At 47.1% G+C, this 71,082-nt stretch overlaps 5 protein-coding genes across 8 annotated transcripts; 4 read left to right on the top strand and 1 right to left on the bottom strand.

Annotated features, from left to right (window-relative positions):
• The first annotated feature begins 11,353 nt into the window (after nt 1–11,353).
• Nucleotides 11,354–16,886, top strand: LOC133902422 (heat stress transcription factor B-1-like). Its single transcript, XM_062344004.1, has 2 exons — nt 11,354–12,169; nt 15,908–16,886. The coding sequence occupies exons 1-2, from the start codon at nt 11,915–11,917 to the stop codon at nt 16,541–16,543; spliced, it is 891 nt and encodes a 296-aa protein (XP_062199988.1). The 5' UTR covers nt 11,354–11,914; the 3' UTR covers nt 16,544–16,886.
• A 4,761-nt stretch (nt 16,887–21,647) lies between these two features.
• On the bottom strand, nt 21,648–25,063 carry LOC133902421 (abscisic acid 8'-hydroxylase 3-like). The gene is made up of 8 exons (XM_062344003.1): nt 24,640–25,063; nt 24,132–24,450; nt 23,869–24,021; nt 23,429–23,770; nt 23,187–23,265; nt 22,923–23,029; nt 22,361–22,479; nt 21,648–22,003 (listed from the first exon to the last, which is right to left on the bottom strand). The coding sequence occupies exons 1-8, from the start codon at nt 24,864–24,866 to the stop codon at nt 21,856–21,858; spliced, it is 1,494 nt and encodes a 497-aa protein (XP_062199987.1). The 5' UTR covers nt 24,867–25,063; the 3' UTR covers nt 21,648–21,855.
• A 32,666-nt stretch (nt 25,064–57,729) lies between these two features.
• LOC133902179 (alpha-amylase isozyme 3A) lies at nt 57,730–61,406 on the top strand. Of its 3 annotated transcripts, XM_062343774.1 has the most exons (5): nt 57,904–57,934; nt 59,792–59,850; nt 59,976–60,108; nt 60,251–61,056; nt 61,143–61,406. In XM_062343774.1, exons 1-5 carry the CDS (start codon nt 57,904–57,906, stop codon nt 61,401–61,403), a joined length of 1,290 nt encoding a protein of 429 aa, XP_062199758.1. In that variant the 3' UTR covers nt 61,404–61,406. The 3 variants fall into 3 exon arrangements, with proteins under 3 accessions (XP_062199760.1, XP_062199758.1, XP_062199757.1); XM_062343776.1 differs by lacking the exons at nt 57,904–57,934; nt 59,792–59,850 and adding an exon at nt 57,730–57,753; XM_062343773.1 differs by lacking the exon at nt 57,904–57,934 and having other exon boundaries at nt 59,636–59,850.
• A 3,226-nt stretch (nt 61,407–64,632) lies between these two features.
• LOC133901811 (alpha-amylase isozyme 3B) lies at nt 64,633–66,631 on the top strand. 2 transcript variants are annotated; one of them, XM_062343318.1, is made up of 3 exons: nt 64,633–65,011; nt 65,115–66,053; nt 66,144–66,631. In XM_062343318.1, the coding sequence occupies exons 1-3, from the start codon at nt 64,838–64,840 to the stop codon at nt 66,423–66,425; spliced, it is 1,395 nt and encodes a 464-aa protein (XP_062199302.1). In that variant the 5' UTR covers nt 64,633–64,837; the 3' UTR covers nt 66,426–66,631. The 2 variants fall into 2 exon arrangements, with proteins under 2 accessions (XP_062199302.1, XP_062199303.1); XM_062343319.1 differs by lacking the exon at nt 64,633–65,011 and having other exon boundaries at nt 65,103–66,053.
• Nucleotides 66,632–67,982: 1,351 nt separating this feature from the next.
• On the top strand, nt 67,983–68,589 carry LOC133902257 (uncharacterized). The gene has a single exon (XM_062343873.1). It carries the CDS (start codon nt 68,035–68,037, stop codon nt 68,410–68,412), a length of 378 nt encoding a protein of 125 aa, XP_062199857.1. The 5' UTR covers nt 67,983–68,034; the 3' UTR covers nt 68,413–68,589.
• The last annotated feature ends 2,493 nt before the right edge of the window (nt 68,590–71,082 follow it).

Here is a 71,082-nt window from a genome sequence, read left to right as displayed (position 1 = left end):
GCACTGTAGAGAACACTGAGCTTGAAGCTTCATTCGAAAATTTGTATCTAGATGTTGATGAGAACGTGTAATTTCTAATATTCTGAGCTAGATTGCACTTTTCTTTCTTTGCTAGAAAGGTTATTAATGAGGCAACTATCAATAAAGCTCATTTTTAGAATTAATTATGGGTCCCTATTATTTCTGATTTTTTTAATTTTTCATGATTTTTATTTATTTATTTCAAAAACGACCAGGACTCGTCACCCACCTCTCAATATCTCATCTTGACCTATAAATAGCCACGAGCCAAGCACTTAGCCACCATACCAAACTCCCTCCCAGTGAACAACAAAGCTACTTGCTAGCCAAAACCACTTGCCTACTTTAACAAAATAATTCCATACTTTCATTCATGGACCTAGACGCTGAGAACTCGTGTGCATGGTCATGGGTGTGGCAACATTTTGCAAAGGTATTTAGAAAAATTAATGGGGAACACGTAAGATTTGCTAAATGTAATATATGCATCAATGAATTAGGTGTCAGGTCTACAAATGAAACGAGACACTTGAAGAAGCATATTAAATATTGCGAACAAAATTCTAGGGTTTCTAAATAAACCATGTATTTTTCAGAGCAAAGGCTGTACTCTTTTTTTCTTATAGTAGAAAGGTTTTTAACGAGACAATCAATTAATAAAGCTCATTTTTATCTATTTCCTATATATTTTTTGAGTTTTTTAATTTTTACATATTATTTTAGATTTGTTTTCTATTTTTGAAGTGTTATCGGGCCTACCGTGCCTCCACCATGCCCCATGCCTCAATTGTGCCTGTCGGGCCGGTCATGCATCATGCTTCCACTGTGCCCACTAGGCCCATCATGCCTTCACATGCCTAGGCCGGCGCGACATGACACGGTGGCTGACGGGCCATGTCGTGGGTTGAGGGCGATGCACGTGGGTCGGCCGAGCATGACCTATTTAACTAAGCGGGCCTATCGGGATGTACCATAACCAGGTTGTGCCTAGCTAGGCCCATGCTGGGCCGACCGATAGGCCCATTTGGACATTCTAGAGTCAGGTGTCCACACGGACGTGACATGCGTACTAGTGTAGCACCCTAGTTAGCATGATGTTTTGCCGGTATGGTGCGTACGCAGGTCGAGGGAAAGCAAGTTAAGCAGAGTATTATTTGTTAAAAAAAAGTGTTTGGTTAATTGTAGCTGTCTGGACAGGTTGAGCAGAGTTTCTGTTTGGTGGCCGAATTTAAGGCAGTATGAGGGGGTTAGATGTACTAAGATTATGATTGGTTGCTTGTTTGAGGTTGTATGATTGGTGGTTGAGTATGTTTGACTTGTGGACTCGTCTGCACACACAGATGCGATGCAATTGCATCCGCTAGGCCTGGCTTGGGAGTGATGCTCAATCTCTCCATCACTACAGAGCCTGGATGGCACTGTATATTTGCACCTGCCGAGCCAAGATAGAACAATGCAAGTAAGCAATCAAATGAGCTTCTCAACATGAATATATGCTTGCATCTGCCCAGGATGGGTCTCATCCATGCGACCAATCACTCCTAAAGCAACTCTAGCAATACATGATGTGGATAGAGATAGTTGCGATGGTGGTATCAACTAGCGATCCTCCATCTTCAGCTAGATTACACATGTTTGAGCAAGTTATGTCCATTCATGTTGTTGACCATTGATGGTAGGGGGTAGAACAATAAGGCACAATGCCGCAATCTCCGAGTTGGTACCTTGCATCAGTGGTCGATGTCTTTAATGGGGACCAACGGTAGAGGTAGCATGTATTTGTAAGGCTCTAAGCCTACTATGATGTTGACATCTTAGGGCCTCAATTCGAAGGACATGACGGTGAATTTATAAAGCTCGTAACGGGTAGAGAAAGATGTCTTTAGAATATTCTCCGATCGGACCTTGATTTGGTGATAGACCAATCTCAAATCAATTTTAGAGAAAACCCAAACACCGGTCAATTGATCAAACACAAAATCAATCCGAGGAATTGGATACTTGTTCTTGATGGTGACCTCATTCAACGGACGGTAATCAACACATATCTGAAGAGTTTGGTCATTTTTCTTCACAAAGAGCGTCGAGCAGCCCTAGGGTGAGGAGCTCGGAAAGATAAAACTCTTTGAGAGCAACTCCTGAAGTTGCTTCTTCATTTCTGCCAATTCATTTGATGGCATCTTATAAGACCTCTTCGAAATTGAGGCCGTACTGGACATAAGCTCAATAGAGAATTTCACTGCTCGGTCGGGTGGCATTCCTAGTAGTCCTTCTGGAAAGATGTCAGGAAACTTACAAACCACAGGAATATTCAGAAGATTCGTAATTGTGACAACCTTCAGGGCATACAAGTGGAGACCACCCTCTCCAAGGTGAAGAGAAATCTGCACACCACTTGGATTCTTGAGAGAAACCAACCTCTTGGTGCAATCAATACGAGCACCATATTGAGTTAACCAATTTATTCCTCAAATGACATCTACTCCTCTAGTATCTAGGAATATCAAATTTGTTGAGAATAGAACTCCCTCAATGAGTATCTCTGCCTTAGGAACAACCCGGTTATTTTGCGCTTCAATACGAAAAGTAGTAGGTAGGGTCTCGTTGAATATACCGTTACTCAAAACATAACCCTCCTTGATGAATGAATGAGATGCATCCAAATTAAAAAGAACAACTGCTTGGTGAGAATTCATAAGTAGCATACCAACTACCATGTTGTCATTTTCCCAAGCTTCATTGGCGGTGACGTAGTTCACTCGGCCATGCTTAGGAACGTGCGCCATCTTGGAAGCTTGGGGAAGGGGTTGAGATGACAATGATGAGCCTTGGAGCAGTCGCCATGGCTCCTGGCTTCAGGAAAGGGCAATCTCGCACATAGTAATCGACATGGCCACAATTGTAACATGGGCTGTCGGAGCCACCTATCACACTCCCCTAAGAACCAGTGGGTCTTAGAGGTTATCCTTGTGGAGCGAAAAAGATGGTGTCGCACTATCCACATTGGTCATAGAGCAGTCGAAGCCGACTTGTGAGATGGAGGAGGTTGACTCTCCATCCGTGTATGTTGAGAGCTCCTACCTATGGAAGGCGACAGAACCCTCTTACGCTTCTTCTCCTCCTGATGGTTCTTTAGCTTGAACTCAACCGTGAGGGAGGTTCTCACCAGCTTATTGAAGTCGGCGAACTCATGAGCCGACAAGCGGTCTTGCATCTTGAAAGAGAGACCGCTCATAAAGCGGTTGCTTTCACTCATCAGTGTTGACCTCTTCTGGCGCATATTGTGTAAGGTGGTTGATCCCATGCACATACTCCATCACTGACTTGCCTCCTTGCTTAAGGTCCAGAAACTCTCACCTCTTGATCTCCATAACCCCCTTGGGAATATCATAGTCATGAAAGAGCGAGTAATTAAGTTATATTACAAGTTCTTAAGCATTCAACTATTTGCAACAATTTACAACAAAAGATTAAAAAAACTACGCAGTGGAAAAATAACATCTATCAACACCAAAAGCTAGGTGAAGCCATATGCCCTTAGGCTCCACCCAAAAGCACGCCACGCAAAGTAGTTTGCACTACTCATTCCCGCCACTTATATCGGTGGGTATGAAGTAGCCAAACACAAGCTCCTCCTTACTGCTAGAACCCGAAAGAGCAACGTGAGAAAGAGTGTGTGAGCGAGAGTTGGTCGACTTTCTTAAGTGGAGCCTCTGCGTTGTGGCGGTTAGATCGTGGGAAGTGTCGGTCAGACTGTGGAAAGCCTACATGGCAAGTCTACATGGCTGCCCTATGGCAGTCAGACCACGGGGAATCCCGGTCAAACCGTGAGGGCGGTCTTGTGCTGAAGACTTGATTATATTCTCCTTTTCTATTCTTATTCATCTCCAAAGCATTTAGGGTTTTCCTAAAGGGCTTTAAACTATATCCAAGTACTTTTGAAACATGTTTAAACTCAAGTTATCAAATGAATACGCATAAACATAATGTTATGATGATTATGAATGCTTAATCACGATTAGCATTTTGGGACGTGATAAACCTCCCCCTCTTAAAAAGAATCAACCCGAGATTTGGCAAACTCAGGGAAAAGATGATGGTGTTAAAGTGGAAGGGAATCTCCCACAAATGGAAAATAATTTTGTCAAAATTCCTTGACAGAGCGAAATGATAGTCATGGGATTTTCACATGAGCTGGCAGTCAGACCGCAGCTAGGCTCAGTCAGACCGTGACTCAATTAGACTGCGGGGATGGTGGTTTGACCGAAATCCATACAGAGAGCTTTGGGCTCTGCCGGTCGGATTGACGTCATGTTGGTGGTCAAACCACCGACCAACTGTCAGACCACAAGCCTGGGATGGTCAGACTGCCCGTGAATAGAGAGTTTTGGGTTCTAAACGCCTTTGGCACTCATACCGGTAGACCAACAGTGTTCAGACCGCTATGAGTATGCTTCTCCCCGCAGGATAGTTTCTAAGTGTAATCCTTTGGGAACAAACTCTCCATTCAATATGATGTTGATCATAGACATGTGAGACGCTCTAATTATGCAAAATTACAACAACATTTACAAGTTCTAAAAAAGTTCAGGATATTCGGAGCGAATTTTATTCTCACGCTCCTAAGTTGCTTCATCCTCGGTGTGGTTGCTCCATTGGACTTTGATGAACTTAATAGAGTGTCGTCGAGTCTTGCATTCTGATTCATCCAAGATTTAAATCAGTCGCTCGCAATATGAGAGATCCGGTTGCAATTCTTGATTTGCAACCTTAATGACCTCGGTTGGAACTCAAAATCATTTCTTCGGGTGGATGCTCCACCAAGGACTAAGGGGAGTGCCAACTCCTCGATATCTCAGGAAAAAAACCGGTGTCTTCTTGCCCATCTTTTTACTTTCTCACATTTAAATTTGAGCATTTACTTTTTGTAAGCTTTCAATTCTGCATTTACTTTGTGTTTTAGCTTACTTATTTTCTTACCGTCATCTAGTTTGATCGTGTAGTTGCATTACCTTTCTTCTAGGTTAAAGTTGTTACTTGTTTAGAATTCAGTAGAAGTTATTTTTAATTAGTGCCCAATTCACCCCCACCCTCTTGGGACATTCGACCCTTTCACTGCAGACACCAGCGAGGGAGGCGTGACCACGGGTACTGGCGAGGGGAGCGCGGCCGCAGAGTTCCAAAGTGTTGTCGGTCCATGGATCGGGAAGAACGGCCTCGTAGAAGCATCGACACCGAAGGTGAAGGCCAACGGATGTTCATTTGGGTCGGTGGCATTGAAAGGGGAAATCGTCGTGGAAGCCCGAGGTCCTCCAATTGCAGCGCCAGTGGGGGCAACTGAGGATGGCGAGATCTCAAGCATCGACAAAGGGAGTGTGGCCACAAGCAGCGGCGAGGGGGGCGCATTCACACGTATTGGTAGTGTAGCTGTCCCATGAATGGGGCAGCATGCTGCCGAAGTCGAGTTTATCGGAGCCCGTGGAGGTGCGCAACAGTGGGCCGCTCGTAGGGTAGCATGAAGGAGGCAAGTCATGTCGTGCCATACACATTGGGGTGGCCATTGCGCCCGAGAAGACGTGTATGACTTGCACGATTGTGGCGATGGCGTTGAAGGTTTTGGCAATGACGAGTGTGACAAACCGGCGATGGTGGTCGGCGACGCAGGGGAAGGACAAAGAGAAGCACAATTTCCAACCGCATCGGGTAAGTGCAAGGCGAATCCATCAAACTTACCGTGAATCTTCCGCTTGTTGTTCGTCTTCGTCGATCATTTATGTGCTTGTGCCTGGCGTGGCCGATTAGACTCAGTAAAATGAGAGTACGTGATAACGTGTTGGAACTCAATCAAAACAGCAGACAGCATAGAGTTTGAATATATTTTCATTGATGTACACATGAATATATACATGATATAGAGGTGACAGTTAAGGAGACAACCCCGGGCTGGACTATAAACGCCACGGGCGGGTTAGACGTCGAAGAGATTAACTGCAACAATACACACGATAGCGCAAACCTTAGGATTAAGCCATAACTGGACTATAAAGAAATAGTTGGACCTGTCCTTTTACAAGCGTAGCTACTGGAACTGACCTAGTTTAGAATGGGCTGCCAAATAAAACACTGCTTCCTTCAAGCCTGGCTAGTGAAATTTTTTGGGCGACAGGTCTCGGCCTGTGAAGATAGATTTTGGGCTTTGAACTGGGGCATAGTTTTGGGCTGTTAGGCTGTTACACAAGCACTCTGCGGGCTGCGGACACATTTTTAAGAAGGTATATTTTTTGCAAGGTAGAATTTTTTTTGTCTCTTTTTTTGTCTGATACTGTGTACACTGTACTGAACCCTGGAAATTTTTGTCGTGAAGTTTATGGCTGTATCTATCTTGCAAATTCTAATAAGGATTCAAGAGAGGAAAACCAAAACAAAGAAAGTTACAGCACTGTCAGCATAAACATAGCCAAGCATGCTGAATGGCTAGCACAACGAGTCAATTATTCTCGTACGAAGAAAAAGAGAACCAGACAGCAGAAAAGTGATATAGACTGATGAGTACTAGGAAGAAGAACAAGGCAATGACATGTTTTGGAATGACTGAAATTCCACATTCCTGTTCTGAATCTCCAGAAAGTCATTAATTTCAGCCATTCAACCGAAACTACCAGGATAAACACATCATTCCGGCTTAGCAGTCAAAATAAGCACCAAGCAGAACCTTCTTCAGTACCATTCGCGTCCTCGAGTGAGATCAGCAAGAGAGGAGGCTCTGGCTTAGCTATCTTGGCGGCTTGCTCTGCCAGGAGCCGGCCCGTCCGCCAGCTGTCAGGCAGCCCCCTCTCATGCCCGCGCAACACGCACATCACAAACGTGAACCGGCGTCCCGTGATGCAACCGAGCGGAGAAGCGAAGTGGATGCGTGGCGCCAAAAAAGTCAGCAGTCTGTCGCGTGTCATCAGTCAGCGACCACCTTCCCCACGGCGGCCCGGCCCTCGTTTTCCTCCACCCCGCTAGCTTTTGCTTCAGTTGGTGAGGCGTTTACTTGCGATCACCGAGTTGGACAAGCAACCAACCAACCCCCCGAAAGAAAAGCGCGGCCACTGCACGCAAGCTGGGTCCAAGTTGCCTCGCTATCTGCTTTTGCCTTTGCAGTTTCCGGTACGTGGGACTCGCTGCAGCCGCTCGAGCGGATTCAGTACATATCCACAGGAGATGGGAGTACGGGACTTTGCAAGTTGCAATAGAGAAATATAGTGTACCTAATAGAATCTTGAATCTTTTCTAGTCGCCTAAAGATAGATATCGATTGTGTGTGGGGTTGGTGCAATAGTACTTGTTGTACTGAAGACATGCTCTGGAATGACGTCTGGGAATCACTATCTTATTTTATTAGGTTCCGAACTTCTGATGGAGCGCTGTGTTCTCCGGATCAAGATACTATATGACGAAGAGAACAGACGATCCAAGATTTCTGCGGATTAGAGCTCTAATTTTCAGCTTTTGTGACTTGTGAGATTGTTTTCTGACTCCATTTATTTGGTATGAGGGCTAATGGGGGAAAGGTAAGCCGCTCCACCCCCTCCCCTCTGCCGCTAGCCGCTGAGGCCAAGGCCGACCTCCACCCCCCTCCCTCGCCACCTCTTCTGCCTCCCCCGCCTGCCCTCCCCCCTCCACCTCTGCCTCCCTTTTTGCGTTTCGACTACTAGAGTGTGTCCCTAGCGTTGACCACTTCACACGGTTGTCCTAGCTTGCCTGGTCGGTCATCTGATCTCTGCTTTGCTCGTAGATATGGCATGTATTCCACTTGATCCTACCCTCCCGCACCAAGATCCGGCATTCATTGGCCATCTGCTCGTAGATTTGGTCACTCCTTTGGTGATGTCGCCAAGGCAAGGCCTCTTCCTTCGCATTCATTCTATCTCACCTGCCCACGGATTGATGACTTTTTATTCCCTATGCCTTCACAAGGGACCCCAAGCAGCGCTATTTATCTCTTACGGCATAGCCGAGCGAGGCCTCGACCTGTGCACATATTGCATCGGCTCTACATTCATCCTCACCGTTCACGGCGCTGCTCCTAACCAAGGCTTCATCATGGTGCCCCTACACTCCACCACTTACAGCTTTGCATCTAGCTACAACACCCTCGCCTCCGCCAACATGTGGGCATCATGAGCTGGAGCCCGAATGGACACCGGTCCAGTGTAGGCGATGGTGGCGCCGCATTGGGCATTCACTACCGGCTGCAGCTCTCATGCACTCCCCTCCTCGGTTGCAAGCCCCTGCCTTCAAAAGGGTCTCGAAAAGTTTCTTTCTATCATTACCTGGATTCAAACCATCGGGTGATCGAGTGCAAAGACCCAGTGCGTTGCCTTCGCTATCGGCGGTCTGGTCACCAGGCAGCCTCGTGATGTGCTATACTCATCGGCCATGGAGAGCGCATCCAGCCTACTTCGCTAGTCCTTGGCCATCCTACTGCTCGCATGGACGCTGCACTTCAAGCCTAATGCAGTAGCGACACAATGGTGCTTCACGGTGACGCAAACCTCCGACCGGACGAGGACAGCTTCATGATCCCTCTATCCTTCGCTTGCACCTGGGAGCTTATGGAACGGGAAGGCTCGGCGCTCGTCTCCTGGGCACCTATTAGAGTTACCACCTGCTGCACCTGAATCCATAACCTGGAAGTACTTGAGTCAAGGCACCTACACTGCTCGATCTGCTTACTCCTTGATGTTCAAAGGGTCCATGAGCACGATCTTTATGAAGCTTATATGGAAGGTGTGGGCGCCGTCAAAGTGTAAATTCTTCTCCTGGCTTGCAGTCTAAGGCTGAATCCGGATTGCAGATCGCCTTGCTCGCAGGGACTAGCCTTGCAACTCCACGTGCATCTTATGCAAGCATTCACAAGAGTCTTGCCTTCACCTGTTTGCAGAAATGCTCTTTTGCTAGAAGGGTCTAGTGTAAGCTGGCAAGGAAGTTGAATGAACCAACCATCCTCCTCGAGACGTCGACACAAAGTACATCAATTATCGAGCGGTGGTCTTCAATTGCTAACTACGTATGTGTCAGTGTATTAAGTAAAGGGGTACCCTGACTAAACGGGCTCCACATGGGACCTAACATCTAGAGCCGTGTACTCCCCAAAGTTTGGTCGATCGTGCGACCACAGCGACCAGTCTAAATGCCCGCCCGACTAGTCTTCCTATACCATCGCTTACACCCGCGACTAGCCTCACTGGTCACAGGGCCAGATTTGACGCAACCTGTCCAGAGCGCAGTCGCTAATATCCACTCAAGCGTTTTCTTGCCCCAGGCACTAACACCAGAGGACGAAATCATGGACGGCGCAGTTGGGCATTGTCCCATCCCGTAGCATTAAATGCGGTGGCACACGGCGCATGGGACATTGTCAGCAGCCCAACCAGGCAAATGGACGAGGTTGGCGCCGAAGGGCCCTGTCCCGTCCCGTAGCATTAAATGTTGTGGGATATAACTTTGCAGGCTGGCACGACGGCGCACGATGGATTGGACGTTGTCAGCAACCCGGCCAGGAAAGTGAATGGGGTCGGAGTCAAAGAGCACTATCCCATCCCATAGCATTAAATATTACGGGATAGAACTTTACAGGACCGGCACGGTGGCGCACGACGGATGGGACGTCATTAGCAGCCCGACCAGGCAAGTGGATGGAGTCGGCACAAAATGACCTTATCCCATCCCATAGCATTAGACGCATAGCAACTAGACGCATGGTGCCCTCAGAGCAAGTGGGCACGCCTGATTCTCTGAAATGATGATATGAATTAGATATTAGGATGAGTAGAGACCTTTCTGTTTGAACCCACATGTAAATGCTCCTCCTCCCTACTATATAAAGGGACGAGGGTCTCGTTCCAAAAGAGGGGTAGGAAACTAGAAAAAAATATCATCTGTAATCCATTGAGATCCTTCATAACACACAGAACGTAGAGCTGTTATTCTCCGAGAGACCCGAACCTGTATAACTCCGTGTGTCTCTTAGTCCACCGAACACACGCACGCACACCCATTTTCTGAAACACTTTTCACACGTCTACTGTCCAGCATACACCGAAATCACTATCAGAGATTTACTATTGACAATCCGCTCTTCCAGGAAGGCCTTGAGGACACTCACAACGCTTGTCATGTGGGAGATTTGGAAAGTGAGAAACATGCACACCTTTGAAAACAAAGAAAAATCAACTATCGGGGCCTTAAACATCATACTTGAAGAGACACATCTCTAGATTATTTTTTAGGGCGTACCACTTAACGTGCTTCAGATCATGAGAATAGACTTCTAGTTCTGTCTCTTGTGTAGTTGCTCTTGCTTTTTCGGATTTCAGGCCTCTCGTTCATAGAAGCCCCCTTCAGATTAACTTGTATTCTTTTAGCCCATCAGTCTTCTCTTTTTAATATATCATTGGTAGCTATACTGCCGGTTACATTTAAACAAAATATTTGTTCTCTCAAATGCACGACGAAATTTAAGTTGGTGTATTTTAGCACGTAGCACCGGAAAGAAATATCGGTGCACGTACCTATAATTCGCGTCAGTCTGACGGCACGACACCGGCTGCATGTCCATGTCAAGGGTTGACGGTTTGCGCCCCTAACGACTGTTGATCAGTCGTTGATTCCGACCTTCCGTTTCTGGCGCCGTTTCATGACATAATGGAAGTAGCATCGTCCAATGACCGAGCCAACATCTCGTTCGTACCTACTCTCAAATTTCACGTTAGAACAGAGATCAACGTACCGAAGGAACTGGAATTTCGCATCGGTGCTACATCCTCCGCGGCGGAGCACGCACGCACGGCTGATGGTCGTGTTGGATCGCCTGTTCGGATCACGGTTCACGCCGCCGGCGAGCCCCCCCGGCCCACTACCCAAGTTGGGGAGGTGACATCGGTGGATGGGTGCGTGGGGTGGACTGCAAGATGTGGACGCATCGGCGGTGGAGCGAGCAGGCAAGCAAGCCATCTGAGGTACACAGGTCCGCCTCCGCGCGCTGCTTTTCCACACGCCTTTGGGTTTACTTCCCGGTGCCGCCTGACAACTGACAAAGAATTCCGGTCCTGAAATTTCTGGAAGAAGCGAAGCGGCCCTGGTACGGTGACGCGGACCAAAAGGACGTACCACTCCACCAAATCGTCGGGCTCGAGCCCGTCCCCCTACACCCGCCCCCACGCGACTCGTCTGCGTTTCGAGCCGGTTCACGGTGGGAGGGGTGCACGGGGATTGGGGTACAAAGCGCGGCGCCCACGACTCTAGACAGAGGAAGCTTCTTATTTGGACCGATTGGGCCGCAGCTGCTCGGCTAGCAAGCAAGCACACACACTGACCCGAACAAACGCATCGCGAGCGCAAGAGAGGAGAGGAAACCAAAGCCGAAAGCAACTGCCGCGCTCGCGTCGCACTCGACGGCGTGACAACCCAAGGATCTCTCTGCCCGATGCTTTAAATCGTCGTGGGCGGCTCCCCAAGCAAGCGACGCAAAGGCAGCAGAGAGCCGGGCCGGCAGCGACCAGGACGCTGCTGGTACACCCCCACCGTACCGTACGTGCCGGTGGAGCACGCGGCGGCGGCGGCAGCGCAGGCGCTTACATGGGAGTAGAGGCGGGCGGGTGCGGGCGGAGGGCGGTCGTCACCGGATTCTACGTCTGGGGCTGGGAGTTCCTCACCGCCCTCCTGCTCTTCTCGGCCGCCGCCGCCTCCTACTAGCCAGCTCCATCCGCAACCTTAGCTTCTTTTCTTAGATAGCTGAGCCGTACACACAAGACAGTACAAGTGATCGGTTATTTAGTAGGGAGGGAGAACAGAAGTAGACAGGTGAGAGTTGTGTGAATAGCCGGCCGGTGGAGCTAGTGGCCAGATGGCTGGAGCGGCCTTGGCAGCTCAGCCGAAGAGTGGTGGTGGCGGTGGCGGGAGGGGAGGCGGCGGGCCGGCGCCGTTCCTGACGAAGACGCACCAGATGGTAGAGGAGCGGGCGACGGACGAGGTGGTCTCGTGGGCGGAGCAGGGCCGGTCCTTCGTGGTGTGGAAGCCCGTGGAGCTGGCGCGCGACCTCCTCCCGCTCCACTTCAAGCACTGCAACTTCTCCTCCTTCGTCCGCCAGCTCAACACCTACGTACGTACACACCACTTGCTCCCTCTCCATGCCTGCTCTGCTACTCATCATATCATCGTATGTTCATTATTTTTTCTGTTTGTCTCATCGATAGATCCCTTAAGGACTTACGAGCAACGTACGCCTTGTTTTCGGTTGCCGTTTTAGAGTAGATGTATTGCTGGCACACTTGATTCGGTGTTTATTTTGCCTAACTAGCTGTGGGCGAGCTTTCGTTGTCACGGCTAGGCTGCTTCTGTTCTGATTTATTTGGTTTTCTTCTCTGTTCGATGACGAGCTGATCACCAGACCGGTTACTATGACTCTGAGGTGTTGATGGACTCGAGCGTGTAAACACCGCAGAAAATTAGCAGTCCAGCTCTAGCTGAGACAAAACTAGTGATCACCAACTAATTGAGGTACTCAGACCTGAGGTATTGCTTGCAAAAAGTCCTTCGGTTTGTTGATTCAGCAACTCCTCCTTTCTAGAAACTAGTAGGTGAGCTAGCTAGCTCAGCTCTTTCACCACCTGCGGCTGCACATGTTTCACTGTTCAGGACAGTTCAGGGTGGGGGTCTTTGTTTACACACAATTTCTACATTTCAAGCGCCCGAAATCTCAAATGATATTTTAGGCGCTCGTGAATAGGCGCTGGCGAGGTTCTTGACAGAGGATTGATTCGTGGAGGAAGGGTTCTTTCGTCGCTGATTTTAGAGGAAACTTGGGAGACCGGCCCAATGGAGGAGGTGGGCGTACGAGCGGCGGAGGACGACTAGTGGGTCAGGGTGGGGTAGGGGAGTGCAAATCAGCTAAGTTAGTGTGGCGGGGTGATGGCGGGAACGGCGGTGGTGAGTGGGGCGAGGCATAGACAGGAGGTAGAAGACGCATGTGCCATCCAACGGCTGATTTTTTTGCAAAAACAAACGTCTGAAATTTAGTATTTACCTTGTTGAAAGCCATGATGCACATGCCGAGTATTGAACGAGAAGTCTGGAGGTTGTTAAGAAATCTGTAAGACGAGTCTAGATCATTTGCGACAGAACAGGGCAAATGAAGAAGATCAATCGCAGCAGAGGATGGAGATAACCTTCCGAGCACCAGTGCCTTTTGGGCCTGAACTGAAACGTTGAAACTGAGCAGGCGTTTTTTTGTGTGGCGTTGCGCAACTGAGTAGGAGTATCATCCGTGTGTAGTGACCTTCTCGATCGAGACACGGTAGACCATAATCAATCGAATTAGGTTTGTGCCATCGTTGATAATATACGTACATGGAGAACTGCGTGGTTGAGCTCTGAATAGAGTTAAGGGCTGACCAGCCGGTTGGGATTCAAGCCGTGGTCCTCACTCCTCATAAACATGGGGTGTATTCTATTCCCTACGCTCTATAATATATATAAGTCAATCTCTACCCCTTCAATTCCTTTCCCACGCAAAGGGTGCTTATCGGTTCCAAATGACGGATCGTGATTCGTGATTGCTTTAAGAAAGAGTGGCTGAGATTCCTGCTGATGCTCACCTTTTGTCTCACCTTTTTTCACTTCTTTTTTCTAGAACACGGTAGTTCTTTTTTGGAGCCTAGAACATGGTAGTTGTCGATGTCGTGATTAGTTACTCAAAAGTCCTCTTTGCAAACCGAAAGCACAACTCTTAGAATTCTTATGCTGCAACCTGCCTAATCGGGTTAATCATAGGCTCGTCATGGGTGCATATTTATAAAATAGCTATATGTACACTTAATGGGGTGGATGTTATACTTCATTCATCTTTAAAATATAATTATTTTTTGGGAAAAGCACAATCTATTATCTTAGTAAAGCAAAATTAAAAGTAGCTGTCTCCTTCGTTCTCAAGACCTAAAAATTACCACACTAATCAGTGAAAAAAATATATGCCGTCGGTTGAGATTCATCTTAATCCAAAATAGATTTTAGAAGGCAATAAAACATAAGAGTCCATACCTAACACAGAGTTCATATGTAACGTAGATAGAAAGAGTCCATGTATAACATCGATAAAAGACTTAAAAGAACCGAAAAGTCCATATGTAACGCAGATGGAATCCTACAGTCCATATGTGAAGAAGAGTTCATGTATAACGTAGAAGACGAAGGCGTGCGCACGAGATCCATAACCCTCGCGCAGACGAACGGAGGGACAGAGGGACGCGACTGTCACTGATCTAGACTGTGGCGGGCGCGCGCACGGGACACGGATTCCAGCGAGTGCGAGCGGGGATGAGGACTTCATAGAGCTCCAGCGGGTGTGCGGACAGGGCGCGGATTCCGACGAGCGTGAGCTGGGATGAGGTCTTCGGGGGATGCAGAAGAGATCTCCGATGACCACGGATGACGACGGAAAAGCGGCAGCCCTCTGGACTGGATGAGGTTATGGGCGAGCGTGCACAGCGATGCGGCCGTCTTGGACGTGGACGGGCTCTGCGGCGAGCTTGGACGGCGGTGCTGCCATCATGGATGAGGACGAACTCTCCGACGAGCACGGATGGGACATAATTGTGGTTTAATTCGCAAGATTTGGGCATAGAAATTTCGTCGCAAGTAGCTCTTTTACTGCTGGCACGCATTGGATCGAGGTAAATCTCATCGTCATTAGTCACCTGACTTAGAAGACGAGAAAACGAAAGAGCATCAATAGCAAGAAGAACACGACGGACGTGCTGCCGCGATGTCGCGTCGCCGCTCTCCGTGCAGCTGTCCCAGCATATTCGGCCTCTCACCGTGCAGATCCACTGCTCTCTATGTATCGCCATTGCTGCAGCTCGCCGGATGGACGCTGTAACTCACCGGACCAGGCGCTGCAGCTTGCCGAGCGGCAACTCAACCCGCTCGCACGAGCGGATTTGTTTGAACTTTGAAGCACTGAATCGATGGGAATTATGTTGGAGACCGTGAGAGGGGGAAATCTGAGTGGATGCTACTTGCTAATCTTTAGTTGCCTTTTAATTTTGTTGGGGGGGGGGGGGGTGTTTCCGCAACAAATTTGTTTGTTAGAATGGAGATTTTCTTCAGTGGACATGCGTGTGGTTGATTCATTGGTTGGCTCACAAGAATTTGGTGCATGAGAGATGCTGATTTGTCCAATAGTGCAGTCAAAGCTTCACACCAACAGCTAGCTTGTTCTCACTGATCCTTGAACTATTCTAATAAGAGCAGAGCTTCCACGAATGTGAAGGGCTAAGACGTTATCTACATGACTAACATTTGCCGCTGGAAGTAGACAGGCCTGACTTCTAGCGTGGAATCCAACGAAATAGTTGTAGTTTTTTTTTTTTTTTTTGGTTCAGAAACTTCCCACGTCTTGGTGGTGATTGGAATTGAACATCCTATGAAGAAAAGGTGGCCGTACCGCCATAGGCACATCTGTTATGATAAGATGGCTGTACGGTATGATTCTTGTTTGACATCTCGAATAAAATTATTCCCTTTTGATGCTCTCGTCGGAGTTGACGCCTAAACTGTTTTGCACGTAGCTGTCTATAAAAAAACGAATGAAGGATACTGATTTGTTAGTCATCCAGACGTTGAGTCATGTCTATGAAATTGATGCTGTTAGAGAAGCAAACGAGAATGCCGTGATAGAACCATTTTGCTGGTCCAGACTGGATGAATGGGACACTGATGCTGCGATGCAGGCAGCTCATTGGTCAATTTTCTGTGTTAATTTCGACCCATTTTTGCCCTTATTTTTGGTATTGATCTGCATTGGATACTCGCGACCGATGGTGACCATCCGTGCATGCAGGGTTTCCGGAAGGTGGTGCCGGACCGGTGGGAGTTCGCGAATGAGAACTTCCGGCGAGGCGAGCAAGGCCTCCTGTCCCGCATCCATCGACGCAAGTCAACGACGCCGCAGTCCTCCAAATCCGGCGGCAGCGGCGTGAACGTCGCGTTCCCTCCGCCACTGCCCCCTCTGCCTCCCACGTTGGCCACCACGTCCGGCGGCAACGACCGCAGCTCCTCGTCGGCGTCGTCGCCGTCGCGGGCGCCCGACCTGACCAGCGAGAACGAGCAGCTCAAGAAAGACAACCACACGCTGGCAAACGAGCTAGCGCAGGCGCGGCGGCACTGCGAGGAGCTCCTGGGCTTCCTCTCGCGCTTCCTCGACGTCCGGCAGCTCGACCTCCGACTGCTCATGCAGGAAGATGTGCGAGTGGTCGGGGGCGCGGGGCACTCCCGCGCGGTGGTCGACCAGGACTGCGGCGTCGAGGAGGAGAATAGCGTGAAGCTGTTTGGCGTGCTCCTCAAGGACGCTGCGAGGAAGAGGGGCCGGTGCGAGGAGGCTGCGGCCAGTGAGCGGCCGATCAAGATGGTCAGGATCGGCGAGCCGTGGGTCGGCGTACCGTCGTCGGGCCCGGGGCGGTGCGGCGGTGAGAACTAAGGTCTGGAACTGATGCGCGCCACGGCTGTGACATTGCCAGCCAGACAGTGCGCGCGCGCGCATGCGTGCCTGCATGCATGGTGAGATTGGATGGCAAGAATGGTTCCATCAATCAACCAAGTAGCCAACTAGCCAACCCTGTGCTGAGGTAAAACTGTATAGGCAGAACACAGGACACCTGAGATACGCGTAACGCGTGTTAAGAATTAATCATGCAAAGCTTGTGCTTTAGAGGTAGCTAGGAAGATTGAAAGTAGAGGAGCGAGAGGGTTAGAATGAACCCGTTGTATTTAGCGTGGAACATTATCATTTCCAGGTAAAACAAAGACCCAGTATTTATTTATGCTGTTTGCAACTTCGTGATTTGGTTGATTTTTCTAGCTGCGTTTTTTAATTTTCCTATATGCTACTCCACATAGAGGCCATGCGTAGGGTTGAAAAAAGACTGATAATATTTGAATGCTATATTCTGGAAAAATAGATTTGTCATTCTTTCAGCATTGGAACCGTACTCAAGTATCCCCAATCTATAACAGCTAGCATGAAAAATTCATATTTGAAAATAAACTTTTAACCTAGCATTTGTTCTGAACTCTTCTTGCTTATTTTCATGGTCCACTCACACGGGTCTAGTGGCTGGGGAGCAATGAACTCCGCTAGCCCACCCAGGTTAAAGGATCACACCCAACTTAATGAAACACTGGGGGATGCCTTTCATTCCGTGTTCTCATTATTTTCTTCTTCTTTTTTCAAAATGCTGAAAGGCTTTAACAACATTTTGTAAAGATCTTCTATAATCTATCACAACTTCAAAAGACCTTATACAACATTTTATAAAACCTAGTACAACAATTTCAAAAGACCTCTTGCAACGATTTGTTAAATTTCAATAAATTCTAAAAATTTTGATATTAAAAAACTTAAAATGTTGATATAAAAAAGTGCAGCAATAAAAAATATTTTGATGCAACAATTTATTCAACGGTTTATTTGATTTGTTCCACTAGTATAGCTGATTTGTTCGAGTAGCCTCTTTGATTTGATGGGATAGTGGCTCCCATTTTCCTTGTTTATCAAAGAAGAAACAAGTGGCGTCGCAAAGAATTTTTTTAGTGGTGCAAATACTTTTGTGCAATAAAACTTTGAATACTATCTTGGACCTGTTGAGGTACAATGTACCGAATGTTTGTGAAACAATGCACAACCGTCCAAGGAAATTCTAAGCAATCATGCACGTCATAACTTCGTCTGGACGCACATACTAAAGAATAAGGATATATGTGTAGCGATCCATAAGTATCTGTGAATCTATCATGCTTCAACTTAATTAATTACCTAGTCATTTTGACCTTGTAGCCGACCAAACACAGTTTTTTAATAGAGAGAAACCAAACACTGTTGTACATACCACTACCACTGGTCTTGCATAGAGAGAGGAGAGAAAGGCCCACGACCTAACTGCCAGGAGCCCAGTTAATCGAGTGAGCCCATATTTAGTGGCATCTTGTAATGCCGCATGCGTCCACCGGTCCACCCTGCTCTAATCACTGCCCGCAAATCACCGCCTTCGAGGTCCGGTCCACCCGTCCCCTCCTCGTCGGGGGCGCCCGCGTTCCTTCAGCCCAGCCCGCTGCCGCGCTCACCCGAATAATCTGGGCTGCGTCGTAGCCTTCCTCTTTGCGCTTCAAGCCCACTTTCAGCCCATATTCTTCGGCCCACCCGAAGGGTTCTCGGAGCCATTTTCTAACAGTTGAATCATTTAACACTGACACCCGATGAGCTACGACATCTATTCCCCTGAAAAAAAAAGGCTATGACATCATTGTTTCCTGTTATGGCATCTCCAATAGTTAGTACTAGCTTTTAAATAAAAGAGTTTACTTTAGAAAATTTATATAAATCTTACTGTTCACGATTTCTTATACTTCACACGTTAAGATGAGGTCTGCCAGAGAAGAAAGTACTAGCTTTTGTTTTAAATAAGAGCTGGCACTAGCTTTAGTGCTAATTTTTAGAGGAGAAAGCACTTAGTGCTAGCTTTTGTCTGACAGGTCTTATCTCAATATATAAGATATAAAAAATTGTAAACGACGAGATCTATATAAATTTTTAAAAATATATTACCACATTAAAGTCAACTCTAACAGTTCCACTCTCTATGTGCTACAGTACCCCGCAAAGCACAGTAGTAGTACTGGAAGTCGGTCTCCAGCAGTACTCTGCCCGTGATACAGTGCCGCGCAGCACTGCTACAGTGTTGCAGTGTATTTTTGCTGGCTACTGTAGCAGTATTGTTCGCAGTACTGTAGCAGTACTGTTTACAGAGGCTGATAGTGAAATCGAAGGGAGGAAAAGAGTAGTAGAACGTAGAAAATAGGGTAGTTGCTGAAGATAAAAAAAGATATTGTAATAGTGATAGGAGATAATGTAATAGTATTTTTAAGAATAAAAATTTAAGTAGTTACTAGAGACGACCTAAGACTGTCCTCAATAATATTCCCTTCATTTCGTTCCCTTCCCGATTCCTTCCCCCATTTTCATTCCCTTTATTTTCTCTCATCTCCAACAGCTTACCTTCGTGGGGAATCATGAAGGAAAAGGAGAGAGAAACCTAGGCTGGAGGGAATGACCTTAGGAATCCTTTCACGACGGGAACCGTGAAGGGAATCCGTTGGAACGCTGAAGGGAAAAAAATCCCGTCGTGAATGAATTTTGACCTCTAAAGAGAAACTGTTGGACACAGTCTAAAAACACCTGCTGCGCTCATGCATGAGTCATGACTGCAGGTCTGCGTGGACACATGCCATCTGAATTCCGGCCGAACCACGGCAGGCAATCCTCGTCCGAATGACGCTACTCGGCAGCTTTTCTGGTACCCAAACCCAATCAGCTACAGGACCACAAGACAGATGGCAGGCGAACCGGCGAGGGCGGAGATCATTTGGCCCCTGACCCATCGGCGATCGCCATGGCGATGCGTCGTCGTCCTTGCTCGCGCCTTGGCTAGCTGGCCTTGGAGCCCAGTGCCCCCCTCCCTCCCGTCCTCAGGACACTACCCTACAGGCGCCGAGCCACACACGGCGCGGAAACGAATAGCCGAGCTGCACGTACGGACGGGCCCTTTTTGCGCGCAGATCGTGATGTCGCCTGTACGATCTGCCGGGGGGACGCGGGACGGGAATGTGGCTGAAAAGGGATGCCGAACCACTCGCCGGCCCCGCCGAGCGTCCGACGTGTCACGTGTGCGGTCGAGGGAGGGACAAGGCGCTGTACGCCTGTACTGCGCCCGGTCACGCGTGAGCTGGACTCCAATCAACGGCCTTGTCACGAGACGGCGGGGGCGACGGGGCGGGGGAGGTGGGGGGGGGGGAGCCAACTCTGATGACAGCGGCGTGCGTCCGGGGTGGGAGTGGGAGCCAGCGGCGGCGGGGTATGATGGGCTTGGTGCGGGTGGCCCGGGGCGCGCGCGCTGCAGTTCCCTTGTTGAGTGATTCGCTCCTCGTCATTCCATTCCATCAGCTGCTCTGCACCTGCTGTCCGTACTACGTGCGCGGGTGGCGCGTGGGCTCCGGGCCTCTTCCGATCCCTGTAGTCGCTGGAAGGGATGAAGAGAGCAGTAGCAAGTCGGGTTCCTGTGGGACCCTCATGCCTGGGAGTTGGGAACCAGGCTCGTGTAGTGTTTATTCAGTTGTTCTGTTGTTCTGTTGTTCGGGTTGGCATAGCACACGGAGACGGTGAGCATGATGCGTATGGTTCGTCATGGTGACCAAGAAGACGGCAAGGTCTTACTGCGGTCTCGTTCGGTGGCAGCTCGTAAAATTTAAAGATGATGGATGAGGCGGAGCTATGAAAAGAAAAATGTCAGAAACGAGTACGAGGAAAAAAGTTACAGTTAGTTTATTTATTTCCAAGTATTTTCTGTAGTTTTTAATAAATGTTACTCCCATATGTGGAGATGGGTTGAATCAAGAATTTAAAATTATGCAAAAAATCAAATCTTTAAATTTATGCTATGTGGAACTAGTTAGGGGCTCGGTGCTAGCCTCTAACCCTTGATATCAGGTATCAGTCGAATCCAAAGATCTAACAAGTCAGCTGCAACCCGCGGTGGAGCCTATGAGGCGATATCAAGGGAGAAGCTGCTATGCTACAATCACTGGGGTTGTGTGATTCCAATATATTTTTTTTTGGCAAATACCGTTGTAACACTACTACTTAGTACAGTAGCTAATAACCCCGTGATTCTAGTATAGTTATTATTACTTGATGAGACTGACATATAAATTTCCTGGATCTGTTCCTGGGCGAGACAACATTAGGCGATTGATAAGAGGGGAGCAGCCTTTAGCGATAGCTAGGAAGTGGCATCAATAGAAGGGCCCGGATAAGGCTAACTCTAATAGAGATAGTATCTGTACCTTTTGTTTCCTACTACAGTAAAATGTCTCTTTCTTCACATCGTAAGTCTCTCAACAGATGCTCCAAATCAACTTTTCTGCAGCTACAGTAATACGACCGGGATGGAATAGCCGGCAAATTTGCTACCTACTGTAGCATACCTCATCACTGTGCACTGAGTATGCAGGTGGGTCCAAGGGAGCAGGAGAGTAATGAAAAGTAGGAAATATGATGTCTGTTAGAGATGAAAAAAATAGATGATGCTGTAATAGTGTTATATGGTGTGGATTTTTAGAGTTTCTGTTGGAGATGACCTAAGAAAAGGGTGTTGGAGCAAGTACTTAGTTGGAGAACTAGATGTCATTCATGTCAATTAAAGGAGGTAGATTGTTAGGGTTGGGCTATAAACGGATTTTGAATGGAGGATGCTACATGGATGGAAGAGGCTCTGAGGATAAGGTTTCATACTTGTTTTTCTTTTGAGAGAAAAGGTTTCCATTTAAACGGGTGGCTATTCAGCTAATGGGTTTATGAAGAAAAAAATATAGCTACGGATAGTGTACTGCTTTAAATCCCTTTTTCTAGGGCTCAATGGTGTGTTTTGCACGCTTGAAATTCTTTTCAACTCATCAAAAAATTTGTTTGGTTCAAAGGGGCAAGATCACAACCCGAAATTGTATGAGCAAAGGGGCAATACTGTTCGCTGTTTTGAGTGAATATATCAATGATATGGTACCGCATCATTGATGACCACATAGCTTATATTTTCATCATTATCAGAGAAAGCTAAAAGAAGGGGAAAAACAGCCTTTCTTCTCCTTCAACTAAATTTGATCAGGAGAAGGGCAAGCAAAGAAAATAAAGAAAGAAAAAACCTGTAGCTAGGTAGGTTAAATTAATGCCTAATCAAAGTGTCAAACTATTATGTCCTCCACATTATCACTGTCACAACCATTTCTACCCACAGTGCTGTTTTCTCTCCACAATTTGACGGGCAAGCCATGCTTGGGCACAGGGAACGGGCTGCACTCGACCTCATCGCTGGATCCAACAACCTCCCACCTGCAAAGAATCCACACGTCAGTCAGTATCTCAGTGTAAGATTAATTTCTATTTTGTATAAAAGTTTAAGATTAACTACTCAAACTATAGTAGTGATCAGTGCACAATACTGCTCATATTGGAGCAGGTGCAAGAAGACAGCGAGCTAGTGATTGGAAGGACCCAGAGTTTTATGGTTTGATCGATGCACGCATACTGGGGATTTGGAGCGTGCATGCTGTGGAATTTTGTGCCCGTGAGAGGTGCCGCTCCTAGGTGGCCGCAGGAGCGGCACCAGCCATGGGGCGTTCTGGTCCACAAGGACAAGCGACTGAAGCGAGAATATACGGGGGATCTGCGCGGAGGGGGAACACGCACCTGTAGCCGGTGACCAGGTGGTGGATGAGGACCAGCATCTCGAGCTTGCCCAGCTCGTTCCCCGGGCACGCGTGCACGCCATTCCCAAATGGCATGAAGGTGTTTGGCCGCGGCGCCACCTGCATATGCGATGTTCCACAAACAACCTGAATCAGCAAACGGTGTAGAATTTTTGAGGTTGCATGTTTGTTGCTGTTGTTTCGTGTCACAGGGAGAGGAAATTTCTGCTATTATTTTCTGAACATGCAGGAGAACTCGTATCATTGCATTCTTAAAGACAGCTTCAATAATCTTGGACAAGGTTTGAGTGAATAATGAAAGGTTATATTCCTTTTACCTATCCTACTTTGAGCGTGGAGCGGTGCCCGTTTGATGATACATGGAACAGATGATACTATTGTTCAGCTGATCAAGACTGACCGCAAACTTCGCCGTAGGAACGGCAGTATGCATTGGGATATCATGTTGACCAAGGAGATCCCAGAATTTAATGCATCGAGAACAATTTTTAGTTTCTTCGAGCGCATCCACATCAAGTACAGCAGTGTGAGGAGACCCATACCTTGAATCTAGAAGGGTCGAACTTCTGTGGATCCTGGAAGTAGTCCGAGTTGTGATGAATGTTCCTAAAGAGTGGCATCACCTTCCATCCCTTAGGGATAAGAAACCCTACACACCAAGAAAATACACAGAATCCGCGTCAGAATTAAGCCCCTCATGGCTGCATACGAAAACCGAGGGCCACACAGCGCCTCTACGGCGACGTAGCTCCACGCCCACCGTAGGCTAGCTGCATGCGTGTGCGCGCACGTGCGCGCGTGCATACCTTTGTACTCCACGTCAGTCACGGCCTCCCTGAACGTGAACGAGATGATGCTGGCCATCCTTAAGCTCTCCAAAATCACCTGGATGGATGAGGAGATGCAAAAAGAACGGCGCCATCAGTAACCACAGGAAAACACGGGAATCGCACGAAAAAACGGGGCAAATTTTACTCCTCCCGCGGCGCGCGGGCGCAGCGGCTCAAAACTCAGAAGGCAGATCGAGGTTGTGCGTTCCAACACGTACCCTGTGCGTTAGTGTCATGCTCCTCGTCTGCGCCCACGTCAGCGGCAGCCTCCCGCCGTCGTTGGCCTCGCGGATCGCCGCTTGCTCCTCCCGGACGGCCTCGAGGAGCTTGGGGTGGTCGTGGAGGTACTTGACGATCCAGGTGAGCACGCTGGCCGTCGTGTCTTGCGCCGCGAACAGCACACCGATGATGTTGTCGGCGATCTGCTCGTCGGTGAGCAGGGGCGCGCCGTCGTCGCCCCGCGACTGCATTAGGCAGCCCAGGAGGTCGGTGCCTGGCTCGCCCCGTGCCCGCCGCTCCCGCATGATGTCGCTCAGCACGCCGTGCAGCCGTCGCCGCGCCTACAATTAAACAGTTTCACATGTCATGTACTGTTGCCGAGACAGGAACGTAAGAAGGTACTAGACTAGGTGTAAATTAAATGTCGTCGCGTGCTCACCTGGATCGCCTTGTAATAGAGCGTCCCGGGGAAGCTGTTGGGGAAGGAGTTGTAGCCCTTCTCCACGACGGAGTAGTTCTTCCTCAGCTCTGCCTTCCACCGCTCGTCAAGCCGGCCGCCGAAGATCGTCACGATACCAACATCAAACGACAGCTGAAAGAAACACGTACGCAGCAATATTCTCAGCATCCAATCCGGCATTACTGACAATGCTCCTGCATGCTTCTTCATGTCTACACTCTGGAAATTGACTATATGCTTACCCTCTTCATGGCGTGGAAAGTGCTCGTCACCCGGCCGTCCCAGGACGCGAGCGTCGACCGAACGGCGGCCTCGACGTCCGGCACGAGCGCGCGCAGTGCGTCGGGGCCGAGCGCGCCCTGGACGAGCCTGCGGAGGCGGAGGTGGTAGTCGCCCTGGTGGAAGAAGAGCGCCCACGGCCCGATCATGCGCTCCTTGCTCCGCGGGTACGTCGGCTTGAACAGGTGCGCCTGCGTCACGAGCACGAACCGCGCCGCCTCCGGGCTGGCCAACATCACGCACGGGCAGCCCAGGAGGTGCGTCTTGAAGATCTCGCCGTATCTGCACAAGACACACGCGCATGCAACCACCCGGGCGTTAGTAACTTCCCATATGCATATATATACATGCATCAGACGGCGGCATGCGTGCGCGTGCATGCTGCTGGGGTTGCAACTTGCGGAAGATGAGTGGAGGGACAAGAAACTAACAAAGGAGAAGGACATGCTTGAGTCACCAACGACGACTAACCTCTTCTGTTTGGAGGCGAAGAAGACGTTGGGGTCCTGGGAGTAGAGCTGAAGGGTCTCGCCAAGGTAAGGCCAGCCCATGGAGCCAGGGGGCAGCTTCAAGGCTGCTTGCTCATGGCCGTAGCCGCCTTGACGTTTACTCCTCTGCCGGCTTGCGTAGTGGAGGTACGAGTACGACACGAAGGCGAGAGAAACGAGGATGCACACAAGGATGAAGAAGAAGGCCATCCAACTGATCCTTGAGGAGATCAGTTTGCGATTGCAGACTGGCCTGCTGCTTTCTCGCGCGCTTTGCTCTGCGCTTGTGTGTTGTGTGTCTCTGCTATATATGTTCGTCGCTGGGGGGGGAGGGGGGGGGGGGGTGAGGAGACTGTGTATGAGGAGAGGAAGAGAGGGAAGAAAAATCTTTGATGGATGGGCCTTTCGACTGGTGGAGGGCGAGGGAAGGGCTTGCGTGGTATTTATAGAAGGAGCGCCTGCTGGCATGTCTCAATAGCATAGGTAAAAGTCAAGAGGATAAAACCTGCATGTGGGAGGATAAGTCCCGATTAAGCATGTGCTTGTGAGGTTGTCAGGGGGGAGCACAAATTTAAGCTAACATTTTTTAAACCGATTGGATCTTCCTTGTGTTCCCACCTACTCCCACTGTTCGTAAATATACGGTGTTTTATAAAACATGCATACGGTCAAGCCCTTTTACTTCGACGACTAATATAGAAAAATGCTATTGTGATTCGTCTTGTGAAAATCACATCATCGTATTTGTTGGACAAAATTCCAAATAAGAATATATAATTTTTTACTTTTATTTTAATAAAAGAAAATAGTCACATATGTACATAAAAGGCTGCGTGTCCAAAACCTCATTAATTATTATTTAGCACAACTCAGTATATTGATTCTCTCTTCAATATTTATGATCTAGGGATATTCACACTATCTTTTCTCTTTTATTCCCAAAATATTGATAATTAGGAACGCAATAATGATCATTTCCGCACTATTATGTTGGTCTTATAACCTCAAATATATATAGCCCTCACAAAATGGTAATTTGTTTGAGAGCTGCCAAGAATTGCCTAGATCATTTATATTGAATCATCAAACTTACATATCCGCATAACTACGCAGCAAGGCAAACATAAAATTTTGAAGTCAAATACGATATAACAACTATTGATAGACACTACCACAAAACGGTGATCATTGTCGGTTTCAAAACCCTATCACTACCGGTTTTGAAATCGACAGTGATTACTCGACACTATTGATATGTATCTATCATTGTCGGGTCTAGAACCAGCAATGATAGGTGTTCTAAGGAGAAAAAAAAGAAAATGAGCCGGCTCGGCTACCACCATCGCTGTCATGCCATAGCGTCGTCGCCGCCGCCCCGCACAAGAAAACACGATGACACGAATGCCACCGCTATAGCACACATAGTTGGAACACACGGCGATGAGCACAGACGGTGAAGAGCACACACAACACACACGACGCACCCTTGCTCCTTCCTGCACAAAGAAAACGCAGGGCACAAAGGTCGCCGCCACAAAACATGTGACAGCGACAAAGGGCCAAAGAGCACGAGCTAGCCGATGATGAGGTTCAGGGAGTGCGACGGGGACGCAATGAGCATGCTTCACGGGGACGTGATGAGCGGATAGGGTGCCGATCCTGGCGACCTCAGCATAGACCCTCCGCCACAGTAGGAGACCACCGCTCCGCTACACGATGGGTGGCGACGACGATTGCAATGGCGTCAAGGCAGCCCCTGCCTCATTCATCTGCCATGAGGGAGGGAGGGAGAGAGAGAGAGAGAGAGAGAGAGAGAGAGAGAGAGAGAGAGAGAGAGAGAGAGAGAGAGAGGAGATGAGGGAGAGAGGGGATCGAACGCATGGGGGAGATAAGGTCGAGCCATGAGTAGACGTGAGGTGAGCCAGAAGCCGATTCCATGAAAATTTCTGGTCAAGTCCTCTCACAGTGCCAGTTCAAATTAAAAACCAATAGTGATAGTATCTGTGCCGATTTTTAGTATAAACAGGCACTAATAGTCGGCTTTAGTGCCAGTTTTTAATGACTCAGTCATTTTTCGAGTGTGAGAGTTAAGAACTGATAGTGATATATTTTCAGTGGTGGCTCTTGCACAACCGATACTGATGAGCTGCTATTTATGACATGTTATGTAGAAATGAGAGGATGAATTAAAATGTATATTAAGAGGCATAGGTGCATTGTGCAGTAACAATGAAGGTTGAATTATACCCAATGGCTTACTTATACGCTTCGTATTATTGCAAAATTGGCAAAAGAAAAACGAAGCTTTTTTTGCCATACTCATGGCACCCCTTAGCAAAAAGAAAAGCAAATCCACAAACAAAAAAAGAAAGTCAAAATTACTCAACCATTTCCTCAATAAAATATAGACAAAACTGTCAATATTTTTCACTGTATGGTGCATAACTTCCAATATAGTAACACTAGGAAATTTTGTTTAGTGCTTTCAGACAGGTATACCTAGTAATAATTTGGAAATACCGGTCAATGTTTTTATTTTTTTTAATCACATGTGACCCTCTCTCGGTGACCAATGTAGGTAATCTATTTACTAGATCCTAGTGCGCTCCCCAAGATCTCACCGGTGCACGAAGGATCCAAAGATGCCAAGATCCTTCGACAAAGTTGCACCTACGACGCCATGGGCCCCCAGTCGATTCGACCCCACGCGGGCCGTTCGCGCTAGAACGGACCGTCAAGCGGCACGTGACACAAAGGCATCACCCATGCATGCTTACATCCCCGCCTCGCCGGTGCCCGCTGAGCGCCAGCTGGGTCTGGTGCGTGGCCCCTGCCAGGTGGGCCCCCAATCATGAGGGCCTATCTGTCAGCAGACCATTCGCCGTATCTACGCAAGATCGGGTCGGCCAGGTGGTGGCTCCCGAGAATTCTAGCTGTTAGAAAATAGTAGTGCCAATGCCGGTGACCGTCCAGGAGTTGCTCAACCAGTAATTGCCTAGTGATTACTTGTGTTCGCTGGGCAATAGACACTCTATGAAGAACCATCCAAACAACATTGTAATTAATTATTAAATTGATCATTTACTTAATCACGACTTCAATGATTAATCAGAATATCGCTCCGGTAGTCCCGACACGTATTTTATGCTCAAGATTGGAACACATACTTTTTCAACATATCACATCACAACAAAGCTTAACAAAAAGTTAGTAATTAAATTATATTACAAGTTCTTAAGCATCCATAATTTCTTATAATTTGCAGCAAAATAGAGTTAAGAGGAGACTGAAACTAATCAACTTCTAGACAAAAGAGAACTATGCAGCGGATGCTAAAACTATAAACAACGAAAGGAGGATGGAGCCATATGCCCTTAGGTTCCATCACAAAAGCACGACTTTTGAATAGTTGCCTACTCGTGCTTGTCACCACTCTCGACGGACGTGAAGTAGCCAAAAACTAGCTCCTCCTAGCCGGTAGCACCTGAAAGAGCAGCGTTAGTACGAAGGTACTCGCAAGACTTAATTCATATTGAATACTTATAGATAGCCTGACTCCAAGGATTATGAATTAAGATGTTAGCAAGAATACGACCACATGGTTCAGTAAAATTATGTGTGAAAGTAAAATTTGACAAAAACATATATGAGCATCTAGACTTAACCAACACAACTATCTAACCCATAAATATCAACTTAACACATATGTAAAAGGAACCATATTAAAAAAAATTATCTATAAAGAACCATCTCAACTCATCAACCACCTGAAACTAAACTCGAAACTCTATGACTGCAGTAAATGGACAAAATCTTGCTCATGACTGAGAGCGTGGCATTTTGAAATGTTTTTATACCTTGCAGGGGGTATAACTTTACCTACAAGACTCGAGGACCATACGGCTTGAGTGACCACACAAGTCCACCCAGGGGAGTACTCGTGCCAACCTTTCCCAATAAGCCCGAACCATTTGAATCAGGCATCGCTCGGTGCGAAGCCTACTTAAGTTCACTTCTAGAGCAACCTCAAGTGTCTCTTAAAAGCCCGCCTGCTCACACCATCGATGTGCAAGCTCAATGATTTTAGTTACAGAGGTATTCAACGGTAAGTGCTAGAGCCAACTGCAACAACGATCGATACTGTCGGTGACACAGGAACCAGGGGCCCCCAAGTCTCGAGGCCAGATCAGCAGGTTGCCACGTGGCGCCCTCCCGCGGGGATTGTCTCCGCGAGGCACGAGGAGACCAAGTCCCGGGAGAGGGTGCTTGGGGCCAAGAACAGTGGTCCCCGAGTACCCGAGTTCCCCGATGACCCGAGAAGACCAAGTTTCAGGAAGAGAGTGCTCGGGGCTGCGAACCGTGGCTCCCGAGCACTCAAGTCCCCCGACGACAAGGAAAGCTAAGTACCGGGAAGAGGGTGCTCGGGGCTGCGAACAGTGACCCCCAAGCATCCGAGTCCCCTGAGGACCCAAGGGAAGTCAGTTTCGGGAGAGAGTGCTCGGGGCGGTGAACAGTGGCCCCGAGCACTCGGTTCCCCGAGGACCCAAACAGCTAGTTCCGGGAGGGAGTGCTCGGGGCCGTGAACAGTGGCCTCCGAGCACTCGGTCCCCCGAGGGCCAAGATAGGGCATATCCGGGAGAGAGTGCTCGGGGCAGCGAACAGTGGCCCCCGAGCACTCGGTTCCCCAAGGGCCTGAGAAGTCCCTCGCCAGTGGCCCCCACAGAGGCCCAACGGTGAGGTGTCGACCAATGAAAGGCCTGATGTTGCATTTAAGAGGGCGCGTGGCCTGTCACCTCCAACTGCTCCTCCACGCTTGCAGTCAGGCCCTGCCACGTTCTGGCAGGGGGTCGTGGGGATATTTAATGCACAGGTCCCATCGCGGGACATCCGGCGCGCCTCGGGATAACATCGCGAAGCCCAAGGCGCCCCGGCTGCCGCCCTGCTGTGTCAAGCGTACAAGACCGGGCGGGCACGCCGGGCTGCTAGGTGGCTGCCCGATGGGCCCTCCCTGCGGCGCCCGTTGAAAAACGGTATGATGACTTACAAGACCGGACGGGGCGCGTTTTGAACTCTACCCATCACCTCGCGTAGCAATCCATGATGGTTGCTTTCCATTTATGGCACCTTAGAACTCGCACCATCCCTTTCTGGGCACGCTACCGCCCCGGCGAGTATTTAAGTCGGGCGGGCACCCCGGAGAAGAAAGGTTCAGGACAGCCAGACTGAGGGGAGATCGGAAATTGAATACAACAGCAAAGACAAGCACAGAAGCTCAGATCACCGAAGAACAAGGAGCACGAAGCTCTAGACTAGACAAATATTCTTATAACCCAGCAGAACCCCAGAGAGACATTCTTAGAGTATTTATAGCATACACACAGGAGTAGGGTGTTACGCTCAGTGCGGCCTGAACCTGTCTAAAAACCTCCTGAGCATTTACTACTTTCTGCATCTGATCCTTCCATTCCACCTGCATCGCATTTACGCCCATTTATTTCACCCGCAAAACAGATTCAGAATCATCTCCCCGGCCGAATCTCAAAGGGGGTCCCTCCGGATCCCTGCTTGAGGAGTTCACCCCCCGACAGATACTTAAGTGATACAAGCGGTCTACGGTGTTCAGGTTCCTCTCCTGACCTACCCCGGGGAACTCCTCATCGCGGTAAGAGAAACACCCCTAACATCATCCACATATCGCCTCATCCTCACTACTCAACCAAACAACACCATCAACCTAACATTATTATCAATGTAACATTAATTAAAGCCTATAGCTAGTGAACAGGGTTGAACCACCACTCGGCTTCTACTGAAGAATCTATGCATGGCTAAGAACTTCAGTTAACTTTTAAACTAGATCATCATCAAGTTAAACCCCAGTTACAAGGATAAGGATCATCAATATCTCAAGATAAGGGATGTGATGCATCAATATAGGTTCTACTCATACCCAACCCGACCTCAACTCAACAACATGCATAACGTACATAAAGCATATGTTATCATATTAGACACATATAATGCAAATTAATAGGAGAAATATGCTTAGATGATTGCCTTGCTACTCAGACGGCTATATGATGCTACCCACATAGAATTCACAGAACCCGTGTAGCTCGGTGCCCCCTTCAATCACACCTGCATCACGCTCTGGATCCTAGTTCACTAAAGAAGAACATGTGCAATTATGAGTATAAATGAAGTGCAACAATATATGCTACTATGTGGATAACAACAAGCTAACAGTGCAAGTATCTGAAATGATAGCAAACTTTACAATTTAAACGTCTTCGGAAAGTTAACAGGAGACTGGAGACTCCGGGTTGAACTCGGAACCTCCGGGTTCCGGAGTCTCCATGTGAACCTCTGGGTGATGGTCCTCGGGTACTTTTGGTTAGGATCACCCAGAACCTCTAGGTTGAACTCGGATCCTCCAGGTTACAGAGTCTCCAGGTGAACCTCCAGGTAGGGGGTCCTCGGGTATCTTTGGTTAGGATCACCCGTAACATCTAGGTTGAACTCGGACCCTCCGAGTTCCAGAGTCTCCGAGTGAACCTCCGGGTTCTGGCAAAATACATGTTTTGCGACATCTTTGACCGATTCAACTTGCATGTTAAATATATCCCACATAAATATACATATATACTATACAAAGGGTTCTAGACTGAACTTGCAGCCTAAACCCTAACTATTTTTAGCACAATTCATCGAGGTTTTCACTGGGTTACCCGGACTATCCGGGTTATCCAGAGAGGCTGCTTCGAGAGGGAAAACTCGGCCGATTTGATTTGTAAGCCACTCCAAACAAAAGGGAAACATGCTTGAGATAGTTCATAGAGTATATAACTCACTCACCAATCTAGCAACACGATTCCTAGCACAAACTCATCTGAATCCTCTCTTTTTGCTCCAAAGCTCAAGAACTTGAGAACTTCATAAACTTAGCTCCAAACTCTAAATTGACCCACCAAAATGCGCATCCTTGCCATGGGAGCCTAGGAGACTCACCCAAGATGCTTTGACGAGGTTGGTGACCGTCGATGGAAGGTGGAAAAGCATGGGAAGATGGAGAATGTTGGTACTCCTCGTGCTTTAACCAAGAACACCAAAAGACATCAAAACCAGCTCTAATCCTTCAAAAAAACAAAAATGAATTGGATGGATGAGGAGCTTAGGAGCTAAGGATCGCATTAGTAACACATGCATACCTCAATTCCTTCTATTGAGGTGGGATTTTGGGGAGAAGGAGAGAGTGCTTGAGAGAGGGAGGGGCTCCTTTGGCTTGGCCGGTTGGAGAGGAGAGGGAGCTCTGGTGGGAGAGAGAGAGAGAGAGAGAGAGAGAGAGAGAGAGAGAGAGAGAGAGCAAGTGGGCTATTGCCCAAGAGAGTGAGGGGTGGTTGGCCCATCGGGTGGGTCCCACATATTAGAGAATAAGTCCATTTCAACTGTGAATTCATTTATTTCTCCCCCGAATTTCCTTCTCTTATCCAATTGGCTTAAAACCAAGTGCTATAATGCTCTGAAATAAAATTACTCAAAATTAAACTTAATGCTTATGAAGCAGCATGATTAGGCTTAATTACATAATTATAACTTTAGAACATGACACACCTGTTCGGGAGGAATACCTCCCGAACAGGAACCTTTTCACCATGTATAAAACACCACATCTATCAATGAGAATTAAGAGTCCGAATCCATTTGTTTGTCTCTTTTCTTTACATTGCAATCGACTTTCAATACATTATCAGACATGCACGCTTTCCACTGAGTGATTGAAAAAGAAGAACAGAGGCACGAAGGCCTTCATCAGGTGAGTGCCACCGCATATATCAACATACCAGAGATGGCACTGGCTTCCGCCGTCCTCCATGCTTTGCACCAAGTTCGACGTCGCCGGCCACGTTGTACCTTCAACCGCCGCTGTTGACAACACTTCGCCCTGGACTATGGTCTCTGCAGCCACCATGATCCCTAGGTCCACAATCACCATGGCCACTGCTTTCTTCACGGTAGCGATCGTCGTGACCACCGCTTCACCCATGGACACGGTCTCCGCGGTCCTCGCCGCCTTGTCATCCTCGTGTTGACACATTCAGCGCAGGCCCCAGAATCGCTCAGTCCCCTTTTGATGCTGGAGGCTTCATCAACCCGAGGTCACCTCCATGCGCCGTTGGTTTCTACCCAGTTCACGGCCTCATGCTGTTCTCCTTCAGCCCGATGGTGAGAATGGCTGAATCCCCGCTTTCGTAGGTGGACATCTCCGTTGATGTCGAGCAGCAGCTCCCCTCTCTGACACCTGCTCTGGCTCCTCCACCATCGCTCGGCCCAAGCCGCCCATACCATCTTGATGCCATGGTAGTGCGCCTCTTGAGTAGCGCACCCACCTCTAGCACTATTACGGCTACTGCGATAGTGCCCGGCCCCGGCTACACAGTCAACCAGGGGGGCACCATGGCTGCACGCCGTGGGGTCCCCTTGCATTACGCCCTCATGCCCACGGAGATCGACCACAGTGACCAAATCAAGGCCGTTGGCGCCTCATGGGACTCCTCCATGGCTCTGCCCTCCAATCTGGCCTGCCACCTCCTTCGTCGCTTCACAACTACAATGGCGAACCGCTGTCCGAGCCCCTACCTGGGCTGTTGGTCCCCAATGCCCATGGGCCTCCGCTTCAGAGCCTTCAATGGCGACGGCTCCGGGTACCTCTCCTCCTCCGACGAGGGGGGGTACACACCGCTTTGAAGCATGGTGGTGCAGCGGTGCTGTGGCGCTGTGGCGCGACGGCGATGATGACTACTTGGCATGGTGGTGTGAAGCTATGGGTGTGGCGGTCGGGGCTAGGGGAAACCCTAACCCTATCGTTGTCCCTAACCCCTTTTTATCCTCCGTGCGCGCTCTCTCCAATTGTGCCGATCGAAAGGCCAACAAGGCCCAGGCCCAAGTTGTTTTAGCCCGCTAGCGCCTGCGCACTCACTAGCATGGGCCTTTTGGACCCAAAGACCGACTGGGCTTTAGGCCAGTAAACCCGTGCTTAAGGCCAGTTTGCAAAAGAGACCCTAAGTTTATGAAAATATTGCAAAATGGTCCAACTACTAGTATTGTGTATTAAGTACTTTTCATGTTTAAGCTCTCGGTGTTTACAGTAATTGCACATTATACTGTTTACTGTTGTAACTTCAGAATCCATACCATATTTTTTCTGGAAATCTGTAATGTTCTATGTGTTTGCTATTATGCATTCTCTATAACATGCAGTTGTGTTAATGACCGTGTTAATTTTGCAATCGAGATTTTTTTTCTTGTAGAATTATATATTAGTTCACCTTAATTACGCCCAAAGTGCTCTTATTCCCCAAAGTGCTTAATTCAAGCATAATTAAAATGCAAAATCAAATTGGGTGATTATCTCGATTTAATATTTTAGAAACACAAGGTAATAGAACTATAAAATCTACTACATATTTGCAGATTATTCATCATTACTGTGAGGTCTACATTTTATCATTTTGACTAAATGACTATCTTCAACGTGTTCTTCCAAATATTCTATTTAGCATAACACAAGTTAATAGAAACATAGGCATCTACTGATAAATATCAGATTATGCCTCCTACTACTGCGAGATCTACACCACATTTGGTGATTATCTTTAAATTGTTAGCTACATAATTTGAGGTCTACATTATGTACTTCAAGTCTCAACTTGATTTTACAAATTTTACAACAATATTACAATATTACCATGATGATTTTTAATTTACCTATAATAAATTAATCAAATCTATGGTTTAATTCCATATAGGTCAAGATGACCGGGAAAGAGTTTGAACTCGCTCTCGATGGTCACAACGACCCAATATGGGATATGGATGTCAAGGTCAGTCTTGCGTCCGATGGAATTGTAGCGGCACTCGAACCTCCCAAAGAGGGAGACCCACCGCTAAAAGATCAAGTTAAATATGGAGCTTTATACTTAATAAGACATTATATTCATCCAGATATCAAATCTGAGTATCTGATGGAAGAAAATCAAAACACTCTATAGCTAGCTCTCAAAAGAAAATATGAACAACAAAAGTTAGTCATTATATCTGATGCAAGTTATGAATAGACACATCTCCGATTCCAAGATTTTAAATTCGTTGGAGATTATAATAATGTTATTCATAAAATATGTTCTAAGTCGTGTTTCTGCAACCTACCGATACGGAGAAGATAGAGAAATTTTTATTTACTATGTTTGCCGCTGATATGATCTTACAGCAACAATACCGTGTAAGAGAATACCAAATTTATTCTGGCTTAACACATGTATTACTTCAGGCTAAAAAGCATGCTAAATTCCTTGTAAGGAATCATCATCTGCGCCCAATAAGTGTTGCTTCTCTATCTGAAATGAATGTTAATATCCAGAATAACAACAAGTTTGATGGCTCTTTTAGATGCCAACCAATAAACTTTAAAGGTAAACGCAGGCGCAATAGGAGGCAGAAGCCACGTGCACTGGAACAGGGGAAAGGCATTTCTTAATCCAAACTTGACAAATCTAATATTTGTAGCAAGTGTGGATGCTATAAGCACTCCACTAAAAAATATTGCACCCTAAGATATTTAGTTGGTATGTATTTATTTATAATCCAAGGGACGTTACTGTCCTACTCAAGGGCAAAGATGTGAATCACACTTCAATCTTCAAACTGACGTCACCAAGGAGGTTAGTTGTTTACAATAAGTTTCACTAAAACTAAGGAACAACCAGACTCTTCAACAACCAAAAGATCCTATAAGCACGAAAAATATGATTGTCGAATTTCCTTCGCACGACATATTTGGAGACCTTATCTAGTCTCCTAATTCCTTAGATATCATGTTATCTACATCAATTAGTAGTTGTAATGAATAAGTTGACATTATTATATATTGTATATCACAATATTGTATCTGCACTTATGATACTAAATAAAGTTTGTGTGTATTATATATATATGATATAGAATTTCATATTAAATTCTTTATTTTTATATACATATTTTTACGGGAGTCAATCCGATGGAGAAGGAAATATGACTTGTGGATAGTTAAACCACAAATTCTATATTTAGGAAAACAAAATATTTTCAAACTCTTATTGAGAGACAAGAAAATGTTTTGACAATTATTTGCTCCGGTCGTGTCATAATTACTCTCCATATGGGCATTCAGGTATAATCGATGATATTTTATTGTATCCCGATTCAACATGTACCTTACTAATTTATATATATCTGTCAGAATGGTTTCCATATAAATCTAAGATGACAACAAAGAGTATTTTCTCCTCTTAATCAAAATAAAGAATATGACAAGCTTTTCTATATATCATCTGGATTCTACTATATATACAACAAACAAGTACCACATATTGCGTACAAAATAATTTTTTCCATCTTGATAAAATTAGGACTTGCATGATTGTCTTGATCATTCTACGTTAGAGATGATGAGACAAAAATTATTAATAATTCTATTGGTCACAACATCAATTCCCAAAAATCTCATATTTGTGTGCATCGCATGTATCACAGAGAATTTAATTTATGAACACATTCAACCAATTTCTCGAACACATTCAAGAACATACATGTGGTTCTATTTAGTAATTTTATGGACCATCTAGGTACTTATAATATTGATTGATGCATCTCCAAAATAGCCTCGCATGTGTCGCTTATACATAAGGTATCACACTTATGCCAAACTCATTACCCCAATTATCAAGATTAGAGCAAATAATCCTGGACACAGGATCAAATCCATTTACATGGAATAGTTTGGTTTTGGGCACCACAACATTAAGTATCTTATGCCCATACTTATAATGGTATAGCTGAATCTCTCATCAAGAGAATCAAATAATTTGCATGACCAACCATAGAATTATAATTTACCAACATCTTGTTGGTGACATACGGCTTTACACACCACATTATTAAATTAAATTCATCCAACTACAATTATACGACTCCCTCAATTGCAGTTAGTACGTGAAAATTGGCCTCAGCTAAGTATTTCTCATCTATGAATCAATTACGTTCTGTACATACCAATGTTACCACCATATAGCATACATCAAAGGGCATTGAGGATCCATATCAGATATAATTATCCGTCAATCATATAATACATCGAGTCCCTCACATGAGACATATTTGTTACTCGTATGCTCATAATATTTTTAGGACAATTGTTGGTATTATGGGAAGATTAATACCACAAATAATGCTAGGAATTAGAAGAGAGTGTTACATACATTAATATTCAGTCCTCATATCCATGTACCAGAGATCTGAACTCTTATTCAGAACATCTTGTATTTGCAACATATTGCAAATAATCTGTCAAATGTGTTTACTCATCATAAAGGTATCATCAAATATGATTTCCGATATTAATGTGTCAGAAAGAATAGAGGTACCTAATAAAACCACTCAACTCCCAAATCAAAATAAGAGAGAAAGAAGTATGGTCACAAGGGGTATAATTTCTTGCAAGCATTCTCGAAAATAGGGAGAGAACATCCTCCAAGATAGTAAATATAAATCAACATCAAGTTGATAGACATCTTATGAATATTCAATATCCAAATGTCTATGGTTGTTCAATATCCAAATGGCTTGCACAAATATGTACACAAATTCAGGTATTGTGTCATTGGAACACCCTAGCTCCATTATTTTGAAAAATACATAGAGTTAAATAGGATAATATTTTCATAAACTATATTAATTCTATAGAATCAATCAATATAAAGACTACAAATTGTTGACATATATTTCTCCTCAAAATTATCGTACACCTTCAACTGGATCCAGACCAAAAGTTTAAGGTAGAGTGTTTCAGCACTCAAATTATACGTCAAACCAAATTTGGTTCAACAATACAATATCTTCCCTACGGAAGAAAAATAGTTTTTTATTCCATAAGGTGGTGAAATAGCGAGGCTTGTAGCACAAGAGTTCACACAGAGATATGACATAAATTACAATCCTACATACCCCATGGTATATGTGAAAATTACGTTCCCATATTCAATATCATTTGCAGATCAAATGAATTGGATAGATTCAGATATATAAGTCCCTCATGGACTTTATATTATGAATCTAAATATAATTCGCAATATATATTGTGGACACTTTAAGTCACTCCATGACTTCAAACAATTAAGTGTATTGTGGTACAACTGATTAAATGAGTTTCTTCCATAGAAGAGTTACTCTAACCACGATGATTGCATATGCATGTTCATAATAAAATCCAAATTAGATTTTGTATCATCTCCAAACCACACATGATAAAGTATATAATCATCTTTGAGGAAATTTTAGATGAATTATTTGAGTAAAACCAAATTTTGCATAAGTCTACAACTCAAGCATATTCGTTCAGGAATATTTATCTATCAATCCACCAATAACTAAATGATATTGGATAATCATATTCATCAAAACACTTATAGTTATTCAATCCCTAAATATGAATCAAGATCTATTCATACCTTAGGTTGATGATAAAAATATATTGAACCTCAAGTTTTATATCTTAGTGCCATCAAAACGCTCATTTATCCTGCAAACCATAACATGCCTGATATTATATTTGCAGATAATTTGCTAGTTCAAACAGCGTAGCTCTAACAACACCATTAGATGGCAGTCAAAGAGGATATCCATAAATATCTTTATAGCACTAAAGATCTAAGTTTATTTTAATAGAAAAATTAAGATATTGTTATAGTGGGATATCCAGATGCTAGCTATATAACTGATCCTTATAACGCAAGATCACAGACTGATTTTATAGTGATATAGTCATCTCATAGGAGTCATTAAAACACAATCCAGTGGCTACTTCCATGTATCATTCTGAAACATCACATACATATGTCGTTCAGATGCAAACATGTTATATAAAGAGCAATATTACTAAGCATATTACCCATAAATTATTTTATCCTCATGAGTTACAACAAAATGGAGAGATAAACATCTTGCAAACTAAATATTGCGATAACCTCGCAGATTTATTCACAAAGTCCTTACCAACTTTGATATTCCAATATGTTCATGGTATTGGTATGTGATGACTTCGAGATTTGCAAGGATCAGGGGAGTCTTCTCTTGAATTTTAACATGTTCATACATCATATTGAGTAGGTTTCTAATAAAAGATTTTAATGAGGCAATATCTACACAAGAATATATGCCATATCTCCTATTTTCCCTATGGGGATTTTAAAAGGAGGTATCAAAGACATATTTGATCCACATATCATACATATTGTTCTCTAAACTCGCTTATGGGTTTTCCCTTTCAAGATTTTCTTATATGAGTTTACAATGAGGCAATAATCAAAATATAATATATTATTTTCTCCTTATTTTTCTCACTGGGTTTTAAAGAAGTTGTAATAGCATATCACTATATCACTATTACTATCACTACTAAAAAAAGCATAAGAGTATTGGTTGAAAAACGACTTCAGTGCCGGTTTTTCAAATGACACTCTTTAATCAACACTGATATAACTGATTATCAGTGTCGGGTCTAAAAATGGCACTAAAAGTTCTTTTCAGTGCCAGTTCGTGCCTCCAACAGACATAAAAAAGGTTCCCGAGCCAAAAAATAAACGAGTCGGCTTTGCCGCTCCTGCCGCCGCCACCACCGCCGCATGCTCAAATCGACTCTTGTCATCCATATAAACACATCTCAAACTCAAACCGACTCATCTCAGACTCGTCGACTCATCTCAGACTCAAATCGACCCAATCTCATCCATACGAACAAATCAAACTAACCTAAACAGCACAACAAAACCAAAAAAAGAAGTGACGATAACTTTAGCTAATGATATAGGAAAGGACTAAATTTAGACACCTCAAATGATTGTGTTAATCCTACATGATAGACTAACAATTTTGCTTGGCACTGCAAGCAATCAAGCACTTTCATTATCCACTCCATAGCTACTACTGCTACTACACTTGGTAATAGGCAGGCCAGTACCTCTCCACTAGCATTGGCCAAGAGGCGATCAAGAATTAGGCTAAGCTTGTGGTCGACGACAGCGGATATGCGGGACGGAACAGCCAAGGTAGGGGTGATGCCATGCTGCTGCATCGCGAGAGGGGCTGAGTGGTCGGCAAGGAGGTGGCAGAACTCGGCTTCAAGAATGTCAAGTGTGTCAGGAGCGGTGGCTCGAGCACGTGCATGGCAGAGGCGGTCCCCACGACGTGGTCAATGTGGGGGGGGGGGCGTCACAGCGATCTTGACCCGTGGCGCACGGTGGCCTCAAGCGTCAGTAGTGCCACCTGGATCTCCTCATGCCAGGACCCCTCTCAGGCCAGCGCGTGGCCCAGCGCGCATGACTTCTCCAAGCCAGCCTGTAGGGTGCGTTACGTGGTTGTCATCATCCTGGTCCATCACGGGGGAAGGGGGAGAGAGATCCAGAGAGAGGGGCGGTGGGGAACGAGAGAGAGGAGAGTTTGAGAGACAACACAAGAGAGATAAGAGTCGAGCAAAATATCTGGAGCCGAACGTTTGGTGAGCCAAAATTAGATTGGATAAAAATTTCAGGTCTATATAGACTATCAGTGTCAGTTATGATCAGAATCGGCACTGATAGTTGGAGCCAGATGTTTAGTTGAGCTAAAATTAGAATGGATCAAAATTTCGAGTCCAGATAAACTATCAGTGCTGGTTGTGGCTACAACCGGCACTGATAGTCTGTGTATCGGTGCTATTTTTTAGCAGCCTCATCACTGTTAGGGCGTGGAAGGTTAAGAATCGGTATTAATATGTTCAGTGGCGGTTCGTGTATAACCAGCACTGATGTGCCACTACTTTTTATTAGTTTTATAGTAGTATCCTTATTTTTTTTCCCTATGTGTTTTTAAAGGAGTACTCTAGATGATATATACATGAATCGACATTAATTAAGGGGAAGCGTTAGAAAACAGTAGTGACCAACATCGGCGACCATCCGACGGTTGCTCAACTGGCAACTACCTATCAGTTGCTCGTACCTATTGAGCAATAGACAACCATTCAAGAGGGATGTCTACCAAACAGACACTATTTCACCGTATATAAAACAATACATTTATTAATAAGAATTAAGAGTTTAAATTCATTTATTTATCTCTTTTCTTTACGTTACAATCAACTTTCAATACCAGCCACGGACGGAGGGCCCCGCGAATCCGGTTTGGGTCGACGTCGCGGCCAGATCGGACGGGACACGCGTCGGGACACGGGCTTCGAGACGGTTCTGGGCAGCCTTGCCCTTGCGTCTCCCGCTCGGCCGGGGATTGCACTGCACGGTTCCCTCCCCGCGCGGCCGTCGACACCGCCGGTGCCTGCTGCCGGTTACTATTCCACGACGTGAACAGCCTGCGCCTTGCGACACCGCATTGGCAACTGTCAGTGATGGTTTGCAAATTCGCTAGAAACTCTGCAGTGCGCACGCGCGGAGTTCCGTCTGGGGCGTCAGGCGCGCAACCTGCAGCGAATCGACGACGCTTGCAGTAGGCGCATCGATGTGCATACCATCGTTGAATGTACAGGGCCATTTGCTATTTGGAGTGTGAGCCAGTCTCGTTTATTCGTTCAGTTTCTAACTCAGAGTGAAATTCCAGATCCTAGACTTAGCCACGCTCAACTTCAGCGCACGCAAGAAGGCTCTGTAAACATCAATTCAACTATCAGCCAGCTTCTAGGTCGAACTACTCCATTAGCATGCCAGCTGATACCGCCATATCCATTGTTGCACCGACTACCCCTAACCTGATGGCTCGATGCTCCTGGCTCTGTCCACGCGTAGACTCGATCGTTTTCATGGCAGCGAAAAAAAAACGTCAGGAACGTACCAGTGGCTTCCGTTTCACATTTACAGAGTGGATGACTTCGGAGAGAAGCCATGCATGCATCCTGCTGCGAGAAAAACATAGATTTGCAACATCTGATGACGTTGATGATAATACCGTACTTGTTGCTTCTCTATGGCCGAATTATTGCCGAGGAAGATACGGAGTGGCATGTAGAGGAGCGTAGTATATGCTCTTTCTGACTGTATTTTATCTGAGACCAATGTACAGTATAGGCATATTTGGCAGCCTTGCCGCCCCTTGCTTTGCCTGGCACAATAAGAAATCGTGTGTTCAGATCCCTTACCCGCTGCCTCGGTGCCTGCGCTTACCTCACCAATGTGAGAGAGCCAAAATTGGCTCTTCGACACTGATAAAGCTAGCCTTGCCAAGCGAGGCGAGGGGGCAAGCCAACCGAACACGCTCTATATCTGTTTTTTCTCTTAAGTTTTCTGGAACTCCAATGCAACTTGAGCTTTCGCTAAAAAAAAAAGAGCAACTTAAGCTACAGCCTATAGGGTTAGATACTTACCATGATCACAGGCTATGCTGCACGATTTGTTCTCAAGGATTTCACATTTTACAGTTCATTTGTGGCAGATGGGCACCTATAGGTAGTTTTCCTGCATCTTGAAGCGAACAGAAGGAACCATGCGCTGCATGACATGTATCCCGTCCCTGCATGATTCCTCAGTTTACTGTACGTGTCTCGGAGATCACCACATGATCAAAGCAAGGATCATTTATGCACAGCTCCTATCAAGAGTAAATTTTGAAAGTACGGCATTGATCGAGGAAGTTCACCCTGCCTTTTGCTCCTAATCATTAATGGGGTGATTGGTTAACCATATGTATTGTTATCTGTATGGATCGTACGCAAGCCGGAAGAAATTAGGCTGAGCAGAGTCATGTTTATTGAAAATAAGAGTTTTAGCTGGTTGTATCTGTCTAGATAGGTTGAGCTGAGTTTTCATTTGGTTGACTGAATCTGAGGTCGTATGAGCGGATGTAAGAACTGAGATTCTAATTGGTTGCTCGTATGAAAATGATTTTGTGACACTGATGAGTGGATCCACCTGTATGATCAGATACAACAACCTACATCCGACGGGCCAGCAGAGGGAAGCTCCGCTGAGCTCTTCTCTCAAAACAAACTGGAACAGTACATGTGAACAAACAAACATATTTATTTTTGAAATTATACGCATCCATCGAGTCAAAATCCATTCATACGGGCAACCAATCACCCCTAATATCTTCATGGATGCTGCATTCGATGTCTAAATTACAATACTAGCACATTGTATATGAACGCCGAAAGGAACTGCTTCGCGGGATGATAGGTGGTCTTCCAAATCCAGGATCAAAATCGAATTCTCGCTAACAGTGTATCTTTTATGTATCTTCCAAAATCCACTCTCTCCCGGAGTCTGAGTTAGCATTCTTCTGACCTGATCTCGCACTATCGTAAACGTGACAAACTGAACAAGCTAGCTGAATCACGAACCCCACAATCAAGAGTAAAATATACTATCTCTATTCTCAAATAGATACATTTTAAAATACGTATAATCAAACTTAAATTTTTTTGACCATTAATATACATAAAATTGTTAAGATTTGACATATATGCCATGAAGTTAATTTCATATGATTATATATTTAACAATTTCATTAACAAATATTTATACAATGTAATATTAAAACATATATATTAAAGACTATATATATTAATGTTCTAATCCATAAGTAAAAGAAAATGAAGATGGTAGTCCAGATCACTCTCGGAGCCCAAGCTAATAGTACTCCCTTTCTCTGGAAAGCTCAGTGCACAGTACCTGAAGATTTCGACCGCGGCACGGATGCGATATTCCGCCGTGGATGCCGCCTCCCGCTGATCGGCTCGATCGAGCTGGAGGTGACCCTTTCAGGCCGTTAAGCCGGTTACGCCCTGCCCGTCCGTGTAGCTCGACAGCCACAGCAACTTGCATTCGTGCACCTGGGCCAGCGGTTCCCCGCCGGTCGCGCCCGACGTCGCTGTCGCGGAGATCCGCTCGGCCGGACCGTTTGAGGTTGCTCTAGAACCGGCCACGCGCTGTCTGCTCGACCCATCGCGCCGTACGTCTCGAAATTTATTGCGGCCCGCGGGAAGGCAGTCTCGCGGTGCGCGTGCCGGTGAACGCCGTGGTCGTCATGGCATCGCGTGCGTCTCGGCAACAAATTAACCAACCCCACCCCGCGCGAGCACATGAACGACCACGACCACACCAGAAGCCGTCACATCAGCCGCAGCACGCCTGCATGGCAAGCTGACGCGCGCGCGCGGGGATCACCTGATCCGCTGATCCGCCTGGGCCCCGTGGAGCGCTATCCCGGTGCAACTTGCAGCCCCGCGCGGAGGTGCGCGCCCGGAGGAGTGGCCGCAGCGCTACGGTCCACCGACCGAACCGCGGGGGTTGCGCCGACTTGCCGCGCGACGCGAGCCTGGCCCACGGCGCCCCGCTGATGTCGGTGACTCGACGTCTGCCGGAATGGCCTCCCCGTCGCCGTCCGCGTGTTCCCGCCGGCGCTGCCCGTCCCCGTCGCGGCGCGGGCCACGTATATGGCTCCGAAATAGCCCTTTTCGCGCGCCTCGTGCTCGATAGGTGATGGCATGCGGTGCAACAGTGCAAGTTGCCAATGGCGCGAACGTGATGGGGATTGATCGGTTTCAGGATCAGGGATCGGGATCCCTCGGCCACCGACCTCTTTGCAATTTGGTACGGATTACTCTGTACATGCTTGTCCATGCAGGGATTCTGCAGGTGAACGCTTGTACACAGCGCACAAGTACGTACATATGCTGACAGTACGGTGTGCGGTAGTGTAGCTAAGCGCATCCAATCTTCGCCATCTCGAAGACTTGATGCCTTGTGCATTTGTTAACTATGCTAAATTTGGACCGGCTATTTCTATTTCAAAAGCTGATGGCATGTGTGCTGTAGCTGCTAGTAAGAAGTGAAATACGTTACAAATTCTAAATACAACTGTTGCTCAGCGCAGTGGACCTTGATTATAACATCTGAATTTAATAATATCTAGAAATTACTTTACCTAAATTCCCATCGTTACCAGACTATTTTATCCCTAGAAAAGGCCCAATCTGAATTTAATAAATACCAGTTAGTTTCTCTCAAAAGCATTGATATTGTATAGCAAATGCGGTCGTATTTTTTAACCTAACATGACAATTGTGTGGGCGTTTTGGCTAGTTCTAACTGAAACATACACTAAACATAAATTTGGTTTCCTACTAGAAGAAAGCATTAAGCGCACAGTTTTTTGCGTCCGATGTTGTTAGATGCGTACATTAGGCGGCTCAATGCCCCAATCCCTCTTGTTTTGGGTGTGTATAGGATAAACTAGATATGTTCTCCCTTATTTCTACTAAACCTGAATCTGTTAGATGTAGATCCGACACAGTTCACCGCATAAACACTCTTCATCATTCCAAAGCCAAATAATCCTATCTTGCGTGCTTCAACCCCACAAGCATCACCGGCGATGAACGATCCGTGAATCTAATTTAAGAGGGGTTTGGTATAACTCCAACTTAGAACTCCACCACGGATTTGGGTGAAGTTATGCCAAACACCTTAGCTCCACAAATTTTTGGAGCACCTAACTCCGTGGAGCAGATCAGGTTTCAGTTCATTTTGATGAAGCAGTAAAAGAAATGTTTCACGAACTCTATTTATTAAAATATTCATGGAGTTAGAAGTAATTAGTCATAATTGTCATTGGGTTACCCATATTTGCTCTCCCCTTCTGACTCCCACCCGTACCCCTTCGTACCTTTCTCGTCTCGTTCCTAGACTCCTCTCCCTCTCGAACCCTAGGTGGTCGCCGCCAGTTCACCTGTCAGATCTGCGACACGCCGCCGCCGGCGAGCTTTGGGAATGAAAAAGGGTATGCCTCCTGCCATCCCTCCGCTTGCAAGGTGAGTTCCCCCCTCGTATATGTGGGTTTCAACGCGCGCATGGTTAGGGCGGGGATTTTAGAGGTCGGTGGTGGCGTTGACCAGCGTATTGGGGCACGCATTAGCACAGCGGCGGAGGAGGTCGGTGAGGGAGAGGCTAGGGTGACCAGGCTACGAACCACCACACCGGTGACTCACGCCGACAGATTGGAGATCCTCTTGTTGTCGCTACCGTTGTGTCGACAACTAAACCAGCTTTGTTGCTTTGCTTCGTTTTGCAAGTCTGTGAGAAACACGTCATTGTTCATGTTTCCTTAATCCCCATTACTACAATTTTTCCATCTGTCTACACTACAGTTGAGTGAATGCTTCAAATCTCTCAGAAGATGCAGTTCATCAAAATAACAATTAATCATCGATTAGTGGGATAAGCAGAGTTGTAATTAACATCTATACCCCATCATGGTAGTATTATTAATAGGCATCTCATTTTCTATTGACAAGTATGTGTTTGTGCTACCAGCGGGATCCTGTTGTTTAACAAAAGTCAAATAGTTTGTGGGCTTACCGTGCAATTTTGCTTATATAGCATAAGTTGATTGATGGCATAACATGTTAATACATCCTCAGCCACTATTTTTCCGATCCTATGGAAAACTTCCTGATTGTGCATTCCCTTGTATTTAGCTTTTAGTTTGTTGGCTAGTTTGTGTAACCTCAAGGGAGTGATATTTCAACTGCTGGTTCGAGAATGCACTTGTTTGGGAAAATCGATTAAGTTAAGTTCTAGATACAAAGATATGTTTATGTGCTAGTGCTCTTCACCAATGTTACAAATACATAAACATGTTTATGTAATGCTACTTATATCCATCCCTTTAATACTGAAAGTTGCAGCGTTGAAAATATCTAAAGTATTCTTTTGTTAGTCATGTAGATTATTTCCACTGATTGACACTCCATTGTGTCGAAGTGATACACAAACAAGTAGAGCAATCCGTCTTTGTTGGAAGGTACCTCGTATTGACATTACAATACATGTTGATACTGCTATTCCTCCCAAAATAAATTCATTTATAAAACCATGTTGATACTGTTGTTCCTCCCAGCATGATTTATAATTCTTATTGATACTGCCATGTTTTGTCGACCTGTGACTCGGGTGCAAACGTCAAGCATCTTGAGCAAGAGACAATGATGAAAATCGAACAACTCAACCAACATGCTGCAAGCATCTCCCCCGAAGACATTCAGATGCTTCTGAGGCATGTCACAACTGTGAAGAACTAAACGCAGTTGTGCCCTAAATAGGCTTGCAAACTTGTATTTCCTACATGTTCGTTTGTTTTAGAGTGTGGTGAGGAATAATGTGTCACTTCAACCTGTAATTCCTTGTTCTTAACCACGAAATAAGCTGTTGCAGTTTAGTAGCAATTGTGTCTAGTACCATCTGAACTTGGTTATTATTTGGTATACTAGTAAATATTATTTTCCAGTTGGATTATTGGACAAACAAATTTTATTGATTTGCTATCAAGCATTTCTGTTTATAGCTCTAAAGTATAAGTATCCTTTGAAATGAGTATATGCTGGAGTGAAAAACACTGAAGTCTGAACATGCATATCATACAACATACATGAATGTATCGATTCAGGAGTAGGGGTTTAATGACACAAATGCATCGATTCAAGAGTAGGGGTTTAATGCTGCGTATGTATCGATTATGATAAAATTTTAGTTACTGCACTTCAATTCAGAAGTCACAAATCATAAGTTACCACCCAACATACATGTTTAGATCAAATCATACAACATAATCAATTTCTATGCTATGGTACATTTACATGAATGCGGTATTAATCAATCATAAATGCTTATATGTAAAAAAACAGTATACAAGTAGCATCATAAGGGTATCATTGATAATTTCTTCAAAAATCTCTCATTCCTAAATTTAGGCCCTATTTATTTTCGCTTAGGATTATAGATTCTAGCTTTTATAATCCTAAACTGAAACAAATGGACCACTTAAAGTCTCAGATTCTAACGATCCGATTATTAGATTGTTACAATCCAATAATCCGGACTCCTCCCGCTTCTTCACAGATTGTGGCTCAAATTTACCAGCCTGCCACTGCCCATTGAGTCGCGCCACCTCTGCCTCGCATCTCTTTCGACATCGTCGCCTCCCCATCGGCATGTTGTCGCCGGTCGCCATCGCGCACACCACGGTGCCGTGCCTCCCCATTGCTCCATGCCTGTGCAGCCTTAGCATCGTCGCTGCGCCTGTGCAGCCTCCACGTCGTTGTCGCTCCTGTGCAGCCTCATTGGTGCCGCCCTCATGCAGGCCGTCGCCGGTCGGCATCGCCTGAAGCGCCACCCTCCCCCTTTGCGCTACTTTGGCCTCACTCGCCATCGCCTCCCTCACTCGCTCCGCCCAGCGCTACCGTCCCACCGCCGGCAAGGTCCACCGACCTCTTCCTCCCCTCCAGCCTCCTCTCTCCCTACGGCCTCTCCTCCTCCCCTCCAGCCTTCTCTCTCTTCCTCTCCTCCGACCTCTCTTCCTCTCTGTGAGCCAGCGACGGCCTTATTCACATGCACCCCTCCCTCTCTCACACTACCAAGTGGGTCCCACCTCCTCTATGAGCTGCAATCTAACCCTTATAATCTAGGTAGCCAAACAGTCCAGCTTTTCATAATCCATAATCTAGAAGCTATTTTTCACAATCCAAAACTGAAACAAATAGACCCTTAGAGCCACCCTGCTAGCCAAACAACTTCACTATCAGCTCCATGATAGATCTGCTCCACCATGAATTTCTAGAGCAGAGATAGAAAACATGAAGTGGAGCTGTGCCAAACATGCTCTTAGTTTAACTTAATCAATTAACTAGTTATTTTGACTAAATCAAATGACTAGTTAGTTAATTAAATTGTACTAAGATGAATCATGAATATCTATTGGTGTTCCACATCTATCCCTAACCAAAACATGCATATTGTCCTCTCTACTCAACCATCCTCTTCCCCACCTCTTTTCCTCAACTCTATGAGTGTGCACTCCCATGCGCTATTTTACTTTCTCGTCTCATGTGGCTCCCACCTTCTCCCGACACTTGAACAACATTACCACTCCTCCTTCCCTACCTCACCAAAGCTCCATCATTCACCACGCTCCTTAAACCTGTAGCAAGCGACGGTGCCACTGTCTCCACCACCCACTGTGAGCCACCATTGCACAGGTATTCCAGCATCGGGGGCTATCAAACTCTGAACCGTAACCCACAGCCCAACCAAAGAGGTCGGCAATGTAGAAGAAGGCCACCTCACCAGATAAGAAAGCTATCTCTGGTGCATCATGAATGTTGATGTAGAAAAAAAGCTAGATATTTGGATGGCTTTTAGATTGATTTCGTCTGGGTGAGACTATCAAAACCGGTTTTGAGAAGTCCGTGTAGTCCTAAATAAAATTATCTTCACCTCTGAGACCCTTACAAACCGTCCCATTTGCAAGCTCTAGGATATGCACACGACTGGCTCAGATTCGTACACGACCATGAATCCTTGTGTGGAGAAGACTCGGCGACCAAATCCACATCCACCCAGCATGCCATCCAGGATTTTGCATCGCCGGAAACTGATGCGTGCATCTCCCGCTTCCACACCGCGCACACGTCCAGCTACGCCGCCGGAATGGGGAATCCGCGCCGCGCGACTCCCACCTCCGCCAAGAACGTACGCTCGGCACGACCACGGATATTTGTGCACTGGCATTCGATATACAGACATGTCCAGGCTTGCCAGAACTCTGAAAAGCTCATCAAAAGTGGGAACAGATAGGCTGGTGGATAGATAGATAGATAGATAGGCAGTGAATAAAATCCTGTAGACTTTTGAGCGACCTACCGTGTGGTCGCGCACATAGAGACGTGATTCGGTTTGGGGCCGGTCGAATGGGGCCATGGCTGCCATGCCCTGCACGTCCTAGTCGCCGTGCGCGCGGTGGCCGCCTCCCGTTGGCCGCCTCCCGAGAAACTGGAATTCGTGCCCGGCCGGCCGTGCTGGATATTAACGCGCGCCCGATCGGTGCGCGGCAAGTGACACGACGTGGGAATCGAATATGCTCGCGCATTGCGTCAATTCCGCGCCCCCGGCCCCGCCGCGCGGGCGGCATGCAATGGCGCACGCCGCGGGGCGCCAGGCGCCACTCGGACCTCGCGCATTAACCCCGACTTCCCGAGTGATCCCTTCCGCGACGAACATGCATACGACGGAGGAAAAAAGAAAGAGCAATGCAACAGATGTGTGTACTAGTTTAGTTCAATCCGATCTAGCAGCTGATTTAAAATACGCTGCTGCATACCAGTCTCAATTATGAAGCATGCCGTGCTCCGTTGCACGAGTCATGCGAGTGCGCGATCGATGACGGCGAACGAACAGTTACGCACGCGGTTCCGGGACAAAGCATCCAACCTTAACAGATTTTAGTATTCGTGACATCCACCGATCCACGCCTGGACAACAATATCCGCACTGGCATATCGGTCTCTGAATCCGACAGCCGTAAAGCGATGAGCCACGAACGCAGAAGAGAGAGTGAAGATTATGGCAGAAAAGCAGACAAACCACACCTCCGAATCCAACAAAAGCCGGTACGTACACCGATCGAATCCCGAAAAGGACACCGTTCTGATCTACTGAATCCTTGTCGCTGCCGGCGTCGCAGGCGCAGCGTTTTCTAGGGATCATCTGCGTGGCCGGCCGTACGACCAGCTTGCTCTCGCCAAGTTTTCTTCGTCTTCTCCCGTCTCCTTTTTCGTCAGAGTGTCGAGATTTTCCACGGACTAGGAAAGATTCACTCTAGAGCTAGCTATTACTCGGAATGGGAGCTCGCTCGATCATGCTCACTGCCATTGTGCCATCGCGTAGCGTTGCATCGTACGCTCGCTCTAGAACATTACTGCCAAGTGCCGACGGGCCAGTCGGGACAAATGGAGCTCTGACATGAAGAAACAGCACTCGCATTCCACACGTAGCAGACGTCCTGGCCCCTAAAATCAAGGAGGTGCCTTTTGGATGGTTGGAACTTGTGCTTGCTCGCGCGATCCGGACGTGGATCGAGTCGCCGTCACGAGGAATCCCGAGGCGGACGGTGCGGAGATCCGCATGCGCCTGGCAGGGATTTTCACCGGCCTGCCGTGGCGCCCCGTGTGTCGCCGAGCTGCCGGTGTTCATCGCTTTGATGCGTGGTGGCGCGCCAGAGGTGATGGTTCAGTTGCTTTCCACGAGCGACGCACCGAGAGGGCATGTGAATGATCGATCGCAAAGTGTTTTGCTTTGGCACGGAGAATGGCTATAGCTTTCAGTATTCAAGTTGACATCTTTTCGGTGGGAGTACTGAAGTTATTGGGCAAGTTAACATCAGTTTAGGGACGGATTATGTATCGTGTGCAACAGGTTTTAAAAGGCTAAGTGTTAGGTTTACGAAGGCAGGATGAATCGTGAAATGCCTAGCAATAATGAGATCGAAAAGGAGCAACCATACCAGTTCAAGACTCTCCTGCCACTCTTTATTTGGCATGCAGCATTATGGCACATTTGTCGTGTGGCTAAGGGGCATGATTTGAGTCCGACTTAGCAAACGCCTGGTGTTTTAAAATCACGGAAAACGCAAAAAAGATTAGCTGACTACTATATAGCAATGTCGTTGGTAAAATAGACATGAACTCCTTTGGATCGTAAAAATGGGCTTCGAATTGGCGAAATGCAGTTGGGCCCAGATAATTGGAACTGGAATGAAAGCCCAATCTGAAGGGGTCGAGGCCCGACTCAAACAGAATCCAACTAGTCCTGCGCACATTATGATAGGCAGGAGCCTGGTCCTGTCAGACTTTTCAGCTGTCACGGCTTACGAGCCGGGTCCGAGCAGCAGGATAGCATGCTGAACTTAACCCAGCGCACCACTGATGGTCATTTTAGATTTTCTTTGAACAGTGTGACTTATTTTTACAATATTTATTGGATGTATAGTCGTATAGGCCGGAGGCTCGAATTCCTGACCGGCTCGAACTTTGATGGCCATTTTAGATGGGATCCTTTGCAGCAGGATAATGCTTATCCTGGGCCAGCTCCGTATGCTCCAGGCCTACGTACCCGAGCTATCGTCTTGCAATAACTTGGGTCCTAAGTTCGACCATTCTCAAGTCAGAGTTGCAGAGCTTATCCGCAGAAGCACCCCCGACTTGTAATACTATTTGGATAGAGCGGACGGCCGGGTCGGCAAAGGCATATGACGAAGGCCGCCGGGCGGTGGGTGGTGGGCGGCGGGAGAGACTTAGGTACGTGTGCGTGCCCTTCTGGATCAGAGGCTATTGAATGGCAGCAACGATGCCTGGCGCTAGCTATGGCATCGGCAGCGACGCTCGCTGCATTGCTGCGTTAAGCACAGGCGCGATTCCATATGTTGACTAGAGTAGATGTGGCAATGCGTCGATGTAGTAGCTGTGCCCGGGCTAAGAGACGGCGTGCCTCTTTCGGATCAGACCAAGCAGCTGCCATTTACGCATGCATGAACGGAGAAGCTCCAGCCCCAACATGAATGGGATAGAGAGCTCGAAGCAGCTCTATCCAGTTCGTTTCCTCGTCTACGTGAGTCCGTCGCTATCTCGCTCGTGCAGGTGCGATCCGTTCGAAAGCCCATCCACGTCGGGTACTAGTTATCCACAATTCCACGTAGATATCAGCATGCGTGGGTTTCCTTGTGACATGATGCCTGGATGCCTTTGTGTGCCTCTATTGACTTGTGTCCACATATATGCTTGCGCTCAGGCGCTACGTACATAAGTATTTTATATGCGGACTTCACATGCATATACATGCACGGTTGCATACCTCAGTAGTCGTAACAAAACGAAATGGTTAACCACGTTACATATAAGAGGCTTTTGAACACCTTAGCTTTACATGAAGTCCCACACCAAATCACTACCTTGTAAAAGTCTATTAGTAACATATGATAACTCTTATTAGTTCCTAACATGTCAATAATATAGATTCATCAGTGACAAATCTAGACCTGTCACTGATGAAAAGAAAAAAGAAACAATGAACTAGAAATTCCAGGGAAAAAAACGGCACCTGAGCTCCCTCATTTCACAGTGATGCACAAAACTATAAATTAAAACTATAAAACAATGAACTAAAACAACACTGATTACAACCTATGCATATATTGATACACAAATGGAACCCACACCGATTTCAACACTAAGTTCAAGAGCATAACTATTGTGAAAACAAAGCAGCTGTATAAACTACAAGAAAAGCACATATTGACAGACAAATGAAACTCACACTATCCATAGATGGCTTGCTCTTGCCGTGCTCTGTTATGATTTTAGCGGAAGCATCATCAAGATCATCAAGCCAAGCATAAGATCAACACACAAGACACGATATTTTTAACGAGGTTCGGCCAAGTTGTCTACATCCTCGGGGCATGACTACGGGCGCTCCTCCCCAACTGTTTCTTGTCTTGCCATAGTTACAACGGTGGTGCCTTCTATTTAAAGGCCTGGAATTAGAGTTCGACTACAACTCTAATCCTAATCCCACCCAATTACAACTCAAGTCTATCTGTAACCTACCATGTACACATATTCGACACATATTCCAACAAACTCCACCTTGACGAATATGCACGCCAACTTGAGTCTGTCATGTGTGAACCTCCGTGTACCTAGACTTGAGCCGTCTATCTCTGCTGCTCATCCTGAACAGTCCGACGAGGATGCCTCGCCGCTAGGAACGTATTCCGCAAATTTTGCAGCTCCCACCTTTATGACTTCACCTTTCAACTTGTATTTATGACCTCCCATCTTCTCACCTATCATCATAGTCTTGCCATCCTGCATCACATTCAATGTCTTCTTATCTGACATCGCCTGATATAGCCAACCTTCTCCATGCAGAAATCCAAGCGATATTAGATTCTTCGTAAGTCCCGGCACATGCCGCACACCCTCAAGTAGCACTTCTTGTCCATCATACATCTTCAGTTTGATATTGCCAACTCCCATAACACGGTAACCCGTGTCATCTCCCAAGTGAGCAAGACCAAAATCACCTTCAGAATATGAAGAGAACCACTCCTTGTTTGATGTTGCATGATATGAACTCGCCGAATCTAACAGACATGCTTCACCACAAGACTTTTCACTTGATAGTACGAGAAGATCACCATCGCTATCCGAGTCATCTTTTTTAGAAACCACAATATTTGGCACGCCCTTCTTCAGTTCTGGACAATCTTTCCTTACATGTCCCCAATCCTTGCATTTATAGCACTGTGGCCCCTTCTTCTTCTTTTTCTTGTTAGTCTCCCTACCTCGATCACCTTTGACGAAAAAAGCATCTCCAGATGAACTCTCACCAGCATTGTTCTTCCTCCTTTGTTCATGAGCAAACAACGCCGCAAGAATATCATCCACTTTGACTGCCTCTTTACCATACGTCAATATTGTGACCAAGTGCTCATAAGACCTTGGCAAGGAACACAGAAGAATAATCGCCTTGTCTTCATCATCAATTGTCACCTCCACCTTCATAAGATCAGCGACAACTTGATTAAAGACGTTTACGTGCTCAGCAAGATCTGACCCCTCCTGCATCTTCAGCCCATACAATTTTTGCTTCAGATACAGCTTCCGAGTCAATGTCTTGGACATGAATTGATCATCTAATTTATCCCAAATCTTCTTAGGTGATGTTTCATCCATGACATGGTACATGATCTGATCGGAGAGACACGACCTTATTATCGCCGCCGCTTGTGCTTGCATCTCTTCCCACTTGTCATCATCTACCGTGATTGGCTTCTTGTCGCTAAGAGCCTTCAGGATCCCCTACTGCGCCAGCAAGTCCTTGACTCTTGTTTGCCAAAGCTCAAAGTTGCCAGTCCCGTCAAATCTCATCACCTCGAATTTGGAAGCCATTGACGCCATCTGCCTGTTGCCGCAGACCGCCGAATCCCGCTCACGTGTGCTGAATGCGCCTCCGCATGCTCGTACCTGCGCCCCGCGTGGACGCACCACCACGCACACGCCGAACCGCGCGTATGCCCGCCTCGTACACCGCCCATGCACGATCTGCCGTTCTCAAGCCCCGTCGACTGCCACGCCGCTTGCACATGACGAAGCCGACCCGCTCGATCGCCGCCTGCCGTTCGCCGTCAACCGTCACAAGCAACAGTTCACGAACAGCACAATTGCAATTTTCCCGCAATCCTATGGACTTCTACTTCGGTTGCCTCTGCGTTCTGCAATCTATTGCTGCGCATGCTCGTATTTATAGCCCCTCGAGAGCAAAAAAATCCGAGTCAATGCTGAGTCCTACTACACCACGGAGAACCTGTGCGCCATCACGTCCTGTCCGAGTCCAACTCATGTACGCGTACGCTTCACCCGGGCTCACGACTTGGCCGCTGGTCCCGTGTCCATCACGAACAGCAGCCAACAACCATGTTCCGAGCCCCAAAGCAGCAAAGCACGCACACGACCAGCAAGATCTCCAAACCGCACGCGGCCTGCCAGCTGCACGCGTCCGAGCCAGTGCCACATGCGTCCGACGCCTCCAAAGCATGCATGTGAATTTTTTAATCCAAGTAGTGTGCATGTCTCCCATGCACCCAATCATGCATGCATGTGAATTTTTTAATCCAAATAGTGTGCATGACTTGCCCAATTACGCATGCAGCCTGACGCCTTTTTTTAATACCAATCTTGCATGCAGCCTCCTCGCATGGCACATGCATGCATGCATGATTCTTTTAATCAAGTAGCAATCATGTCATGCTGCACTTTGGCTCACGCATCTTGCCATCAGATGAGCCTCACCTGCAAGACCGTGCGCCCAGACTAGCCATCCAACAGCAGGACCAAGACCATCGCCACCTCCTGACCGAACCGAGTGCGACTCACTTCCACGCTCCGCGTGTGTCCTGTGCACCAGGGTCTCCTCTGCCGTGCTGAGCCAGGTCTCCTCAGCCTACACGCCCAGCAGACCAAAACCGATTCCACAAGGCCAACACCAAGCGCTTCCAAACTCCGTGCGCGACACCACCAGAACGCCTTCACAACCTCTGAAGTCCACCGTGCGCTTTCGTCACCGCTGTCACTGCTCCACCTTGAGCAAACAACAGCCGCTCCGATCTAGATTGACCGTCCGTCAATCAGACCATGAGTCGAAGCCGCTGCCTTGTCCGCAACGTCTTCCAGCCACACCGTCGAAACTGGCCGTCACGTCTGACCGACCACTATCGAACAGTAGCCCCCAGCCGCTATCCACATGATCTCCACGTCTGAACGGATCCCCATTGATGCAGCCCATCGGACGGTTCAAGCCACCACGCTCGAAGTGTCTGAATCCACCGATCGAGTCGTCGATCGCCGCCATGCTCCACCTTGCGCCGTCCTTTCCCGAACCCGTGCAAGCCTTGCGCGGTGTGGAACATATCTTCGTGCCTTCCCTTGATCTTTCTTCATGGCTCTGGTACCACTTGTTATGATTTTAGCGGAAGCATCATCAAGATCATCAAGCCAAGCACAAGATTAACACACAAGACACGATATTTTTAACGAGGTTCGGCCAAGTTGCCTACATCCTCGGGGCATGACTACGGGCGCTCCTCCCCAACTGTTTCTTGTCTTGCCATGGTTACAACGGTGGTGCCTTCTATTTAAAGGCCTGGAATTAGAGTTCGACTACAACTCTAATCCTAATCCCACCCAATTACAACTCAAGTCTATCTGTAACCTACCATGTACACATATTCGACACATATTCCAACATGCTCCATTCTGGGCATTCTGGGCTTCTGGTCCCTGGGGATTCTTTGACGGTGCTACATGTTCATCTTCTCATGCATTAAAACAAACAGGTTGTGTGCTTCACTTCTTTCTCCACCTGAAGAAGAAACAAAAATGAACATGATAGTACCAGAATTCAGATGCATGCTAGATTACACACATGATCTTTGAAAACGACAGCACAACCATACGACCTTGGAAGCATCTTGCGTGGACATTGACGCAACAACTGCAACCTTTGCTCATCTGCAGCAAGCTCCTTGCAACCGCAGCTCCTAAACTAGCAAAATTCACTTGATGTAAAGGCCATGATTTTAAATCAATCAACAAGAAGATGACAAATTAGGAGATGTTGTGTATGAACCTTGATGCGTACCTCTTATGCTAGTGTTCCTTGTACAACTATGAATGAATGGTCCATGGGCATGCGGTCGGTGCAGGCCATACCGCCATAGTAGACTTGCGGTCGTTGGGTGCACGATTTCCTATCGCTGCCAACCAAACTGTGCTATGAACAAACAGATACTCTCCAGCATCAGAACCCCCAAATCCCCAACAGGACAAAATATCCTCGGCAATAACGAAGTGTGGATCACTAACCTTTATGCATATGTGCGATGGCATCCCAGAAGAACCCAAACACGATCTGTCGTGCTTGGCTCAGCGGGCGTCATCTCATACTAAGGAGGCTCAACCTTCATTGGCAGTAGCACGACCTTCACAACCAAACTCACGGCCTTCGACGGTGACGGTGAGGCGAAGGGCGACGCCCTGAGATAGTCATCGCTGTTGAGGTGGATGAGGCAGTCACCGGCGGGGACAAATAGTATCCCTGCTGTTGAGGAGGTTGTTGTCATCGAGGAATGTGGATCCAGCCACCCTTGTCATGGATCCGCCCGCCCCCGTCATAGAACCGGCCACCTCCGCCATGGATCTACCCTCACATGCCATGGATCCGGCCACCACCGCCATGGATTTGGTCGTGGTCACAGTGGTTGCAAAGGTCCCCGTTAGCGGTCGCCATGGATCTTGGCGTGGAGCCGTGGAGGAACCTACCGCCCCCATGGGCAAGCTCCTCTGCTCTGGTCAGGATCAACAAGGCTGGCCGCCATTGATGCTCGAGGGAGAGATGCTCGATGGGGGGGGGGGAGAGAGAGAGAGAGAGAGAGAGAGAGAGAGAGAGAGAGAGAGATGAGGGGAGGGGATAAGGACTGGTCATGGGGGAGAGATGGAGAGAGAGAAAAGAGGGGAGGGGATAGGGACTGGTCGACTTGTCTGGGGCTTTGGCCTAGGTGGGATAGCATTAGTGATGGGTTACAAAGAGATCCGTCACTGATGACTATGTTATTAGTAATGGCTTATCAAGTGACCCGTCACTATTGTTATTAGTGACGGATGATTTTCTCACCCGTCACTAATAATACAGTCATTAGTGATAGGTCTGAGACGGGTCCTAGCTTATGGTCACATTAGTAACGTGACCTTATAGGACTCGTCACTAATAGGACATTAGTGATGTGTACTGAACATCCATCACTAATGATGTGTCTTCTTTGTTGGTTTCTAATGTAGTGAATGTGGTTTGCGAATTTTGTCGGCATTAGAAACACGTATACATGTTTTACATTTAGTGGCTCACTGTTACAGAATAAGTCATCCGTGCCCTCTTTTCACTCTTGGTTTGAAAATAACAGAAAGTGATATGATATTATTGCCAGTTCATAAGCTCCAACGACTCATCAACCAGTGAGCTGTTAAGAAACAACAGTGATACTCACTATCACTACCAGTTTGTGTTATGAACCACACAAACTGGTAGTGATACAACACTGCAAGTTGGTGTCATGGACCGACAACGATACTTCTTTATCACTACCGCTTTATAAGCTCAACCGATATATCAATGATTGAGCCGTTATGGACTGGCAATGATAAACCTTAATACTGCCAATTCTAGCTAGAACTGGTAATGATAAGGCGTCTTTCTATAAATATATCAGCCATTGTGCTCCCCATCTCACTCAAGAATATCGATCCCGACGAGTAGTGACGATCGAAGTGGTGCAATGTTCACCGTCGCCACTTCGACCATTGCTACCCCTCGTGCCTATCTCTCCCATCGCCGACCTCATCGCCATCCCCGTTGCCCACCAAGGACACGCCACACTGGCCACGCCGCCATCCCTGTCACCCACTGAGGCCACGTCGCGCCGACCTCACCGTTGTCCTTGTCGCCCACCAAGGCCACGCCACGCCGACCTCGCCGCTACCCCCGTCACCCATCGAGGCCAGCCCATGCTAACCTACTCCCCATCTCACCCCCCTCGGGCCATTGCCGACCTCGATAATGTCCTCATTCAAGATTGTGGCAATAAGATATATAAATGAGTGGCAGAAAACATATTGTTTGAAGATGATTGTGTTTTTGCCATTCATTTAGATTTACTATTGTCACTTGAGTTCGATAGCTTCGGATAGCAAGAAATGTAAAACTATTGTGCAAAACTGCTTTACTAAGAACTCTTTCGCGTATGACGATTTGAGACAAATTCACATGCTGAAGAGTTAGTAGTATAACAGTTATGCACCATATGTTACATTGATTACTGCCGGTTTAAAACATGAAACCGACGGTGATACTTACTATCAGTATCAGTTTAAAACTGACAGTAAAATAATTTTTAAACCATTAATGATGAGAGGTTCTGTATGAGTGGTTTTACTATATAGTAATACCCATACAGTTGAATGCACCTCTAATACCAAGTGTACAATGTCTTAAGCATTGGACGAACAATGCCTAATACGGCTACATATAAATACCGTAAAAGCCCCACTTCGCCGGCCGGTCCATTACTAGCTGGCGGCAAGGTTGAGCGGCGGTCCGAGTGCAGCTCGCCGTGCGCGTGGATCCTCCACAGCCACGAGCATCCACAGCATAACCTAACATTAATGGAGCTTATCCCAAATATATCTGTACGTACATGCATGTCGCACTCTACTAGTACTTCTATACGTACGTCAGTACGTGGATAGAAGACGGCCGCATTTCGCCGCTTCTCTGCATTGACTTGAAGGATGAAGGATTGGTACAAGTAGCCAGTTCGTAGACCAAGAAGAAGACGGTTTCTGCTTCTTCGCCGCGGAAGACGGCACTGCCTTATCCGGCGAGGACGCCGGGAGCATCCGGGGCGTCTCTCTATATATACCCGGTCCGCGGACATGGCAGATGCACACAGCAATCCAGCATTGGCGAAGTGAGTTGACTTGCCAAGTCGGGAGTTGTAGTTGTAGCACTTGTAACCCAAAGGAGCCACACTGGTGTACGTGTACGTGCGTACGCAGGTAGGTGCAGTACGTACACGTATTATGGAGAAGCAACTAGCCACACCGTGTGGTTTCCTCGTGGTGTTGCTCTGGCTCACGTCCGACGTGCACGCAGAGACACAGATCCTCTTCCAGGTGCTTCGTTTGCATGCATCATTTTGCCTACAAATATGTAGCTCAGCCGTTAATACTCCAACTTAATAGTACTAGTAAGTTAACCATGCTCTATTTTGTTGGTTCGGTCTTGTGCTTGCATGCAGGGGTTTAACTGGGAGTCGTGGAACAAGCAGGGAAGCTGGTACAACGTGCTCAAGGGACAGGTGGCCGACATCGCCAGCGCCGGCGTCACGCATGTCTGGCTCCCTCCGCCCTCGCACTCCGTTTCGCCCCAAGGCAATCCCTCTTGTCACTACGTACACTTCCTCAGTGCCTCTGCCTCTCACGTGTTGCTCTGTTTCGACGCGCCCTTACGTAGCCTGCGAACTGCCTCTTAGCTACTCGATTCATCCATGCTGATCCCAATTCTTTGCTGCAGGGTACATGCCGGGTCGGCTCTACGACCTGAACGCGTCCAAGTACGGCACCAGGGCGGAGCTGAAATCGCTCATTGCCGCCTTCCACGCCAAGGGCATCAAGTGCGTCGCCGACATCGTCATCAACCACCGCAGCGCCGACAACAAGGATGATCGCGGCGTCTACTGTATCTTCAAGGGTGGCGGCCCCCGGGGGCGCCTGGACTGGGGCCCCGCCATGATCTGCAGCGACGACACCAAGTACTCCGACGGCACGGGCCACCGGGACACCGGCGCCGACTTCGCCGCGGCCCCCGACATCGACCACCTCAACCCGCGCGTCCAAAAGGAGCTCTCTGACTGGCTCAACTGGCTTAGGAGGGGCATCGGCTTCGACGGCTGGCGCCTTGACTTCGCCAAGGGCTACTCGCCTGCCATCGCCAGGATGTACGTCCGGAACACGAGGCCCAGTTTCGTGGTCGCGGAGATATGGAACCCACTGAGCTACGACGGCGACGGGAAGCCGAAGGCCAGCCAGGACAGCCATCGGCAGGAGCTGGTGAACTGGGTGAAGGAGGTGGGCGGCCCCGCGACGGCGTTCGACTTCACGACGAAGGGGATACTGCAGGCGGCGGTGCAGGGCGAGCTGTGGCGGATGCGGGACAAGGACGGCAAGGCACCCGGGATGGTCGGGTGGCTGCCGGAGAAGGCGGTCACGTTCGTCGACAACCACGACACGGGGTCGACGCAGAAGATGTGGCCATTCCCGGCCGATAAGGTCATGCAGGGCTATGCCTACATCCTCACCCACCCGGGAATTCCATGCATCGTAAGCCCCTACCTTCTCACCCCTACACAATGCTTTTTTGATCGATGCATCATGTACGCGGATAAAATTTGTCTTGTGTCGTCTAGTTTTACGACCACGTGTTCGACTGGAACCTGAAGCAACAGATCGTCGCGCTGGCTGCGGTGCGGAGGCGCAACGGGATCGACGCCGGGAGCAAGCTGCGGATCCTGGTGGCCGAGAGCGACCTGTACGTGGCGATGGTCGGCGAGAGAATCATCGCCAAGATTGGGTCCCGGGACGACGTTGGCAACGTGATCCCGTCGGATTTCCATGTGGCGGCCCGCGGAGATAACTACTGGGTCTGGGAGAAGGGCGGCCGCAGGTAGTACCAGGCTCGCGGCGCTAGAAGCTAGCTATGTTGGCAGCAGGCCCTGTCTCTTATTCGTACGCGAAATATGTATGTTGGTTTGAAATGTAGAGTGGCAATAAACCTTTACTGTTACGATATATTCCTTCCAGCTTGATGTTGATAACGACATGGACAATAAACAGTAGGATTTCGATTCAGATAGGCACGAACAGTTAGGAGACGGATTCATTATTTTTTCTTTTTCGACAAAAAACAGAAAGAAATGAGAAATCCAGTGAGGAAATAGGTATCTTTCCGCTGCAAACAGGCAAAACACCCACTAGGTCACAGTTTACTGTAACCTAGCTGGTGGCCGGTGTACATTTTCAAGTGAGTTAGGCTCAATTCTAATATATCTAATTTAATTGACCAAACTGACATGTTTAGATAATCATTAAATCAGAACAATCAATTTTCTTTGATTGTAGTTTTATTAAGTTTATTTAGAGAACTTTACGAATCATTTTTGGTTTACAACCTCATCTTAGGATATCCAATATGTTTCGATCATGGCTAAATGAAATAGTGAAAAGGCAAAAAAAAAAAAAAAATTGGTTGGGACAAGTGCCATTTGTTGGGCACTTTGGCTCGGTCGGAATGATGTAGTTTTTGATAAAACAAAAGTTAACTCTTTTATGCAGTTTATTTTCAAAGCTACATACTGGATAAGACATTAGTTACTGCTACAGAAGGAGGATCAGGGCACAATGCACACTGCATGCCACCTTCTGCAGATATCTAGCATGGGCATCTTCACCAAGCAGAGATGAAGGTTTAGCAATAGAATAGATGTTTAACAATAAACATTGTTTATTCGTTAAATCTCATTTCTTTAGTTGGTGAATTGTGACTAGTGGTAGACAGAGTCTACATCATAATAATAATCGGCTCAGTACATTTTCAGATGTAGTATGGGATATTTTTTATTCCATTGTAAAAAAAAAAGCTCATGCTACAAATCGACTGACTCACCTATCACCTGAGTATTTTTTGGGTTGGGCTCCAGAGAAACCCGGTTTGTTTATGTGATGAAGTTACTGCATAGGCCCAACCCAATAAGATTAGTGGGAATGGTTTTTTCAGGCTAGGCCGAACCGCACGGTCAATTGTAGTACTCCATTCGACTTCTTGCGCTGCCCAGGCTTAGCCCAAAATAACTATCGGGCTGGGCCAGATCCATTCGAGTTCTTGTGCTGCCCAGGCTTAGCCCAAAATAGCTATCGGGCCTGTTGTCCCACGCCTAAATCACAACCAGTTAGGACAACAGCATCCTCTCCACACACACACAAAAAGTTTGGACAACAGCAGCAACCGTTTTAGACCATCTTCAACAGATACTTTAAAAATTTATTCTCTATAATACTATTATAGTATCCTCTATTTTTTTCATCTCCAACAGCTACCCTATTTTCTCCTTTGCATTACTCTCCTACTCCACTCGGACCCACGTGCATACGCTATAAACAGTAATTTGGCATCCCGTATCATTCCGCAGATTTGCGGTCGTCAATTTCCGTCGGTATTCCTGTAGAGCTAGAAACTGACGCTGTTGGAGCACTCGTTTGCCGCTCGCGATCGGCAAAAGCAAGAAAAACATGTCGGTACAGTTTTTTACGATGCGAAAGCCAACTACGTTAGAGTTAGCCTTATGACAGAAAATAAGCTTATTGCGAGGGGGACCTGACTACAGCTCAGACGTCTAGTGACATCGCCCCAATTGGATGCATCTCAAACTTCAGATTCAAAGACATGAATCTAGCTATTTGTTCAGCACAATGCAATTCTAAGAAGCACAACAGTTAACTACCGAGTTTGGAGTAAAAACTCATTTCAAACATGCAGCGAACACAGAGGCGAACGCCAGTATGCAACAAATGAAGACTATTGGGTCAATAAATATAACATGATGTTAATCACCTATTCAAAAATAAAAATTGAGGGGAAATTAATTTTCAGTGACTGAAATCAACTATCCTTTCAATCCACGTCCTGAGCCATCAGATCCAGATTGAACGGACATGACATCTTCTTTAACCTCCCGCCTCCCCTCTCTATCATGTGATTTCTCTGCCTCCTTTGTCTCACGTGCTCGCCCCTGCCTTCCTCCCTCCTGCATTCGTTTTTGGCGGCGTCCTCGACATCAGATCCGCTTCCGTCGCCCTTGTCACGCTAACCCAGCATGAAGTGAAGCCCCGTGTTGGCCTATCCAGCAGTCCTCCACCGTTCACGGCCGGTGATGGTGTCTCCAGTGCCTCGCCGCCCTGTCCTCGCGCCCGCCACCACCACCAGGGCGTCCTGCCTCCCAAGGGCCTCTGCTAAGCCCAACATCCATGGATAGCCCACAAAATCCTAAAACCCTAAACCACTTCAGTAAACTCTAATGTCAACTGTTAGGAAGCACGACTTCAATCGTTTGAACAGTGGGAAATACGATAAATTATGACAAAAGCATTGGTGCAACAATGGATAAATCACGAAAATATATGTACGAATAGAAAGAACTACATGAAAATATAAAAACCGCAACGCAACAAACAAAAAGCAGCTAATAAAGACTGAAGCTATTTTGATGAGATGGCGCAACACTCAGAATGCAACTTGCAGCAACTCCATTTACCAGTAGGGCACGCTTGGAGGATGAGAATGCGGCGCCCTCCGGTCAAACACCATCACCATATTGAGACTGCCTATCACCATACTTTCCTGTGGCCGACTGATGGTCAAGCTCATTGGAGGAGGAGTGGCAGCGGCTGGCGCAATACCTTTGTGTCGATGTCCACATCCTCGCAAAAAATGGTTCAGTTTTAGCATTGCAGCGCCCAAAGCTGCTTATCTTTTCAGCCTTGACCGGTCTCTAAAATTTATTTATAACTTAGTCCACCTATAAAACGAGCTCTTAGATATATAACAATCTTTTTATATTTGTTCTTGCTATATATAAAAAGATTAACTTAAAAATGTTATGTTTGGAACGTAAAGCTTTATAAGCTAGTCTCAACCTATCTAAACTATCATTTGTTTAGTAATACTAAACTCGTAACACCAAAATACTTAAAGCATACGAGCAAAAACTAGAACCAAAAAACAATCGACGTCCGGCGTACACTCCCAACGACGATGAAACAGAACCAAGCGACCTAAAGCACGTACGCACCTAATGACCTAAAGGTGCCCGATAACAGAGTAACGGATCACCCATTCTTGTTCGCCGCGTCCCTGCACTACACGCGACCTCCAAGTTACACGACCCATATCACAGACACCTTTTTGACCCCTTTTTAATGTGCCACGGCAGCAGGTACACTTTTCCCATCAACGATATGCCGTTCGTCTCGTTTGAAGCAACGGAGCTTATCCGCTACACGATCTGGTGGGGTCTAACGCCCGCCGGGATCGAGCCTATAAATTGCCATGCATGAGCGTGGTGCTCCACAGACACACAGCCAAGTACAAGCCTCTTGCAAGGCAAGACAGCAACAAAAACACGAGCAGATGGCGAAGCACTTGACCACAATGTGCAGCCTCCTGGTGTTCGTGTTGCTTGGCTTGGGCTCCCAGCTGGCCCGATCACAGATCCTCTTCCAGGTACGCCGTCGGCAGCCTCATTCCCAAGTACTCTCTGTTAGGTATGTTGCTTCGTGGCGTTCGCGCTCATAAAGCAGAGCTCTGAGCTCGAATGTTGATGCAGGGGTTCAACTGGGAGTCGTGGAAGAAGCAAGGCGGGTGGTACAACTTCCTCCAAGGCCATGTGGACGACATCGCGGCCGCCGGGGCCACGCACGTCTGGCTCCCGCCGCCGTCGCACTCGGTGGCGCCGCAGGGGTACATGCCGGGCCGACTCTACGACCTGGACGCGTCCAAGTACGGCACCCACGCGGAGCTCAAGTCCCTCATCGCCGCCTTCCACGCCAGGGGCGTCCAGTGCGTGGCCGACGTCGTGATCAACCACCGGTGCGCCGACTACAAGGACAGCCGCGGCATCTACTGCGTCTTCGAGGGCGGCACCCCCGACAGCCGCCTCGACTGGGGCCCCGACATGATCTGCAGCGACGACACGCAGTACTCCAACGGCCGCGGCCACCGCGACACGGGCGCCGACTTCGCCGCCGCGCCCGACATCGACCACCTCAACCCGCGTGTCCAGCAAGAGCTCTCCGACTGGCTCAACTGGCTCAAGTCCGACCTCGGCTTCGACGGCTGGCGCCTCGACTTCGCCAAGGGATACTCGGCCGACGTCGCCAAGGTGTACGTCGACAACACCGTGCCCACCTTCGTCGTCGCGGAGATTTGGAGCTCCCTTCGCTACGACGGCAACGGCGAGCCATCGAGCAACCAGGACGCCGACCGTCAGGAGCTCGTAAACTGGGCGCAGAACGTGGGTGGTCCCGCCGCGGCGTTCGACTTCACGACCAAGGGTGTGCTGCAGGCAGCCGTCCAAGGCGAGCTGTGGCGGATGAGGGACGGCAACGGCAAGGCGCCCGGGATGATCGGGTGGCTGCCGGAGAGAGCGGTCACCTTCGTGGACAACCACGACACCGGCTCCACCCAGAACTCGTGGCCCTTCCCCTCCGACAAGGTCATGCAGGGCTACGCCTACATCCTCACTCACCCAGGAACTCCCTGCATCGTAAGTCCTCAACTGCAGCACCATCATGGCCATGCTCAACTATCTTAACCATAAGCTCTAATTGACACTGTCCTTGAATCTGTAATTCAGTTCTACGACCACGTTTTCGACTGGAACCTGAAGCAGGAGATCAGCGCATTGGCTGCAGTACGGTCAAGAAACGGGATCCACCCGGGGAGCAAGCTGAACATCCTTGCCGCTGATGGAGATCTCTACGTTGCCATGGTCGACGACAAAGTGATCGTGAAGATCGGGTCACAGTACGATGTCGGGAACCTGATCCCCTCGGACTTCCATGCCGTCGCTCATGGCAGCAACTACTGCGTTTGGGAGAAGAGTGGCCTCAGAGTTCCAGCGGGACGCCATCACTAGACCCAAAATAGGGGTTAATTTGGGTTTATTTGAGCCTGGAAAAGAAATTTGTGTTAGATTAAATAAATAATCGGAATCTTATTGTACTAAGCTTCTTTCGGCTAATTATTGAAAGAAGATTATAATGTTTCGATGTATTCTGTTGACCTGGGGATTTTTGTAACCGCTTGAAATGGGGAAATGAATATGATTCTTGTTAAGCTGAAGCTCTTGGCGATGTTGATACTTTCATCTCTTTGGGCCAATTCCCTTTCACAAACTCGAAGGCTCGAAGCACAAAGGAGCCTTTGGATTGAACAGTCAATAGGGCTGGATTCCGGAAGCAAATGACTGCTGCGACGGATGAGCCACGTCACCAAACTCGTGGACCCACTTTGATTTTTCTCTGTCGACTATTCCACGCCTGGAACTGTGTCACTCTCACCTCACACGACAGTAGCCCACATGAGGAAAAAAATAAAATCTCAGTTATTAATAATTTAATCTCATTTTTTATACATCATCTAATTTTAAATATATGTATCATCTAAACTTAAATATATTGAATATATTGAAGTGTCCCCTCAGATCTATTGGAGCCTCCAGCTGCCCTGCATATGCCTACGTCAGCGCCAGGCCCCTCACTCGACGCATTAGGGTGCGTAGTGCGTTTGGTTCTGGATGAGTCCATCCGAGAGATGGTGATACGCTGAGAGAATATTCTCAGATGCCGGATGAAGCGAGCCAGGCAAAATGGGCGGACGTAGCTATCCATGTTCTGTTAAGACGTGCTAGTGTTAATTTTTTTATTTAACTCTTGATTTTATCCAGGGTTATATTAATAGTCCAAATTTTTTAAATATTTTTATGAGTAAACTAGAACTCACTATCAATCCGCTTTAATTGATTTTATCTAAAAATCCTGAGCCAATATTTAATTAAAATTATCAAAAAAACCTATTTTATAACTTCTACCAATTTTTTAATGCCTCAAATAAATTTCAAAAATATAGAAAAAATCACTAATATTCTTCTCATATGATGTACTAATTTATAAAAATATTTTAAACTTTAGGTTATTCGGTGAAAAAATGAGTCCTTTGTAATACTTTATTTATATGTATTTCTATCATTTCATGTCATATTCTCTTTTTAATTTAATTTAAATACAAACAAATTCAAACATGCACAAATTTATCTAAATACTTATAAAATACATATAAATATGAATGAATCATCATATCCACTCTAATCCCACCAACTAAACAGAAAATTAGTTTATCCTATCCACTCCAGTTCCATTAAACAAACAGAAAACTGACTTATCACATCCATCGCACCAAACAGAAAATTAAATTATCTCATAAAAAAACATAGATGATCATATCCCATCAAATCTCACCCTCCAAACAAACGCATGACTGCACTGGGCTGCCGCATCCACACGTTTTCCACACAGCTACTAGTTGCCAGAAGCAGAAAGATCTCGGTCGAAGCTGCTCTGTACTTGCACCGTGTTGCCGTGTGCTTCTCGATGTCCGCCTACATATACAAACGCCTCCACCTGCCACTTCCCGCTTCAGTTCAAAGTTCAAACACACTCCAAGCTTCGACTAGCTAAAGCTTGGACATGACCAAGAAGCTCATCTCCGCCATGGCCGGGAAGCAAGATTGCAAGGCGCAGCTCAATTATCAAGGGAGACAGTTTTCGAGTTTTGCAGAGGGAAGGTTGATTTCTCCGGAGCAGGAGCACGGCATCACCGTTGCGGCGCTGCGGCACGTCGTGTCCGGGTACAGCACGCCGCCGCCGGAGGTTGCCATGGTGATGTGCGGGCTGTGCAGCATCAAAGGCTGCCTCGGGTGCGACTTCTTCGGGGCGCCGGAGTTGGCACAGGGAGTGAACTGCGGCACAGTGCAGATGGCCGCAACGACGGTAGAGGAAGAAGAATATGTACCGCGGCATGCGGCAGCGGCCGTGAGGGAAGTAGGCGGCGGAGATTCATCCTAAAAGGATAGGTTTGTGACGTTTGAATTTGTTGTGGCCCAATCTAGAACCTCAGCTGCAATCCAGTTTCTGGCCTAACCTACGACCTCAACTCAGCCCGGCCTATCTCCCTCTCTTTCTCTCGCTGACAGCCGGGCCCCGCTTCTTAGCATCTTCCTTGCGCCCGCGCCCGCAACCGCCGCGCGCACCTCGCTCGATTTCGCCGGTACGTCCAGCCCGCTCGCACCCACGATCTCCGCAACGGCCTGCACGTCCCAGGGTTTTAAGATGCGTTGCAGTCCCTGCGCTTTCTCTATCCCGCACTCCCTCAGCCAGTCCCGAGCGTAATTTTTGCCGTCGCCGAGCTCGCCGAGCGCCGTCCGCCGCGTTCGAGCTTCCCCCTTTGCGTCTGAGGTCGTCGCCAGCTTCACCGAAGCACGAGGGACCCATTTCACCGCTTGTTGACGCCTCTCCGCCGCTGGAGTCACCGTTTCACTGAGCATCGGTAAGGCCTGCCGCTACCTCGCCGTCGATAGCGCTAACCGAAGCTCCCCGTAACAAATTGACCCCCTTTCCAGCACCACGTGTTCCCCAGGAAGCTTCCCCGACCATCGGTTTTGCTCCTTCGTCGCCATAGCCGCTTTTCTTCAAGCTCCGATCTCCGCCGCCGTTCTTCTCTGTCGCCGACCACCGCAGAGGCCCTGCCAACCGTCGAGAACCCCCTGGCGATACTCCCCGTCGCCGTCTCGTTCTTTTGCGCCAAAAATCGTCGAGTTTGGTAGCCCGTAGCGGTAGATCGAGCCCCGCCGGCGATGCTTCGGCGAAACCCGCGGCGGCGGCGCCGTCCGCCGGCCCCTGTCGCTGCCCCTCCCTCCCCAAACGTCGAGAGCCGTTGGATCTCCCATCGATGATCTAGATTAGATCGGCCGAACCCCATACCCCTTTGGTCCACCGTAGACCCAGTCCATGGTACTAGTCCACCATCCCGGTTAGCAGCCCCGTAGGCACCACGTCAGCATCTGCGCTGAGTTTGCAGCCGCGTAAGCCGCCACGTCAGCCCACCGAGCTTAGTCAACCTGCTAACGCAATAAATAGATTTTTCAGTACAAAAATAATTCCCTTATTCCCAGAAAATAGATAATTTTACATTTAGACCCCAAACTTTTCTATTTTAATAAATATGCCCCTAGTTAGTTCTATATTATGCTTTTAACCCCATGAACTTTTGTATAATCACAAATAGGTCCCTGAATTTTACATATAGGTCCCTAGAGCTTTCTGTTTTTACAATTTAATCCTTGTTCAGAAAAACCCTGTAGATTAAAACTATCACAACTTTTTCATACGAGCTCTAATTTAGGTGATTCTTGCGCTCATGATATTGTAGTAGCGTCTACTGTCCATCAATAATCTTTTTAGAGTGATTTGCCTCTGTTTTATGTGTTGTACTTAGCTGTTGTGTTTGTTTACTTTCCGGTGTGCGCAATTGCTTTAGGAGACGAGCAGTGTGTCAGCTTGCAAGACTAGGCATTCGAGGACTTTGAGCAACCTGCATTTGAAGGCAAGTGTTCTTGATCACTTTGACACCATCGTAGGATATTGTAGCTTTTATTTTCCCTATATGCATGCTTGTTTAATATGGAATCCTATGGTTAGGGTTTTACTAGAATTTGTGTGACATTTCCTTGTAGTCTTTGAAGGATCATGGGAAATAAAAAGGGTAGCTGTGCTAGGGCTGTCATGGTTGGAGTAAATATTAATCTTGACTAATGTTTATGTAACAAGAATTTGGGTATGGTAATCTTGTAGTAACATGGAATAGAGATCCTAACTGGATGGCTAGTTTGAGGTGGAGCTGCACAATAGGGTTGTGTTTGTTCCTGTGTGGGATCCTAAGGGTTGGTTTGTGAAGCCTGTTACCTGGTATAACAGCACAACCACGAGACCTATATGAGTACGGCCTGACTAAATAATTAGTTGTCCTTCATATTTTGTACGAACCAGTGGATGGTTAAGTAGCATAAGAGGGGGGCCTCTGTAATAGATGGCATTTCTGTTAGCGGTGAAATCTTAGTGGGTGCATATAATTTGGATGCGCTTTGTAACGGTCTTGTAGTGAGACCCCGGCTCTACACCCCGGAAGTGTAAAGAAAAATGGGAATCATGACTCGTGGGTAAAGTGTGCAAACTCTGCAGAGTAATAAAACGGATCGATCAGCCGTGCTCACGGTTAAGAGCGGGCTTGGACTTCTTCATAATTAGTGGGGATCCTGAGTGGCTGGTTTGGGTAGTCAGGTGGTGGAACCCCCGATGAGTCGGTAGCCGGATATGAGATATCTGGTGAGTTTGTTAGTCGGATGGAATCTGATGAGTTATGTTCCTTTATTGTTTATAACCTAGTAATTAGGTTGCTAAGTCTTTTGAATCCTAGTTTAGTTGGGCATAGTTGCAGTTATCCCGAGTCAAGCTTTTCCTTGTCATAAAGCCTGTATGTCATATTTTTCTCTCATTTGCTGAGTACTCTATGTACTCACGCTTGTCTTCTCCCAACTTCCGGATGCTGCTCAGAAGGCGAAGTTTTCGAAGACCTTCCGGACGATGGTGCTGAGTTTTAGGTGAAAGAAGACGTCGCTTTGAAGACCATATCATATGTTGGCGTTTTCCCGGATAACGCCTGTGGATGGATGAAAGTCC

This window comes from Phragmites australis, chromosome 20 (assembly GCF_958298935.1).
Source record: "Phragmites australis chromosome 20, lpPhrAust1.1, whole genome shotgun sequence".
In the NCBI taxonomy this organism is placed as follows: domain Eukaryota; kingdom Viridiplantae; phylum Streptophyta; class Magnoliopsida; order Poales; family Poaceae; genus Phragmites; species Phragmites australis.
The sequence above is the reverse complement of the archived record's forward strand: the minus strand, read 5'-3'. Positions and strand labels throughout refer to the sequence as shown.

Coding starts and splice junctions, on each gene's coding strand:
- LOC133902422 (XM_062344004.1), top strand. CDS start 11,915: ATGGCTGGAGCGGCCTTGGCAGCTCAGCCGAAGAGTGGTGGTGGCGGT. Junction 12,170..15,907: donor TCCGCCAGCTCAACACCTAC/GTACGTACACAC, acceptor CCGTGCATGCAG/GGTTTCCGGAAGGTGGTGCC.
- LOC133902421 (XM_062344003.1), bottom strand. CDS start 24,866: ATGGCCTTCTTCTTCATCCTTGTGTGCATCCTCGTTTCTCTCGCCTTC. Junction 24,022..24,131: donor CTTTCCACGCCATGAAGAGG/GTAAGCATATAG, acceptor TGTTTCTTTCAG/CTGTCGTTTGATGTTGGTAT. Junction 23,030..23,186: donor GACTGACGTGGAGTACAAAG/GTATGCACGCGC, acceptor CTTGGTGTGTAG/GGTTTCTTATCCCTAAGGGA.
- LOC133902179 (XM_062343773.1), top strand. CDS start 59,758: ATGGAGAAGCAACTAGCCACACCGTGTGGTTTCCTCGTGGTGTTGCTC. Junction 59,851..59,975: donor AGACACAGATCCTCTTCCAG/GTGCTTCGTTTG, acceptor GCTTGCATGCAG/GGGTTTAACTGGGAGTCGTG. Junction 60,109..60,250: donor GCACTCCGTTTCGCCCCAAG/GCAATCCCTCTT, acceptor TCTTTGCTGCAG/GGTACATGCCGGGTCGGCTC.
- LOC133901811 (XM_062343318.1), top strand. CDS start 64,838: ATGCATGAGCGTGGTGCTCCACAGACACACAGCCAAGTACAAGCCTCT. Junction 65,012..65,114: donor GATCACAGATCCTCTTCCAG/GTACGCCGTCGG, acceptor ATGTTGATGCAG/GGGTTCAACTGGGAGTCGTG. Junction 66,054..66,143: donor ACCCAGGAACTCCCTGCATC/GTAAGTCCTCAA, acceptor TCTGTAATTCAG/TTCTACGACCACGTTTTCGA.
- LOC133902257 (XM_062343873.1), top strand. CDS start 68,035: ATGACCAAGAAGCTCATCTCCGCCATGGCCGGGAAGCAAGATTGCAAG.